The sequence below is a fragment of the Salmo salar genome, unplaced genomic scaffold, assembly GCF_965601325.2.
Source record: "Salmo salar unplaced genomic scaffold, fSalSal1 ptg000257l, whole genome shotgun sequence".
In the NCBI taxonomy this organism is placed as follows: Eukaryota; Metazoa; Chordata; class Actinopteri; order Salmoniformes; family Salmonidae; genus Salmo; species Salmo salar.
This window is the reverse complement of record NW_027675339.1, coordinates 2,487,527-2,559,615: the sequence shown is the minus strand read 5'-3', so window position 1 is coordinate 2,559,615 and position 72,089 is coordinate 2,487,527. Positions and strand designations below refer to the sequence as shown.

The 72,089-nt window shown below is 41.9% G+C and overlaps 1 protein-coding gene and 1 long non-coding RNA gene across 2 annotated transcripts; one reads left to right on the top strand and one right to left on the bottom strand.

The window, feature by feature from the left end:
* Positions 1 to 26,998: 26,998 nt before the first annotated feature.
* Positions 26,999 to 33,169, bottom strand: LOC145867294 (uncharacterized). Its single transcript, XR_014383292.1, has 3 exons — positions 33,097 to 33,169; positions 31,216 to 31,314; positions 26,999 to 30,384 (listed from the first exon to the last, which is right to left on the bottom strand). It is a non-coding gene; the product is annotated as an uncharacterized LOC145867294 (long non-coding RNA).
* A 17,586-nt stretch (positions 33,170 to 50,755) lies between these two features.
* LOC145867292 (tripartite motif-containing protein 16-like) lies at positions 50,756 to 60,586 on the top strand. The gene is made up of 6 exons (XM_082971364.1): positions 50,756 to 51,629; positions 52,062 to 52,157; positions 56,050 to 56,283; positions 58,257 to 58,416; positions 58,542 to 58,601; positions 58,833 to 60,586. Exons 1-6 carry the CDS (start codon positions 51,033 to 51,035, stop codon positions 59,348 to 59,350), a joined length of 1,665 nt encoding a protein of 554 aa, XP_082827490.1. The 5' UTR covers positions 50,756 to 51,032; the 3' UTR covers positions 59,351 to 60,586.
* Positions 60,587 to 72,089: the final 11,503 nt, after the last annotated feature.

Here is a 72,089-nt window from a genome sequence, read left to right as displayed (position 1 = left end):
AGTGGAAGCCATAGGAAGTGCTCAACGATTAATAAGCCCCTGTGTGTTTCAATGGCATAGGCTTAAAGGTAATTCAACACATCAGGTATCCACTTCCTGTCAGAATTTGTCTCAGGGTTTTGACTGCCATGTGAGTTCTGTTATACTTACAGACACCATTCAAACAGTTTTAGAAAATTCAGAGTGTTTTCTATCCAAACCTGAACAATAATATGCATATTCTAGCTTCTGAGTTGGTGTAGGAGGCAGTTAAAAATGGGCACATATTTTTTTTTCAAAATTCTCAATACTGCCCCCTATCCCCAAGAGGTTTTAACACAGCTGTGAGTAGTTATTTTTTTCATTTTTTCATTTTTGACAAAATGAGCAGTCCTGGAAGTAACAGATTTTGACTCATATTGAGTGATAAGACTGAGCTATTTAAAAATACTTTTTCAACATTTCAAGATAGCAGTTAGTTCAGTTTGATCTTATTAAAGACAGCTGAATATTATTTTTTTGGACCCAAAAATATTCTATGTTCACACCCACTTTTTTTGCACTATGTTTGAAGGCTGTCAACTTCTTGTCAGGAGGAGAATCACTTAGCCTTTCAACTAATTTTCAAATGATAGGATGCCTATTTAAAAACACTTTTTCAACATTTCAAGATAGCAGTTAGTTCAGTTTGATCTTATGAAAGACAGCTGTATCATTTTTTATAGCCGAAAGGAGCAAGTGCGACACTCACGTGTCCAAAAATCAGTACTCTAAGTACTCAAGTGGACTCTGCCATGCAGCAGAATACCACCCTTAGGTACCATCTGGAGGAAGTCCAGAATGGTCACGCTCTACAGCATGACTATCCATCCAAGCAACCGGAGTCCGGTACTCAAAAGAGTGAAGACGATAGGTTTCAGACATTGCCTCCATCATGTGTCCCTCAGTCTTCTCCTCTTGGCCATTTGGCACCGCATTGCCAGATTTAAAAATAACTTTACTGGGAAATCACACTTTGCAATAAACGACGTTATATGCTCAGAAAAATAGGCTAGGCGATACAGGTTAGCGCCATCTTGGAACCATCTAAAATCAAATATACTATTGTAAATATTCCCTTACCTTTTGATTATCTTCATCAGAAGGCACTTCCAGGAATCCCAGGTCCACAACAAATGTAGTTTTGTTCGAAAAAGTTAATAATTTATGTCCCAATAGTTCCTTCTTGTTAGCGCGTTCCGAAGGCTACTCAAAATGTACTGAAGCGCGCGGGACATGTCGTCACGAATGTGCAAAAAATATATATTTACGTTCGTTCAAACATGTCAAACGTTGTATAACATAAATCTTTAGGGCCTTTTTCAACCAGAGCTTCAATAATATTCAAGGCGGACGATTGCATTGTCTTACTAAACATTTCGGAACAAAAGGGTTCCCATGGGCGCCCGCGTCATAGTAGTAATGAACCTCCCCCTGTGACCAACTTCCCAAGCCTCTCTTTGGGTCAGTTTCTACCATAGAAGACTCAAACCACTTTGTAAAGACTGTTGACATCTAGTGGAAGCCTTAGGAAGTGCTAAATGATTAATAAGTCCCTGTGAGTTTCAATGGCAAAGGCTTGAAAGTGATTCCACACATCAGATTTCCACTTCCTGTTAGGATTTGTCTCAGGGTTTTGACTGCCATATGAGTTTTGTTATACTCACAGACACCATTAAAACAGTTTTAGAAACTTTAGAGTGTTTTCTATCCAAATCTAATTATATGCATATTCTAGTTACTGTGCAGGAGTAGTAACCAAATTAAATCGGGTATGTTTTTTATCCGGCCGTGCAAATACTGCCCCCTATCCCCATCAGGTTAAGAGTTTATTCGGAAGATAATGGCTCTATAAACACTCTTCCGTGGTGTCCCGACTTTCTAGTTAATTACATTTACATGATTAGCTAATCAGGTGATATTAATTACAGAGAAAGGATTTTATAGGATAGCATGTCATATCACTTAATCTGGCATAACCAAAGACACGAAAGCAGAGAGGGAGAGAGCAGAAAGAGAGAGAGCAGAGAACAGAGAGAGAGCAGAGAGAGCAGAGAGAGCAGAGAGAGAGAGCAGAGAGAGCAGAGAGAGCAGAGAAGAGAGAGAAGAGAGAGAGGGAGCAGGCTGAGAGAGCAGAGAACAGAGAGAGCAGAGAACAGAGAGCAGGCTGAGAGAGCAGAGAGAGCAGAGAACAGAGAGAAGAGAGAGAGGGAGCAGGCTGAGAGAGCAGAGAGAGCAGGGAAAGCAAAGAGCAGAGAGAGAGAGAGCAGGGAAAGCAGAGAGAGAGCAGAGGGAGAGAGCAGTGAGAGAGAGAGCAGAGAGAGCAGAGGGAGAGAGAGAGCAGAGAGAGCAGAGAACAGAGAGCAGAGGGAGAGAGAGCGCAGAGAGAGGGAGCAGGCTGAGAGAGCAGAGAGAGAGAGCAGAAAACAGAGAGAGAGAATAGAGAGAGAGAGCAGAGAGCAGTGAGTGAGAAGAGAGCAGAGAGAGAGCAGAGAGAGAGAGCAGAAAGAGCAGAGAGAGAGCAGCAGAGCAGAGAGAGAGAAGAGAGAGAGAGCAGAGAGCACGCTGAGAGAGCAGAGAGCAGGCTTAGAGAGCAGAGAGAGAGCAGAGAGCAGAGAGAGAGAGCAGAGAGAGAGAGCAGAGAGAGAGAGCAGAGAGAGCAGAGAAAAGAGAGAGAGCAGCAGAGCAGAGAGAGAGAGAGCAGAGAAAGAGCAGCAGAGCAGAGAGCAGAGAGAGAGCGCAGAAAGAGCAGAGAGAGAGCAGGGAGCAGGCTGAGAGAGAGCAGAGAGCAGAGAGAGAGAGAGAGCAGAGAGAGAGCAGAGAGAGAGAGCAGAAAGAGCAGAGAGAGAGCAGGGAGGGCAGAGAGAGAGCAGAGAGAGCAGAGAAAAGAGAGAGAGCAGCAGAGAAAAGAGAGAGAGAGAGAGCAGAGAGACGAGAGAGCAGAGAACAGAGAGCATAGAGAGCAGGAAAAGCAGAGAGCAGAGAGAGCAGAGAGAGCAGAGAGAGAGCAGGGAGCAGGCTGAGAGAGAGCAGAGAGAGAGCAGGGAGCAGAGAGAGAGCAGAGAGTAGAGAGAGAGCAGAGAGAGCAGAGATAGTAACCCTGCATCACAACACTCTGTTGCTATAGTAACCCTGCATCACAACACCCTGTTGCTATAGTAACCCCGCATCACAACACTGTTGCTATAGTAACCCTGCATCACAACACCCTGTTGCTATAGTAACCCCGCATCACAACACTGTTGCTATAGTAACCCTGCATCACAACACCCTGTTGCTATAGTAACCCTGCATCACAACACCCTGTTGCTATACTAACCCTGCATCACAACACCCTGTTGCTATAGTAACCCTGCATCACAACACCCTGTTGCTATAGTAACCCTGCATCACAACACTCTGTTGCTATAGTAACCCTGCATCACAACACTCTGTTGCTATAGTGACCCTGCATCACAACACTCTGTTGCTATAGTGACCCTGCATCACAACACTCTGTTGCTATAGTGACCCTGCATCACAACACTCTGTTGCTATAGTAACCCTGCATCACAACACTCTGTTGCTATAGTGACCCTGCATCACAACACTCTGTTGCTATAGTAACCCCGCATCACAACACTCTGTTGCTATAGTGACCCCGCATCACAACACTCTGTTGCTATAATAACCCTGCATCACAACACTCTGTTGCTATAGTGACCCTGCATCACAACACTCTGTTGCTATAGTAACCCTGCATCACAACACTCTGTTGCTATAGTAACCCTGCATCACAACACTCTGTTGCTATAGTGACCCTGCATCACAACACTCTGTTGCTATAGTAACCGTGCATCACAACACTCTGTTGCTATAGTAACCGTGCATCACAACACTCTGTTGCTATAGTGACCCTGCATCACAACACTCTGTTGCTATAGTAACCCTGCATCACAACACTCTGTTGCTATAGTAACCCTGCATCACAACACTCTGTTGCTATAGTGACCCTGCATCACAACACTCTGTTGCTATAGTGACCCTGCATCACAACACTCTGTTGCTATAGTAACCCTGCATCACAACACTCTGTTGCTATAGTAACCCTGCATCACAACACTCTGTTGCTATAGTAACCCTGCATCACAACACTCTGTTGCTATAGTAACCCTGCATCACAACACTCTGTTGCTATAGTGACCCTGCATCACAACACTCTGTTGCTATAGTGACCCTGCATTACAACACTCTGTTGCTATAGTAACCCTGCATCACAACACTCTGTTGCTATAGTGACCCTGCATCACAACACTCTGTTGCTATAGTAACCCTGCATCACAACACTCTGTTGCTATAGTAACCCTGCATCACAACACTCTGTTGCTATAGTGACCCTGCATCACAACACTCTGTTGTACATATTTAGTATTTGTTCATATTTGTTTCATGTAACCAGTCGCAGGTTAACGTCAACCTGACAGAGACGATGTAAAATCAATAACTAAACTGTTCTCACAATTAACATGCTGTTCCTTGTTTCAAGTATGTTTTATTATGAAAAGTACAATATATCCATGTATACTTGTACAACTATGGAGCGTATGTCCACATATAATTGTACAATTTGTTTTTCCAACATAAAAGACAAGAAATGATCACATTGGTATTTTAACAGTGTTATTGTAAGAGTTTAAATGTTTAAACAGAGGATACATCTAAAACAGGATAAAACATGTGCAGTATGTTGTGAGAATGTTACTTTAACGTCGACTCATAACGTCACACTATAACTTCATGGGAGTCTTGTGGAAAGACTGCATGTTGTTTTGGGTGGATTGAGTGACGTCTTCATCAACATTTTGCTGAATATTCCGGTAATATTTTCACCTCTTGTCGGCTGCAGACATTCATAAGGAGTTCCAGTAGTTTATTTGCCATTTGCAGGTATTAAAAGTAATACATACATTGTAATTCCTTGTTGGAGCTCTCTCACATACAGGACAGTACATACCAGAGGAGGCTGCTGAGGGGAGGACGGCTCATAATAATGTCTGGAACAGAGTGAATGAAATGGAACACATGGAAACCACGTGTTTGATACCATTCCACTTATTCCACTCCAGCCATTACAAGCCTGTCCTCCCTAAATAAGGTCCCACCAACCTCCTGTGGTACAAACACAAACAGTAAAATATATCATAAAAAATGCAAAGTGGTAAAAGATCAGAAAATATTACAAGCCTGTCATGTGTGAGTGTCCATTGTGTGTTTGTCCATTGTGTGTGTTCAGTGTGTGTGTGTGTCCAGTGAGTGTGTGTGTGTGTGTGTGTCCAGTGAGTGTGTGTGTGTGTGTGTCCAGTGAGTGTGTGTGTGTGTCAGTGTGTGTGTGTCAGTGTTTATGTGTGTCAGTGTGTGTGTGTTCAGAGTATGTGTGTGTGTGTCAGTGTTTATGTGTGTCCAGTGTGTGTGTGTGTCCAGTGTGTGTGTGTCCAGTGAGTGTGTGTCCAGTGTGTGTGTGTCCAGTGTGTGTGTGTCCAGTGTGTGTGTCCAGTGAGTGTGTGTGTCCAGTGAGTGTGTGTATCCAGTGTGTTTGTCAAGCATGTGTGTGTCAAGCGTGTGTGTGTGTGTGTGTGTGTGTGTGTCTGTGTGTGTGTTTCAGTGTGTGTGAGTGTGTGTGTTCAGTGTGTGTGTGTGTGTGTGTCCAGTGTGTGTCTGTGTTGAGTGTGTGTGTGTCCAGATTGTGTCCAGTGTGTGTGTGTGTGTGTGTTCAGTGTGTGTGTGTGTCCAGTGTGTGTGTGTGTGTGTGTGTGTGTGTCCAGTGTGTGTGTGTGTGTGTTCAGTGTGTGTGTGTGTCCAGTGTGTGTGTCCAGTTTGTGTGTGTGTCCAGTGTGTGTGTGTGTGTGTGTGTGTGTGTGTGTGTTCAGTGTGTGTGTGTGTCCAGTGTGTGTGTGTGTGTGTGTGTGAGTGTGTGTATGTGTGTGTGTGTGTGTGTGTATGTGTCCAGTGTGTGTGTTGAGTGTGTGTGTGTCCAGTGTGTGTGTGTGTGTGTGTTCAGTGTGTGTGTGTGTGTGTGTGTGAGTGTGTGTATGTGTGTGTGTGTGTGTGTATGTGACCAGTGTGTGTGTTGAGTGTGTGTGTGTCCAGTGTGTGTGTGTGTGTGTGTGTCCAGTGTGTGTGTGTGTGTCCAGAGTGTGTGTGTGTGTCCAGAGTGTGTGTGTGTGTGTTCAGTGTGTGTGTGTGTGTGTTCAGTTTGTGTCCAGTGTGTGTGTGTGTGTGTGTGTTCAGTGTGTGTGTCCAGTGTGTGTGTGTCCAGTGTGTCCAGTGTGTGTGTGTGTCCAGTGTGTGTGTGTGTCCAGTGTGTGTGTGTGTGTGTGTTCAGTTTGTGTCCAGTGTGTGTGTGTGTGTGTGTGTGTGTGTGTGTGTTCAGTGTGTGTGTGTTCAGTGTGTGTGTCCAGTGTGTGTGTGTGTGTGTCCAGTGTGTGTGTGTGTGTGTGTGTGTGTGTGTGTGTGTGTGTGTGTGTGTGTGTGTGTGTGTGTGTGTGTGTGTGTGTGTGTGTGTGTGTGTGTGTGTGTGTGTGTGTGTGTGTCCAGTTATTATTTCAGGGACACTGAGTCGCCAACATAATGAACCCTAAACCCTGGATAGAGGGGCTCAGTGAATGTGGAGGTGAATGTCATCAGGTGGGTCAGTGTGTCAGAGGAGGCTCTATAGAAGGACAGAGTGCCGGCTGACCAGTCCAGATACACTCCTACTCTGTGGGGGCTGGAGGAGGGGACGTCTATGGTAGTGGAGTTATTATTATACCAGCTGGAGGAGGGGACGTCTATGGTAGTGGAGTTATTATTATACCAGCTGGAGGAGGGGACGTCTATGGTAGTGGAGTTATTATTATACCAGCTGGAGGAGGGGACGTCTATGGTAGTGGAGTTATTATTGTGACAGGCAGAGTAACTGTTGTCAGAGGAGAACAGACACCAGGACTTGTCATTGAGTCCAAGCCAACAGTCATCACCCCTTCCTCTCCTGTTGATTCCTTTATATGTCACTCCTATACCAGCCCCCATTATCCCACTCCTCTCTACCTCCCAGTAACAGCGCCCAGTCAGACCCTCTCTACACAGCACCTGTCTACAGTCCTCAAATCTCTCTGGGTGATCAGGATACGGCTGCTCCTCTCTCCTCCTACATGTCACCTTTCTGTTCTCCTCAGACAGAGAGAGGAGTCTGTTTACTGTGTTTAGGTCCAATGTGAGATCACAGACATCTGATGGATGAAACCAGACACAATATTAGAAATCATCATCATTCACATTAGAATGTTAACTCACTTTTCACTAATTCATTTAATGTAGATGTTTCTAGGTATCAAAAGGAGAAGTTAACTTGGGGCTAGGTGGGACGCTAGCGTGCCACCCGTGGTGCACTCCATCAACAGCAGGTGCATTTCAAGAGCGGCAAATTTGAATCCAAATAAATTTCAAAATTCAAATTTTTCAAAAATACAACTATTTTACACCATTTGAAAGATAAACATCTCCTTAACCTCTATGGGACCGGCGGGACGAATTCGTCCCACCTACGTAACAGCCACTTTAAGCCTGTGGCGCGATTTTCAAAATCTTCAAAATCCTATTACTTCAATTTCTCAAACATATGACTATTTTACAGCCATTTAAAGATAAGACTCTCGTTAATCTAACCACACTGTCCGATTTCAAAAAGGCTTTACAACGAAAGCAAAACATTAGATTATGTCAGCAGAGTACCAAGCCAGAAATAATCAGACACCCATTTTTCAAGCCAGCATATAATGTCACCAAAACCCAGAAGACAGCTAAATGCAGCACTCACCTTTGATGATCTTCATCAGATGACAACCCTAGGACATTATGTTATACAATACATGCATGTTTTGTTCAATCAAGTTCATATTTATATCAAAAACCAGCTTTTTACATTAGCATGTGACGTTCAGAACTAGCATACCCCCCGCAAACTTACGGGGAATTCGCTAACATTTTACTAAATTACTCACGATAAACGTTCACAAAAAGCATAACAATTATTTTAAGAATTATAGATACAGACCTCCTCTATGCACTCGATATGTCCGATTTTAAAATAGCTTTTTGGTGAAAGCACATTTTGCAATATTCTAAGTACATAGCCCAGGCATCACGGGCTCGCTATTTAGACACCCGGCAAGTTTAGCACTCACCATAATCATATTTACTATTATAAAAATGTCATTACCTTTTGTTGTCTTCGTCAGAATGCACACCCAGGACGTCTACTTCAATAACAAATGTTGGTTTGGTCCAAAATAATCCATCGTTATATCCGAATAGCAGCGTTTTGTTCGTGCGTTCCAGACACTATCCGAAATAGTAAAGAAGTGTCGCGCGCTTGGCGCAATTCCTGACAATAAAATTCAAAGTATTCCATTGCCGTACGTCGAAGCATGTCAACCGCTGTTTAAAATCAATTTTTACGTCATTTTTCTCGTAGAAAAGCGATAAAATTCCGACAGGGAATCTCCTTTTCGGCAAACAGAGGAAAAAATCCCAAAGGCGGGGGCGGTCGGGGTCACGCGCATAAGCTAGTGTCTCTTGATGGGCCACTTGAGAAAGGCGATAATGTGTTTCAGCCTGGGGCTGGAATGACGACATTCTCTTTTTTCCCGGGCTATGAGAGCCTATGGACGACGTGGGAAGTGTCACGTTAGAGCAGAGATCCTTAGTAAATGATAGAGATGGCAAAGAAGTTCCAGAAATGGTCAGACAGGCCACTTCCTGTAAAGGAATCTCTCAGGTTTTGACCTGCCATTTGAGTTCTGTTATACTCACAGACACCATTCAAACAGTTTTAGAAAATGTAGGGTGTTTTCTATCCATATGTAATAAGTATATGCATATTCTAGTTACTGAGTAGGAGTGGTAACCAGATTAAATCGGGTATGTTTTTTATCCAGCCGTGTCAATGCTGCCCCCTAGCCCTAACAGGTTAATCTAACCACGTTTTACAATTTCAAAAAGGTTTTACGGCGAAAGCATAAATTTAGAGTATGTTAGGACAGTACATTTACAAGAGTTGTGTGTAATGTTTTGTCAAGTCAAAGACAGGGTCACCAAAACCATAAAACCAGCTAAAATGATGCACTAACCTTTTACAATCTCCATCAGATGACACTCCTAGGACATTATGTTAGACAATGCATGCATTTTTAGTTCTATCAAGTTCATATTTATATCCAAAAACAGCGTTTTACTATGGCATTGATGTTGAGGAAATCGTTTCCCTCCAATAACCGGCAGTCAAGTCAGCGTCACAAATTAAATAATTAAAATTAGAAAACATTGGTAAAATATTATATTGTCATTTAAAGAATTATAGATTTACATCTCTTGAACGCAATCAACTTGCCAGATTTAAAAATAACCTTACTGGGAAATCACACTTTGCAATAATCTGAGCACTGCGCCCAGAAAAATACGCGTTGCGATACAGACTAGACGTCATGTTGGGGAGATCTAAAATCGAAAATACTATGTAAATAATCCATTACCTTTGATTCTCTTCATCAGATGTCACTTCCAGGTATCACAGGTCCATAACGAATGTAGTTTTGTTCAAAAAAGCTCATCATTTATGTCCAAAAATCTCCGTCTCGTTAGCACATGATGTAAGCCAGCCGGACTTCTCGTCATGAACGAGGGGAAAAAATATATTTCCGTTCGTTCAAACATGTCAAACGTTGTATAGCATAAATCATTAGGGCCTTTTTTAACCAGAACATGAATAATATTCAAGGTGGACGAATGCATACTCTTTTATAACGTATTGGAACGAGGGTACCCAACATGAACTCGCGCGCCAGGTGTCTAATGGGACATCATCGTTCCATGGCTCTTGTTCGGTCAGATCTCCCTCCAGAAGACTCAAAACACTTTGTAAAGGCTGGTGACATCTAGTGGAAGCAATAGGAAGTGCCAAAATATTCCTAAACCCCTGTGTTTTTCAATGGGATAGGTTTAACCTCTTGGGGCTAGGTGGGACGCTAGCGTGCCACCTGTGGTGCACTCCATCAACAGCAGGTGCATTTCAAGAGCGGCAAATTTGAATCCAAATAAATGTCAAAATTCAAATTTTTCAAAAATACAACTATGTTACACCATTTGAAAGATAAACATCTCCTTAATCTAACCACGTTTTACGATTTCAAAAAGGTTTTACGGCGAAAGCATAAATTTAGAGTATGTTAGGACAGTACATTTACAAGAGTTGTGTGTAATGTTTTGTCAAGTCAAAGACAGGGTCACCAAAACCATAAAACCAGCTAAAATGATACACTAACCTTTTACAATCTCCATCAGATGACACTCCTAGGACATTATGTTAGACAATGCATACATTTTTAGTTCTATCAAGTTCATATTTATATACAAAAACAGCGTTTTACTATGGCATTGATGTTGAGGAAATCGTTTCCCTCCAATAACCGGCAGTCAAGTCAGCGTCAGAAATTAAATAATTAAAATTAGAAAACATTGTTAAAATATTATATTGTCATTTAAAGAATTATAGATTTACATCTTTTGAACGCAATCAACTTGCCAGATTTAAAAATAACCTTACTGGGAAATCACACTTTGCAATAATCTGAGCACTGTGCCCAGAAAAATACGCGTTGCGATACAGACTAGACGTCATGTTGGGGAGATCTAAAATCGAAAATACTATGTAAATAATCCATTACCTTTGATTCTCTTCATCAGATGTCACTTCCAGGTATCACAGGTCCATAACGAATGTAGTTTTGTTCAAAAAAGCTCATCATTTATGTCCAAAAATCTCCGTCTCGTTAGCACATGATGTAAGCCAGCCGGACTTCTCGTCATGAACGAGGGGAAAAAATATATTTCCGTTCGTTCAAACATGTCAAACGTTGTATAGCATAAATCATTAGGGCCTTTTTTAACCAGAACATGAATAATATTCAAGGTGGACGAATGCATAGCCTTTTATAACGTATTGGAACGAGGGTACCCAACATGAAGTAGCGCGCCAGGTGTCTAATGGGACATCACCGTTCCATGGCTCTTGTTCGGTCAGATCTCCCTCCAGAAGACTCAAAACACTTTGTAAAGGCTGGTGACATCTAGTGGAAGCAATAGGAAGTGCCAAAATATTCCTAAACCCCTGTGTCTTTCAATGGGATAGCTTTAAAGTCAATACAACACATCAGGTATCCACTTCCTGTCAGAAAATGTCTCAGGGTTTTGCCTGCCAAATGAGTTCTGTTATACTCACAGACACCATTCAAACAGTTTTGGAAACTTTAGAGTGTTTTCTATCCATATATAATAAGTATATGCATATTCTAGTTACTGGGTAGGATTAGTAACCAGATTAAATCGGGTACATTTTTTTTATCCAGACGTGCAAATGCTGCCCCCTAGACCCAACAGGTTAAGGTAACTTGAGACTTGTTGAATGATCATATGTTATACTGTATGGTAATATAAAACACACTTATTCACATTAATTACACACACACACACACACACACACACACTAACACACACACACACACACACACACACACACACACACACACACACACACACACACACACACACACACTTTGTAAACGTTGGTGTCCCTGATTTGTGCTTCTGTAGAACTACAGATGATATTTAATATGACCAAGTCAGTAATGATGGTGGTCTTTGACTTAACTTGAATTAAGACTTATTCTTAGTCATATTCTTCACAGCAGTCAACACTCACATTTTCTAAGTCCAGGTTTCATTCTGTTCTCTCCACCATGTTCCACACTGTAGCGGTAAGCAGAAGAACAGACAGTCATTGAGGGATACACCTGAACACACACACACACACACACACACACACACACACACACACACACACACACACACACACACACACACACACACACACACACACACACACACACACACACACACACACACACACACACACACACACACACACACATATATACACACTGGACACCTGGACACACACACACTGGACACACACACACACTCACACTGGACAAAAACACACACACACACAAACTGGACACAAACACACACACACTGGACACAAACACACACACACTGGACACACACACACACACACAAACTGGACAAAAAGACACACAGGACACACACACACACACACGGTCAAGCGTGGTAAGAACATTTTCAGTGTTTGTGTCCAGTGTGTGTGTCCAGTAAGTGTGTGTCCAGTGTGTGTGTCCAGTGTGTGTGTATGTGTCCAGTGTGTGTGTGTGTGTGTCCTGTGTGTGTGTGTGTCCTGTGTGTGTGTGTGTGTGTCCTGTGTGTGTGTGTGTGTGTGTGTGTCCTGTGTGTGTGTGTGTGTGTGTCCTGTGTGTGTGTGTGTCCTGTGTGTCCTGTGTGTCCTGTGTGTCCTGTGTGTGTGTGTGTGTCCTGTGTGTGTGTGTGTGTGTGTCCTGTGTGTGTGTGTGTGTCCGTCCTGTGTGTGTGTGTGTGTGTGTCCTGTGTGTGTGTGTCCGTCCTGTGTGTGTGTGTCCGTCCTGTGTGTGTCCGTCCTGTGTGTGTCCGTCCTGTGTGTGTCCGTCCTGTGTGTGTCCGTCCTGTGTGTGTCCGTCCTGTGTGTGTCCTGTGTGTGTCCGTCCTGTGTGTGTGTGTGTGTGTCCGTCCTGTGTGTGTCCTGTGTGTGTGTGTGTGTGTCCGTCCTGTGTGTGTCTCGTGTGTGTGTGTGTGTGTGTCCCGTGTGTGTGTGTGTCCCGTGTGTGTGTGTGCTGTGTGTGTGTGTGTCCTGTGTGTGTGTGTGTGTGTGTCCTGTGTGTGTGTGTGTGTGTGTCCTGTGTGTGTGTGTGTGTCCTGTGTGTGTCCTGTGTGTGTCCTGTGTATGTCATGTGAGTGTGTGTGTGTGTGTGTGTCCTGTGAGTGTGTGTGTGTGTGTCCTGTGAGTGTGTGTGTCCTGTGAGTGTGTGTGTGTCCTGTGAGTGTGTGTGTGTGTGTGTGTGTCCTGTGTGTGTGTCCTGTGTGTGTGTGTGTGTGTCCTGTGTGAGTGTCCTGTGTGAGTGTCCTGTGTGAGTGTGTGTGTGTGTGTGTGTGTGTGTGTGTGTGTGTGTGTGTGTGTGTGTGTGTGTGTGTGTGTGTGTGTGTGTGTGTGTGTGTGTGTCCTGTCCAGGACACACACACACACACACACACACACACACACAGGACACACACACACACAGGACACACACACACACAGGACACACACACACACACAGGACACACACACACACACACAGGACACACACACAGGACACAAACACACCCAGGACACAAACACACACAGGACACAAACACACACAGGACACACACAGGACACACACAGGACACACACATGGTAAGAATATTTGTCTGCGTTCAGTGTTTGTGTCCAGATTGTGTGTCCAGATTGTGTGTCCAGTTTGTGTGTGTGTGTGTGTTTGTGTCGTGTGTGTGTTTGTGTCCTGTGTGTGTTTGTGTCCTGTGTGTGTTTGTGTCCTGTGTGTGTGTCCTGTGTGTGTGTCCTGTGTGTGTGTCCTGTGTGTGTGTGTGTGTGTCCAGTGTGGTTGTCCAGTGTGTGTGTTTATGTGTCCTGTGTTTCACACAGACACACACAAGACAATCACACACACACACACACACTGGACACACACACACACACACACAACCTTGTCCAAGTGGTGGTAAGAATGTTGGTATTAACTAGCCTGATAAGTCCAACATGTCTGATATGAACATTGACATAAACCCTCTACATACTTGAGTTTCTCCAGTCTGCAGTGTGGATCCTCCAGTCCAGCAGAGAGCAGTCTGACTCCTGAGTCTCCTGGGTGATTGTAGCTCAGGTCCAGCTCTCTCAGGTGTGAGGGGTTTGACCTCAGAGCTGAGACCAGAGAAGCACAGCCTTCCTCTGTGACTAGACAGCCTGACAGCCTGCAAAGAGTCAAATCATATTAAAATCACACTGATATTCTTTGGTGGTGAAAATAGTGGCAGTATATTTTTTCAACATATTCAGATATATCAGTGTCCTGAAACCTTCCATATCTATTCATAAATTAATGTATCATATTATAAATTACAAATGATCAAAGTTTTGCATGCAGATAGAAACATGTATTTTTATTTGAGGATATTTTCATACATATCTGTTTCACCATTTAGAAAAATAAAAGCACTTTATCTATCTAGTCCCCCTATTTAACCTGTTAGGGCTCGGGGGCAGTATTGACACGGCCGGATAAAAAACATACCCGATTTAATCTGGTTACTACTCTTACCCAGTAACTAGAATATGCATATCATTATTGGCTTTGGATAGAAAACACCCTAAAGTTTCTAAAACTGTTTGAATGGTGTCTGTGAGTATAACAGAACTCCTATGGCAGGCAAAAACCTGAGAAGATTTCATGCAGGAAGTGGCCTGTCTGACCAGTTGTGTTTCATCTTGGCTCTTTTTATTGAAGACTGAGGATCTTTGCTCTAACGTGACACTTCCTACGGCTCCCATAGGCTCTCACAGCCTGGGAAAAAGTTGAACGATATCGAGGCAGGCTCTGGCTAAAACACTATCGCTTTTGGCAAGTGGCCACTCAGAGTACTATGGGCTTAGGCGCGTGCCCGCGTCGACCGAATGCTTTCTTTTCCTTTGTCTGTTTATCTAAACGCAGATTCCCGGTTGGAATATTATCGCTTTTTTATGAGAAAAATGGCATAAAAATTGATTTTAAACAGCGGTTGACATGCTTCGAAGTACGATAATGGAATATTTAGAATTCTTTTGTCACGAATTGCGCCATGCTCGTCACCCTTATTTAGCCTTTAGGATAGTGTCTAGAACGCACGAACAAAACGCCGCTGTTTGGATATAACGATGGATTATTTTGGACCAAACCAACATTTGTTATTGAAGTAGAAGTCCTGGGAGTGCATTCTGACGAAGACAACAAAGGTAATAACATTTTTCTTATAGTAAATCTGACTTTGATGAGTGCTAAACCTGCTGGGTGTCTAAATAGCTAGCCCTGTGATGCCGGGTTATCTACTGAGAATATTGCAAAATGTGCTTTCACCGAAAAGCTATTTTAAAATCGGACATATCGAGTGCATAGAGGAGTTCTTTATCTATAATTCTTAAAATAATTGTTATGCTTTTTGTGAACGTTTATCGTGAGTAATTTAGTAAATTCACCGGCAGTGTTCGGTGGGAATGCTAGTCACATGCTAGTCACATGCTAATGTAAAAAGCTGGTTTTTGATATAAATATGAACTTGATTGAACAAAACATGCATGTATTGTATAACATAATGTCCTAGGGTTGTCATCTGATGAAGATCATCAAAGGTTAGTGCTACATTTAGCTGTGGTTTGGGTTTATGTGACATTATATGCTAGCTTGAAAAATGGGTGTCTGATTATTTCTGGCTGGGTATTCTGCTGACATAATCTAATGTTTTGCTTTCGTTGTAAAGCCTTTTTGAAATCGGACAGTGTGGTTAGATTAACGAGAGTCTTGTCTTTAAAATGGTGTAAAATAGTCATATGTTTGAGAAATTTAAGTTTTTGCATTTTTGAGGTTTTTGAATAACGCGCCACAGGATTACACTGGCTGTTACGTAGGTGGGACGATTTGGTGCCACCTGCCCTAGAGAGGTTAAAGAAGTCATATGGTTCCTGACCAATTCACTCATAGTGTATTAAATTAGTCAAAAGTTTACTATTTGGTTCCATATTCTTTGACTGCAATGACTACATCAAGCTTGTGACTGCCATGATTGAGAAAGATCATGAACAATAATTAGTGAGAAAGTTACAGAGGCTTCAACAAAACCTGCTAACCTCTCACCATTACCAATAACAGAGGATACAACAAAACATGCTAACCTCTCACCATTACCAATAACAGAGGCTACAACAAAACATGCTAACCTCTCACCATTACCAATAACAGAGGATACAACAAAACATGCTAACCTCTCACCATTACCAATAACAGAGGATACAACAAAACATGCTAACCTCTCACCCTTACCAATAACAGAGGCTACAACAAAACATGCTAACCTCTCACCATTACCAATAACAGAGGCTACAACAAAACATGCTAACCTCTCACCATTACCAATAACAGAGGCTACAACAAAACATGCTAACCTCTCACCATTACCAATAACAGAGGATACAACAAAACATGCTAACCTCTCACCATTACCAATAACAGAGGCTACAACAAAACATGCTAACCTCTCACCATTACCAATAACAGAGGCTACAACAAAACATGCTAACCTCTCACCATTACCAATAACAGAGGCTACAACAAAACAAGCTAACCTCTCACCATTACCAATAACAGAGGATACAACAAAACATGCTAACCTCTCACCATTACCAATAACAGAGACGACAACGAAACACTTGTTGACCAACTACAGGAATACTAACCTCAGAGTCTCCAGTCTGCAGTGGGGATCCTCTAGTCCAGCAGAGAGCAGCTCCACTCCTGAATCCTTCAGGTCATTGTTACTCAGGTCCAGCTCTCTCAGGTGTGAGGGGTTTGAACTGAGAACTGAGGCCAACACTTTACAGGATGTGTCTGTGAGTTTACAGCCAGTGAGTCTGCCAACACAGAAGAAATACAATGACAGACACTTTGTATTAAAATGATACGCTTAGCTTCCTCTGTTTACGCTGTTACCCGTTTACAAATAATGTGTTGGGTTTGACCTCAGAGCTGAGACCAGAGAAGCACAGCCTTCCTCTGTGACTAGACAGCCTGACAGCCTGCAAAGAGTCAAATCATATTAAAACCACACTGCTATTCTTTGGTGGTGAAAATAGTGGCAGTATATTTCTTCAACATATTCAGATATATCAGTGTCCTGAAACCTGCCATATCTACTCATAAATTAAAGTATCATATTATAAATTACAAATTATCAAAGTTTTTCCTGCAGATAGAAACATGTATAGTACAAATATTTGAGTAGACTGACCAGACCAGTTTAAAAGCAGTATCAGTCAAAAGACAGACAGTGAGGTATCAGATTTAGATTGTATTGAGTATACAGTCCACACCATATCTATTTTGACAGTGAAGATAACATTTTAAATGTGGCTCTAAACTCCAACATTTTGGATTTCAGATCAAATGTTTCATATGAGGTGACAGTATATAATCCTCCTGTGAATGATAGTTTTTGCCTGCCTCACTAATGATGCCTTTTGCCGTTTCCCTGCCTGTACTGTTGCCTTTTTGGACCCCCTGTGTATGACCTTCTGCCTGCCCCTGGACCCAGCTACCTGCCTCCTCCTGTGGTCCTTTACAATAAACACCTGCTGAGCCCTGCGCTTGAAACCAGCTCTCTGTCTCCCATCGTGTTCATTACAGATGGTGACTGGAGTCATTTTATTTACAAGTGAGTAGATAACATGTTTCTAAACACTACTAAAAGCATCCTGATGATGCCATGATTAAGAAAAATCATGAATGAATCATGAATAATAGTGAGAAAGTTACAGAAGCTACAACAAAACATGCTAACCTCTCACCATTACCAATAACAGAGGCTACAACAAAACATGCTAACCTCTCACCATTACCAATAACAGAGGATACAACAAAACATGCTAACCTCTCACCATTACCAATAACAGAGGATACAACAAAACATGCTAACCTCTCACCATTACCAATAACAGAGGCTACAACAAAACATGCTAACCTCTCACCATTACCAATAACAGAGGATACAACAAAACATGCTAACCTCTCACCATTACCAATAACAGAGGCTACAACAAAACATGCTAACCTCTCACCATTACCAATAACAGAGGCTACAACAAAACATGCTAACTCCTCACCATTACCAATAACAGAGACTACAACAAAACATGCTAACCTCTCACCATTACCAATAACAGAGGCTACAACAAAACATGCTAACCTCTCACCATTACCAATAACAGAGGATACAACAAAACATGCTAACCTCTCACCATTACCAATAACAGAGGCTACAACAAAACATGCTAACCTCTCACCATTACCAATAACAGAGGCTACAACAAAACATGCTAACCTCTCACCATTACCAATAACAGAGACTACAACAAAACATGCTAACCTCTCACCATTACCAATAACAGAGGCTACAACAAAACATGCTAACCTCTCACCATTACCAATAACAGAGACTACAACAAAACATGCTAACCTCTCACCATTACCAATAACAGAGGCTACAACAAAACATGCTAACCTCTCACCATTACCAATAACAGAGACTACAACAAAACATGCTAACCTCTCACCATTACCAATAACAGAGGATACAACAAAACATGCTAACTCCTCACCATTACCAATAACAGAGGCTAAAACAAAACATGCTAACCTCTCACCATTACCAATAACAGAGGCTACAACAAAACATGCTAACCTCTCACCATTACCAATAACAGAGGCTAAAACAAAACATGCTAACCTCTCACCATTACCAATAACAGAGGCTACAACAAAACATGCTAACCTCTCACCATTACCAATAACAGAGGCTACAACAAAACATGCTAACCTCTCACCATTACCAATAACAGAGGCTGCAACAAAACATGCTAACCTCTCACCATTACCAATAACAGAGACTACAACAAAACATGCTAACCTCTCACCATTACCAATAACAGAGGCTACAACAAAACATGCTAACCTCTCACCATTACCAATAACAGAGGCTACAACAAAACATGCTAACCTCTCACCATTACCAATAACAGAGGCTACAACAAAACATGCTAACCTCTCACCATTACCAATAACAGAGGCTAAAACAAAACATGCTAACCTCTCACCATTACCAATAACAGAGGCTACAACAAAACATGCTAACCTCTCACCATTACCAATAACAGAGGCTAAAACAAAACATGCTAACCTCTCACCATTACCAATAACAGAGGCTACAACAAAACATGCTAACCTCTCACCATTACCAATAACAGAGGCTACAACAAAACATGCTAACCTCTCACCATTACCAATAACAGAGGCTGCAACAAAACATGCTAACCTCTCACCATTACCAATAACAGAGGCTACAACAAAACATGCTAACCTCTCACCATTACCAATAACAGAGGATACAACAAAACATGCTAACCTCTCACCATTACCAATAACAGAGACTACAATAAAACATGCTAACCTCTCACCATTACCAATGTATTTATTTATAAGCACCTCACATTGTGGTTACTCACTACATGGTAGATATTCCCTCAGCGAAGTATGGCAGTTCCATGCAGGTTTCCTCACCAAGTCCAAGGCAGCACAGCTACCCATGCAGACAGTACTCCTTAGTAACCGATATCCCCATGGCAACACGAACTCGTTAAGCTTCCCAAGCAATTATCTCCCGGTGTCACACGATGCTAGGCTAACCTCTAGCTGGCTAATACCTCCACAACGAGACGGTAGCTTCAGTCTTTACTAAGTTTTAGCTAAATTATAACAACTCTTTTATTAAATAAAACATGTATTTCCCTTCATGTCTTAGTAGCTATGGGTTTTGTTGTAGTTCTGTCGTCTTCTTTTATAATTTTTCTTCACCAACCGTCCTGAGGTAAAACGTCCATCCTTTCATCAACGTCTTTTTCCCTCCCGTTAACCAGGTCAACTCCCATTGGCCACAACTTAACAAGCGACCTTATTGGTCAAAACGTAAACTTCAAAGTAAAACAAACTATTCACTTATACATTAAATAAATATTTCTTCAAAAAGCATAATGCATTAACAACATTACAGTTTAGGAGAAATTCAATCATCTTTTAAATATAATACCAATTAATTATAACAAATAAACTCAATACTTGGTTCAAACAAGGGTATTACACAAACATACAGTCAATAATACAGTAGAAAATAAGTCTATATACAATGTGAGCAAATGAGGTGAGATAAGGGAGGTAAAGGCAAAAAAAGGCCATGGTGGCAAAGTAAATACAATATAGCAAGTAAAACACTGGAATGGTAGACATGCAGTGGAAGAAAGTGCAAAGTAGAAATAGAAATAATGGGGTGCAAAGGAGCTAAATAAATAAATACAGTAGGGGAAGAAGTAGTTGGGCTAAATTATAGATGGGATATGTACAGGTGCAGTAATCTGTGAGCTGCTCTGACAGCTGGTGCTTAAAGCTAGTGAGGGAGATAAGTGTTTCCAGTTTTAGAGATTTTTGTAGTTCGTTCCAGTCATTGGCAGCAGAGAACTGGAAGAAGAGGCGGCCAAAGGAGGAATTGGCTTTGGGGGTGACCAGTGAGATATACCTGCTGGAGCGCGTGCTACAGGTGGGTGCTGCTATGGTGACCAGTGAGCGGAGATAAGGGGGGACTTTACCTAGCAGGGTCTTGTAGATGACCTGGAGCTAGTGGGTTTGGCGACGAGTATGAAGCGAGGGCTAGACAACGAGAGGGTACAGGTCGCAGTGGTGGGTAGTACAGTGGGGGAAAAAAAGTATTTGATCCCCTGCTGATTTTGTACGTTTGCACCCTGACAAAGAAATGATCAGTCTCTAATTTTAATGGGAGGTTTATTTGAACAGTGAGAGACAGAATAACAACAAAAAATCAAGAAAAACGCATGTGAAAATATTATACAATTATTTGCATTTTAATGAGGGAAATAAGTATTTGACCCCTCTGCAAAACATGACTTAGTACTTGGTGGCAAAACCCTTGTTGGCAATCAGAGGTCAGACGTTTCTTGTAGTTGGCCACCAGGTTTGCACACATCTCAGGAGGGATTTTGTCCCACTCCTCTTTGCAGATCTTCTCCAAGTCATTAAGGTTTCAAGGCTGAAGTTTGGCAACTCAAACCTTCAGCTCCCTCCACAGATTTTCTATGGGATTAAGGTCTGGAGATTGGCTAGGCCACTCCAGGACCTTAATGTGCTTCTTCTTGAGCCACTCCTTTGTTGCCTTGGCCGTGTGTTTTGGGTCATTGTCATGCTGGAATACCCATCCACAACCCATTTTCAATGCCCTGGCTGAGGGAAGGAGGTTCTCACCCAAGATTTGACGATACATGGCCCCGTCTATCGTCCCTTTGATGCAGTGAAGTTGTCCTGTCCCTTAGCAGAAAAACACCCCCAAAGCATAATGTTTCCACCTCCATGTTTGACGGTGGAGATGGTGTTCTTGGGGTCATAGGCAGCAATCCTCCTCCTCCAAACACAGCGAGTTGAGTTGATGTCAAAGAGCTCCATTTTGGTCTCATCTGACCACAACATTTTCACCCAGTTGTCCTCTGAATCATTCAGATGTTCATTGGCAAACTTCAGACGGGCATGTATATGTATTCTTGAGCAGGGGGACCTTGCGGGCGCTGCAGGATTTCAGTCCTTCATGGCGTAGTGTGTTACCAATTGTTTTCTTGGTGACTATGGTCCCAGCTGCCTTGAGATTATTGACAAGATCCTCCCGTGGAGTTCTGGGCTGATTCCTCACCGTTTTCATGATCATTGCAACTCCACGAGGTGAGATCTTGCATGGAGCCCCAGGCCGAGGGATATTGACAGTTCTTTTGTGTTTCTTCCATTTGCGAATAATCACACCAAATGTTGTCACCTTCTCACCAAGCCGCTTGGCGATGGTCGTGTAGCCCATTCCAGCCTTGTGTAGGTCTACAATCTTGTCCCTGACATCCTTGGAGAGCTCTTTGGTCTTGGCCATGGTGGAGAGTTTGGAATCTGATTGATTGATTGCTTCTGTGGACAGGTATCTTTTTTACAGGTAACAAGTTGCGGTTAGGAGCACTCCCTTTAAGAGTGTGCTCCTAATCTCAGCTCGTTACCTGTATAAAAGACACCTGGGAGCCAGAAATCTTTCTGATTGAGACGGGGTCAAATACTTATTTCCCTCGTTAAAATGCAAATCAATTTATAACATTTCTGACATGAGTTTTTTTGGATGTTTTGGTTGTTATTCTGTCTCTCACTGTTCAAATAAACCATTAAAATTATAGACTGATCCTTTCTTTGTCAGTGGGCAAACGTACAAAATCAGCAGGGGATCAAATACTTTTTTCCCCCACTGTATATGGGGCTTTGGTGACAAAACGGATGGCACTGTGATAGACTGCATCCAATTTATTGAGTAGGGTATTTGGAGGCTATTTTGTAAATGACATCGCCGAAGTCGAGGATCGGTAGGATGGTCAGTTTTATAAGGGTATGTTTGGCCGCATGAGTGAAGGATGCTATGTTGCGAAATAGGAAGCCAATTCTAGATTTAATTTTGGATTGGAGATGCTTATAGTGAGTCTGGAAGGAGAGTTTACAGTCTAACCAGACACCTAGGTATTTGTAGTTGTCCACATATTCTAAGTCAGAACCGTCCAGAGTAGTGATGCTGGACAGGCGGGCAGGTGCAGGCAGCGATCGGTTGAAGAGCATGCATTTAGTTTTACTTGTATTTAAGAGCAGTTGGAGGCCACGGAAGGAGAGTTGTATGGCATTGAAGCTCGTCTGGAGGTTAGTTAACACAGTGTCCAAAGAAGGGCCAGAAGTATACAGAATAATACCAATAACAAAGGGGGTCTGATCTTTGTGCCTCAGTAAATTTTTCATTCATCATCATTAACGATTTATTCATGATTATTCATAATCATGGTAGCATCCACATGAATGTAGAAGTGTTCTGAAACATCTTCTATTCTTACTGACAATACAAGTGAAGTGACTCCAAAATGACAGGACATTATTTACCATTGAGTTTCTATTAGGAAAAAACACAATCCAAAACACAACCAAGACAATCTGCAAATGCATTCAACAAGTTAGTAGAATCACAAGCTTGATGTAATCACTGCAGGCATGGAATATGGGACTAAATACTGAACTTATGACTACTTTAATACAATATAAGTGAATTTGTCCGAATATGTACAACTTTTTCAAATGGGAGAACTAAATACATAAAGTGCTGTCCTTTCTTAACAGTAACACAGCTATGTATGAAAATACCCTCAAATAAAAGGTGACATTCTGTACTGTCACCTGATATGAAAAATTCTATCTCAAATCCAAAATGCTGGAGCATAGCACCACATTTAAAACTATAAGCTTCACTGTCCAAACACATATGGTGTGGACTATGTGTGTCTGGTAAACACATGTGGATCTGGTGAACAGTTATCACTTGTTGACCAACTACAGGAATACTGACCTCAGAGTCTCCAGTCTGCAGTGTGGATCCTCCAGTCCAGCAGAGAGCAGCTTCACTCCTGAATCCTTCAGGTCATTGTTACTCAGGTCCAGCTCTCTCAGGTGTGAGGGGTTTGACCTCAGAGCTGAGACCAGAGAAGCACAGCCTTCCTCTGTGACTCCACAGCCTGACAGCCTGCAAAGAGATCATCATGACTTCACAAACATTCTGTTAATTTAACACCAGCAGTGTAGAAGGACAACGGTAGATGCATTAGGTTTATTCTCTCAAACAACATATAGATTTGTATGGTCATAATGTTATACTAATGTGAAAATCAATGCATTTATTCAATATGTTATTCAATATAATATTATATACATATTACACTACATATTTTTCTCTAAACTGAATATTGCTTCCTGATGATTAGTTCTTGTATGTCATTTTATGTACTCACAGAGCAGCTCTGGAGGCTTTGAACACTGGCAGCAGCCTCAGAAGACCTTTCTCTGATCTGGAGTATTTCTTCAGGTCAAACACATCCAGCTCCTTTTCTGAAGTCAGCAACACAAAGACCAGAGCTGACCACTGTGCAGGTGACAGGTTGGGTTCTGAGAGACTTCCTGATCTCAGGTAGCTTTGGATCTCCTCCACTAGAGAATGGTCATTCAGTTCATTCAGACAGTGGAACAGATTGATGCTCCTCTCTGGAGAGGGATTCTCCCTGATCTTCTCCTTGATGTACTTGACTGTTTCTTCATGGGTCTGTGAGCTGATTCTTGTCTTTGTCAGTAGACCTCGTAAGTGCTTCTGATTGGACTCCAGTGAGAGGCCCAGAAGGAAGCGGAGGAAAAGGTCCAGGTTTCCCATCTCACTGTGTAAGGCTTTATCCACAGCACTCTTGTAGACAGTAACTTCAGACTTGTCTCTGAACAGCAGAGAAAATATACTGGACTTTGTTTGCTGTTCGTCCATGAGATTCTCATTGTTGTTGATGAATGAGAGGAACACATACACAGCAGCCAGAAACTCCTGAATGCTCAGATGCACGAAGCAGTACACCTTCATCTGGTGCAGAACACATTCCTCTTTAAAGAGCTGTGTGCACAATCCTGAGTACACTGAGGCTTCATTGACATCAATGCCAGCCTCTTTCAGGTCTTTTTCATAGAAAATCAGATTGCCCTTCACAAGCTGTTGAAAAGCCAGTTTTCCCAGTGACAGAATGCTCTCTTTATTCAAGTGTGGATCTGTCTCTTCTTTCCCAAGATACTTTTCATTCTTCTGTTTGGTATGAAACACCACAAGGTGTGTGTACATCTCAGTCAGAGTCTTGGGCATCTCTTCTGTCTTATGTTTCAGCATGTGTTCGAGGACTGTTGCAGAAATCCAACAGAAGACTGGAATGTGGCACATGATGTGGAGGCTCCTTGATGTCTTTATGTGTGAGATGATTCTGTTGGCCAGGTCCTCATCACTGAATCTCTTCCTGAAGTACTCCTCCTTCTGTGGGTCATTGAACCCTCGTACCTCTGTCACCTGGTCAACACACCCTGAAGGGATCTTATTGGCTGCTGCAGGTCGGGTAGTTATCCAGAGGAGAGCAGAGGGAAGCAGATTTCCCTTGATGAGATTTGTCAGCAGAACATCCACTGAGGTTGACTCTGTGACGTCACAACAGATCTTGTTCTTCTGGAAGTCTAGGGGCAGTCGGCACTCATCCAGACCATCAAAGATGAACAGAACTTTGTACTTGTTGTAGATGGAGATTCCTGATTGTTTGGTTTCCATTGAGAAGTGATAGAGAAGTTCAATGAAAGTGTGTTTGTCCTCTTTCATCAAATTCAGCTCTCGAAAAGGGAATGAAAACACAAATTGAACATCCTGATTGGCTTTTCCTTCAGCCCAGTCCAGAATGAACTTCTGCACAGAGACTGTTTTTCCAATGCCAGCGACTCCCTTTGTCAGCACAGTTCTGATACGTTTGTCTTGTCCAGTTAAGGGTTTGAAGATGTCGTTACATTTGATTGCAGTCTCTGGTCTTGCTTGTTTCCTGGTTGTTGTCTCAATCTGTCTCAGCTCATGTTCATTATTGACCTCTCCTGTTCCTCCCTCTGTGATGTAGAGCTCTGTGTAGATCTGATTGAGAAGTGTTGGGTTTCCTTGTTTAGCGATCCCCTCAAATACACATTGAAACTTCTTCTTTAGATTAGATTTGAGTTCACGTTGGCAAATCACAGCAGGATCATCTGAATCTAGAAATAACACAGAGGATATTAATATTACATCTGTTTTAATGCCTACAGTATTGTAGGACTGTTATAACATTTTAAATTATAATCATTTATTCTCTTAACTGTCTGTATAAATGTGTAAATGTTTTCATAATGCATTACAGACTGGTGTGACTGATTATATTATTATTGGTGTTATTGATGGTATTATTAATGTTGTCTCTCTGTCTCTGTCTCTCTCTCTAAATTAATCACCACATCCCTTCTGCTACTTGATGAGGTGTTGTGTTAAGGCTGCTACAATATCTTGAGTTACACACCTACTTTAGCTGTACTTTAGCCACAGCTTTTAAATGTTATAAAACAGCATTCAACATGAGGCAGACAGATCTTACATTTCTCCAGTGTGTCAGCAAGCTCCTTCTGGTTCATTTTCCTCAGGACGTGCAGTGTGATCTTCAGAGCCCCCTCTCTGGCACTGCTCTCCTGCTTCTCATCTTCAGCATCCACCACTTCCTTATCCTGCTTCTGACTCTCAAAGCCTTCTGGGAGTTCTGGACTAAGAATCCTCTTGAACATCTTCAGCTCGTTCTTCACAAATGTCATCATTTTCTCTTCAAGCAACTAAAATAAATCAAGTAAATAAGTTAAGCAAGAGAAGAAATGCTTTCTCATTAACACAATAATGATTAATTGACAGATCAACTTTACTTGAGGTAAACAAAATCAAATGTTCATAACAGGATCACATACTCTGAATATAGAGTCCAGGTCTGTTTGATGACTCTGGGAAGACTGACCACTGAGAATCTCTGACTCTGATCTCTCCTGTTGGTTTCTGTGGACAAAACATGAGATTACATCTCCTCATCCAGGGAGTACACACACACACACACACACACACACACACACACACACACACACACACACACACACACACACACACACACACACACACACACACACACACACACACACACACACACACACACACACACACACACAGGGAGGGAATGTTGTGTTTGTTTAATATTGTTTAAGGACTATGAAAATGGAAAAAATAAATGTGAAAATGTGAGAGGAGAAATGACTAGAGACAGTGGTGTTTAACTCACTGACCATGACCCATGAGTTCTTCTTACCTTTGTTCAGTAGAAAAGTCTCCCTCTCTAAAGAATATAGGTAGATACATAGACTGGTCACTCTTCATGGACACACAGCTGGGAACAGGGGAGGCTGGTCTCTCCTGCTTGATTGGACTTCAACACAACAGAGACAAACATTACATCTCTCATCTACTCTGATCTCAGATGGGAAACATAAGAAGAGTTTCATTACAAAACGCTATATATCACTTTCAGAAACGTTCATAAGTTAACTTTTATTGTTTAAAGAAATTATGAAAAGAGATTGGTGTGTTTTTTTCACTAATCATGACATGTGTCGGGTTGCGTCAATTCGAATCTGGTGTCAGATCAAAGAGAAACTCTGGTCTCTAGTACTGTTTCACAGCTGTTTATTAAGCTAAGTAAATAGTGATAAATGCAATGTTCGTATATATACGGGCTCACTGTAACACCAACAACGTTGGCAGACAGAGAACTGAGTGACACATCCTTTGCTTTTCATTAAATACTCTGACAGAGATAGTTCCCGCTCACTGCTGGCCTGTCGGAGGATGAGCGTGGTTTAAACTTACTCATCCTATCGTTGGCGTGCAGGCTGGTCCCAGCCTCTAGACGCATCTTTGTTGCCAAACGTAGTTGTCTTCCAGTTTATCTTCGTGTGTGTATCTGAGAGTCAGACACCCAAGGACAGTGTCTGTTTTTATGCTACAGTTAGGACAGTTTCTGCTTTTGTGCTACAGCTTTCTTCCATTCTACCAGTCACTCACATACACCTGTCCTTGTGTGTGTGTGTCACGAGTCCAACTCAGCCTACACCCCAGTAACCCTCCAGTTAGTCACACATTATTATATGTAGCTCAATCCATGTTAGGACAATACAAACATGTTATGTTTAACATTAGTTTACTCATAAGCTATGCATCACATTTAGTTTAGGAAAATATTATCCCAACACATGGGGTTGTTCAATAACATGCATGTATTTGTTTAAAAATCATTTCAGAGAGACAAAAAAAACATGTTTTTTTCAAAATGCTATATATCTGCCTCACTCTCAGAGAAATCAGTAGTACTGCTAGGTTTTACACAGTAATAATATATATCTGCCTCACTCTCAGAGAAATCAGTAGTACTGCTAGGTTTAATACAGTAATAATATATATCTGCCTCACTCTCAGAGAAATCAGTAGTACTGCTAGGTTTAATACAGTAATAATATATATCTGTCTCTCAGAGAAATCAGTAGTACTGCTAGGTTTAACACAGTAATAATATATATCTGGTTTAACACAGTCAAATGTGATCTACCGTCTCGATTCGGTCTTATGTAGCAAAAGATTCCAATAGGTGGCAGCATAAGACCACAAATGACATTTCAGAAGATTAGTTTAGTTTTCTCCCTGGATGCACCACCACTCCCCCTCACAGGAAAACTCCTGTGAGCTTCTTTCTGTCCCTTTCCACACTGCTAACACAAGAGGAAGGACTGAAAAAGCATTTAACAGATTACTGTGAAGTAATATAACGATGATTCATGTTTATAATTACCTGGTTTTATGCTCATGTTTTGAAATGATACTTCATTAATATAACGATTATCAATAAGCCTGAACATTAATTCAGTCACCTCTGGTCGAGAAAAACGTATTTTCCCAGTACATTCATCAACCAGCATCGACCTGCTCTGCCTTCTCCACTCAGCCCCGCTAAAAAGCTGGTGTCTTCACTTTACTCTCACTCGCCTTCTCAAGGGGCATGTTGAGGTAAATTTACTAACCGGGAGGGTTGAATGATGTAATTTATTGGCGGGCTGGAAGACTGTTCTATTCCGAGGTCGTTTACTCGCAATATCAAATATTAACAGGATTTTTTACAATGTATGTATACTGAGGTTGAGGTTCTGACTAGTGATTATCTACCCGGGGTTCAATACCTCACTATTTACACCTCACTATTCAATACCTCACTATTTACACCTCACTATTCAATACCTCACTATTTACACCTCACTATTCAATACCTCACTATTTACACCTCACTATTTACACCTCACTATTCAATACCTCACTATTCAATACCTCACTATTTACACCTCACTATTCAATACCTCACTATTTACACCTCACTATTTACACCTCACTATTTACACCTCACTATTCAATACCTCACTATTTACACCTCACTATTCAATACCTCACTATTTACACCTCACTATTCAATACCTCACTATTTACACCTCACTATTCAATACCTCACTATTTACACCTCACTATTTACACCTCACTATTCAATACCTCACTATTTACACCTCACTATTTACACCTCACTATTCAATACCTCACTATTTACACCTCACTATTCAATACCTCACTATTTTTGTTTCTCTCCCTAAAGCAACACAGCCCTAATAGGAGATATATAGTTAACTAAAGTAATGAGTGACCATTTCAGAAAATCATGGGACATATAGTCTTTGGTTGCATGTTATTTTATGTCAATCATACTGCTGCTTGTAGCCTATAACTGTTTCGTGGTCTTATGCTGCCATCTATTGGAAATATTTAGCAATTAAAAGTTATTAATTCACATAAAGACGTAGGTGAGGCAGCTGAGAATAAAAAAAACGGAATGTGTCCAGCCTACTGAGGAGCCCCGAAAATAATATTCAAAAGATTAGTCCTTGGACACAGAGGGGTTAAACACTAAAGTTACCGTCCATCTAGTGAAGAGAGGAGAACCGGACAGAGGTTGCCAGCATCCGTCAACGAGAGAGAAGGATAACTACGATGCTACTAAGTAGTAACTAGCTAGCTTACCGAGCTGTACCGACTAGCTTGGCTAGCTAACAGGTCGTTCGTCTGTCCCTCGTCTCGATGACGAATCCGGTGAACCACAAAATGAAACGAGGATATAGAGTGAAAAGGATCTGGCTACACTCATACTGTCCCTGACCGTAAAGCAAAAAGCAAATTGAACAATAAACTTCGGCGTTTCAACACTTTATTCCCCAAGATCACCTCAGCCCACTCTGCGCATAACCAGACAATATGCTTGGCGCCACAATGTACGTGGACGCGGACAGTTCTGTACGTGGACGCGGGAAGGTCCAGAACGCGGACATGAGCAGTGCAACACAATCAACTAAACCCAGTCTTTACAGTGGGTTACATTAGTAATATTCATTTTCTATTATTATGTAAAACAAACATCATAAGTTTTTTATAACATTATTTTGAGATCTGGGCCCATATCCACAAAGCGTCTCAGAGAAGAAAATTGGTCGAATAAGTGCTGAGAATAAAGACATTTTACACTTATGGGTATAAATTAAAGCTATGCATGAAGTCTCTAGTCCCACCTAGTCGGCAGATATTTAGAACACCTCGTGAGCTGTCCTAAGTAGTTAAGAGTTAACAGCAGGTGTCTTGATAATACTATAGAACAATGCAGTGAGTCAGTGGTTCCTGAGCCACATGTAAATGCTTTGTAGTAGTTAAAATAATGTTTTGATATTTGATATGATCAATCCATAAATAATATATGTCCTGTCCTTTTGGCAATGATTTATGTATAATACTTATGTATAACAAGTGATACCATGTATGTCTCCAAAGCATTTTGTCTTCATTTTGGCAGATTAATTTATGCTAATTTCCCAAGATTAACTCAGGTTTTCGCCCAGTGGCTAAGGAGTTGGAGCTGTGGCAGGAGTTGGACCTGTGGCTGAAAGGTGGCTGGTTTGAATCCCGGGCCGGGCGCTGGAAAAAACAGGAGGAATTGATCTGACCACTGGAGGGCTGCTGGGTTCACATCCTCAAAACATTCACCTTTCATTGATCAGAACTCTAGAGGTTCTTCTTCACTGAACCCCAAAATATATATCACTTTTAGTGGTTCCATATATTAAGGAAGTGATAGAAGCCTTTTTGGTTCTATAAGGAACCTTCTTTTCTGAGTGTAAAATTAACACGTTTTTCTTTTGATTATTTAATTATCCACATCATGTTATTTCAAGTTCTCCCTTGGGAGCACAACATCACATTGTTAAAAAAATTATCCTAAATTTGGCATGGCTATAAATTGGGCAATTGAAGACATCTAGGGCGTAATCTGTGTTCGATGAAAATGAACATTGTATGCAACGTTGCAGGCAACATTATTGGCAAGGGACTTGATGCCTACTATGCCAAAGCTATTTAGAGTTGTTAAACGGGTGTGAAGAGTGTGTTGATATAACGGGAATATTGTCAAAATTCTTCTTGTAACAACGATCAGAATTGGTAAAGAAAATATGCATTCCATTATATTAGGCAATAATTAAGAGTAGGCAAAGTGGTCGTGTCATGTGAAAATTCTATCAAATGTGTTACATTGCAACGAGTACAGTCAGGGTGCCGTGGAGCCCCTGCAGTACCTCCACAGACCCCGGATTGAGAACCCCTGCAGTACCTCCACAGACCCCGGATTGAGAACCCCTGATTTAGCAGATGCTCTTATCCAGAGAGATTTACAGTAACTGCATTCATCTTAAGATAGCTATTTATTTTGGAAATAAAGTTAATAAATTCTTCATAAAATTGTCATCTTACCTCTTAGCTTTGGTGTCATGTCCCCCAGAGAGATGCATTTTAGAGGCAGGGCCCCCCTCCTCTCTCTCCCCAGAGAGACTCATTTTAGAGCACTGACCCCTAAACAGAGATCCAACATGTTGGTTGTGGTCAACACAGTGACAACTAAACAGAGATCCAGCATGCTGGTTGTGGTCAACACAGTGACAACTAAACAGAGATCCAACATGTTGGTTGTGGTCAACACAGTGACAACTAAACAGAGATCCAGCATGTTGGTTGTGGTTAACACAGTAACAACTAAACAGAGATCCAACATGTTGGTTGTGGTTAACACAGTGACAACTAAACAGAGATCCAACATGTTGGTTGTGGTTAACACAGTGACTAATTCTTGAATGTCAATTGTTCTCATTCATTCATTATCTCTTTGAGAAATATATTTTTAACAACTTTCTCTTTTACTTCTCTACATTCATGAAGAAAATGATGTACTTTTTACTCCATACATTTTCCCTGACACCCAAAAGTACTCGTTACATGTTGAATGCTTAGCAGGACAGAAAACGGTCCAATTTGAACACTTATCAAGAGAACATCCCTACTGCCTCTGATCTGGAGGACTCACTAAACAGAGAACATCCCTGGTCATCCCTACTGCCTCTGATCTGGAGGACTCACTAAACAGAGAACATCCCTGGTCATTACTGCCTCTGACCTGGAGGACTCACTAAACACAAATGCTTCATTTTTAAATGATGTCTGAGTGTTGGAGTGTGACCCTGGCTATCCGTAAATTAAAATAACAAGAAAATTGTGCCGTCTGGTTTGCTTAATAAAATGAATTTTAAATGATCACTACTTTACTTTTACTTTTGATGCTTAAGTATATTTTAGCAATTACATTTACTTTTGATACTTAATTATATTTTAAACCAAATACTTTTAGACTTCTACTGAAGAAGTATTTTACTGGGTGACTTTCACTTTTAATTGAGTCATTTTCTATTAAGGTATCTTTACTTTTACTCAAGTATGAGAATTGAGTACTTTTTCCACCACTGTTCTAATATTCTAGAGACATATGAGCCACAGTGTCAACAGACATTTTGTAACTGCGCAGGCTACAAAGTTACTTTCAATTTCATATAAGGAAATAAAGCAACGGTCACTGGGTGAATTCGTTTTGCATTGCCCGGCTCCCCGGGTGCGCAGAGTTTACGCATTTTAGACCATTCCATTGTTCCTTAAAATAAAACTCCACTCACCTGTAGCACCGGGCCATGCAAAACGAACTTCCCACTGTCGCAGGGCACTGAGACACAGAGTTCTAAACCCAGATGCATTTACAACAGTAACCAGAGGTAACAGTCAGTTGCATGCGACAGCAGCAAATCATGACATTGTACCGAATCTTGCTTCAGTTTTTTTATTATAGTCCTTCTTATGTTATTTTTGCTAAACATATAATTTACTCGTAACCAAGTTTAGCTGTGTTTTTTTCCTCCAAAATATGAATTACTGTAGGACTATAATAATTGTTAACAGGCCTACAAACCCAAAAGGTTTTAATAATTTGAGAATGTTAATTTGTATGCCTCAAATATTAAACTGTCTTAAATATTTAATGATTAGTTGAATCAGGTGTGTACGTGCTGGTAAGAACAAAAGGATTGAGAAACCCTGAGATAAACATAAAACCATATAATGTAAAAGCTCCTCCACCATCTTTACCAGACGTTTTACTGATAACATGTAGAACTACTGATTAGTTTCCACTTTGAAAACTGCTGTCTGTCAGCAACTCAGCTCAAGTAGCAGTTCTAACTAGTAATATCTCATTCCTAGTATTCATTCTCTTACTCTGTCGATTAGAATAGATTATTGTTCAGAAATACTTACTTTATTTTTCAATAATCTCCATGTAGTGTTTTCTGCTCTGTCGTCTCAAAATGGATCCTGAACAAAAGAACAACTTTACTTTCGGTTTCAATCAGGCGTCTCCCCACCCTGAAAATAAAGTGTTTTATTGGTATCTTCCACTAGATGGCAGTAAACACCAGCTGTAACTACACTTTACAACTATGTGTTCGGTTTCATACAGGCAGTGTCCCAGAGTTAGATTGCTGATCTAGGATCAGGTCCCCCCCTCTCCATGCAATCTGATTCATTATGATTTAGCATCAGTTCCCTCCTCTCCATGTAATCTGATTCATTATGATCTAGGATCAGGTCCCCCCCTCTCCATGTAATCTGATTCATTATGATCTAGGATAAGGTCCCTCCTCTCCATGTAATCTGATTCATTATGATCTAGGATCAGGTTCCCCCTCTCCATGTAATCTAATACATTATGATCTAAAATACTTAACTGATCCTAGATCAGCTGTCCTACTCTTTATGAATACTGTCACAGAATCAATTAGTATCATTCATTGAACTGCTTTGCCATGAACAGATCTGTGAGGTCTTAACTTAAAGGTTCTATATTGACCTTATGGTCATTTTAATGGGGTTGAACATCCATCCCATCAGATTGTGTAAAGGATTTTATGAGTTCAGAAAAACAGTGACTTGGAAGCATCTCTCTGACCTCACCCTGCTGAAACACACTCAAGTAAAGACCACATAGCTACAGTTATATGCTTTTCTGTTTTTATACACTTTTACAGCCAATGTATGGACAGGTATCCATATGAATCAGTACAATATACAAACTAGTAAGCCACCTCCCAATAAGGGGTCAGCAATATCAAGCATGCAGCACTAAACAGACAGACATCTCAGGCAACAAAATCTCACACTCAATACCTGCAAATATTTACAAAAAGTATTGTAGCAGATTTTATTTTGACTTCATGAGAAAAGACCCACATTTTTGGGTGAAATTAACAGAAGCCTTTGCAACAACAATCTAAAATAAGTTTTGCTAGCGTTATGAATATACAGTGTCTTTATTAATATATATGTTTTAATTGTAGTTGTATGCCTATATGTACAGTTTTTTTTAACACTTGTTAACAACCACACACTTTTAATGGGGGTGGCAGGTAGCCTAGTTGTTAGAGTATTGGGCTAGTAACTGAAATGTTGCTGCATCGAATCTCCAAGCTGACAAGGTAAAATTCGGTTGTTCTGCCCCTGAACAAGGCAGGTTACCCACTGTTCCCCGGTAGGCCATCACAGGGGCGGAAATGCCGGGGGGGACGGGGGGGACACAACCCCCCCATCCTGGGAAAAATATGATTTGTCCCCCCCAATATATCACTGAAACATAACTATGTAATTTAAATAATATTAATAATATGCAATGAAAGCAATTGTGCTGATTATAGACACTTAATAGCTTGTTCTTAAGTTTCAAAAGATTGCGACCCCCCCCACCCTTTGCCTCACAATGGTTTGATCCACTGCCAGTTCCTTAGCTTGCGAGGTAACGTAGAGGTCGTATCTACTGTCTGAAAGGCACTCAATACACGTAACTGACGTGAGGTTAATCCAGTCAATCGCGCACACACACTAGCTGAATATGCAGAGCTAGCGCGCAAATATTAACTATTAAGCTAGCTAGTACCTATTCCATGTATGTGGCGTCGTCAAAGATGGAATCTTTGCTATCGTCAATTTATTCCAAGATCAGCATGCATGTAAGTTAGTGCTTCAAAGTCCCTGTGATAAGGTTAGCGATAAACTGAACAGAACTTCACTCTCTTCTACCATTGTTTTAAATATATTTAATGGTCTCGTTGCAAAAGCTAAATTGTCGCAAGGGAACTTTTATTAATATATTTTATTTCACCTTTATTTAACCTGGGTAGCAAAGATTATAGCAAACACCACTGAATTGGTGCTCGCTAGCTTTGCAAATTCAGCTATTGTTAGAAGCCAGCCAATATGAAACAAACGATTAAAATTACAAAAGGTTGCAGCATATGTTGTGTAAATGGTGAACTCATACAGCTGTCAACTCTTGTCACTGCAATCCGTTTCACATTTGCTAGCTACCTTTTAGATCGAAGCCCATATAGAATGATAGAAGATAAGATGATAGAAGCCCATCTCCTACTGTAAATAACCTACATACTGTGTGTGTGTAGCCAACCAGGTAGAAAAATGGCAGAAAAATGGCAGAAAAAAGACGGACATCAGAGTATTTTTCAGTACACCAAAACGCAAAGTAAGAACCCTCGTAGCCTAATATCTCAAAGACTAGTTGATAAAATGTTCATAAGAAAGAAATGAAATTCTAATGGAAATGTTTCACAATGATGTCATTAGGCAGAGCAGGCAACAGATGGCACACAGACAGCAGAGTTGGGGACAGATATGCAGGGACAGACTGGCAGAGACAGGGAGTCTCAGGTAAGTTTGTTGAGTCTTTGTTTGGCAACATTATGAAAGGTTCTCAATTTTTTTAACTTGTAAAATAGGAACATAATTGGAAAATGCCATGGATACCCCCACTCTCAACTTAAACTGGTGACTGAACTAAGATTTGTTAAAGGCAATGGTATTGCTGTTGTGATTAGTTGTGTAGTTTTGGGTACCGGTAGTTAGGAGTACGGCAAACACCTTATTTCTTTGGTTCCTCAATATACATTTACCATATTAAACGTAGGCTATGTGTTACAGCACTACTTTTGGTGTCCCCCTCAGGAATTGCTCTTGAGAAAATGTAATGTAATTGTCCCCTCCAAAGTTGATATCAGATTTTCGCCCCTGGGCCATCATTGTAAATAAGAATTTGTTCTTAACTGACTTGCCTAGTTAAATAAAGGTTAAATAAAATAAAATAAAAATGTATTCTCATATAGTTCTATGCTCACTCTACCTAGCTGTGTATAATGTTATAACTCTTCTGTCTGTATTCTGCCTCTAAATGTTGTCTATCAAATATATTCACATTTTATTTATTTACATTTTATTTGCCACATGCACCGAATACCACAGTTGTAGACCTTACAGTGAAATGCTTACTTACAAGCTCTTAACCAACAAGTTTTAAGAAAAATAGGTGTTAAATAAAAAACACATAAGAAAAAAATAGACATAAAAAGTAACAAAAATTAAACAGCAGCAGTAAAATAACAATAGTTGAGGCTATATACACATACATACAAATATACATAAACCGCCACCCCTTGTCTTACCAGAGATCGGTGTACTATCGAAAAAGCGTAAAACCTGCCAGCTGTATGTTATTCACCATGTAAAATTATGTGTACAGATGTAGGATCTTATTTTGATCACTCCCTACTGCAGAAGAACGTTCCTGCAATGCAGGAAATGTAAAACTTGTAGTGTATTTGAGGATTAAAAAGGCTTCTGAAGTTTGTAATTTCCACTTAGAGATATCAGACTTAAGTATCAACTCCTACAAAAATGTCCATTAATTATAATCCCCATGATAATTCACATTTCTTGTTGCTGCAGGAATATTTTCCTGCTGTAGTAAACTGGCTCAAATTAAGATCCTACATATGTACGTGCAAATGTACTTGGTGAATAAAGGTGATTGTGATTCTACAAAGGTTGAGTCTCTAGATTCCCTTGCTGCTCTGGAGAAATAATGAAATGGTTGTCATGGTGATTTAAACAAGGACTGGTTACCTCCCAACTCTGATGTCATTTGTTACATTTCACCCTGTTGATAAAGGCAGCTACAAGGATGAACCCAGAAGACACCTCTAAATCAACACTCACTGATATTATCCTGAAATCCTTTCACTCATATTGTGGTGTCTCTTCGTTTAACAGATAGTCTATGATATTAATATTGTAGCAAACAGTGGTGCAGGGCAGTGAACCCAGGTCGCTGGTGAACAAGGAAAACACCCTATGCATCGCACAAATAGGGTTAACCCAGTATTTATTTATTTATTTTACTAGGCAAGTCAGTTAAGAACAAATTCTTATTTTCAATGATGGCTTAGGAACAGTGGGTTAACTGCCTTGTTCAGGGGTAAACAACCGATTTTTACCTTGTCAGCTCAGGGATTTGATCTTGCAGCCTTTCGGTTACCAATCCAACGCTCTAACTAACCACTAGAGCGTTGGAGCGCAGCTACCTGCCGCCCCAAGTAGGGTTAACCCAGTATCAGTATCAATAGGGTTAACCCAGTATCAGTATCAATAGGGTTAACCCAGTATCAGTATCAATAGGGTTAACCCAGTATCAGTATCAATAGGGTTAACCCAGTATCAGTATAAATAGTGTTAACCCAGTATCAATATCAATAGGGTTAACCCAGTATCAGTATCAATAGGGTTAACCCAGTATCAGTATCAATAGGGTTAACCCAGTATCAGTATCAATAGTGTTAACCCAGTATCAGTATCAATAGGGTTAACCCAGTATCAGTATCAATATGGTTAACCCAGTATCAGTATCAATAGGGTTAACCCAGTATCAGTATCAATAGGGTTAACCCAGTATCAGTATGAATAGGGTTAACCCAGTATCAGTATCAATAGGGTTAACCCAGTATCAGTATCAATAGTGTTAACCCAGTATCAGTATAAATAGTGTTAACCCAGTATCAGTATCAATAGGGTTAACCCAGTATCAGTATAAATAGGGTTAACCCAGTATCAGTATCAATAGTGTTAACCCAGTATCAGTATAAATAGGGTTAACCCAGTATTAGTATAAATAGGGTTAACCCAGTATCAGTATCAATAGTGTAATCCCAGTATCAGTATAAATAGGGTTAACCCAGTATCAGTATAAATAGGGTTAACCCAGTATCAGTATCAATAGTGTTAACCCAGTATCAATAGTGTTAACCCAGTATCAGTATCAATAGTGTTAACCCAGTATCAGTATCAATAGTGTTAACCCAGTATCAGTATAAATAGTGTTAACCCAGTATCAGTATTAATAGTGTTAACCCAGTATCAGTATCAATAGGGTTAACCCAGTATCAGTATCAATAGGGTTAACCCAGTATCAGTATCAATAGTGTTAACCCAGTATCAGTATCAATAGTGTTAACCCAGTATCAATAGTGTTAACCCAGTATCAATAGTGTTAACCCAGTATCAGTATCAATAGTGTTAACCCAGTATCAGTATTAATAGGGTTAACCCAGTATCAGTATCAATAGTGTTAACCCGGTATCAGTATCAATAGTGTTAACCCGGTATCAGTATCAATAGTGTTAACCCAGTATCAGTATCAATAGTGTTAACCCAGTATCAGTATCAATAGTGTTAACCCAGTATCAGTATCAATAGTGTTAACCCAGTATCAGTATCAATAGTGTTAACCCAGTATCAGTATCAATAGGGTTAACCCAGTATCAGTATACATAGTGTTAACCCAGTATCAGTATCAATAGGGTTAACCCAGTATCAGTATCAATAGGGTTAACCCAGTATCAGTATTAATAGTGTTAACCCAGTATCAGTATTAATTAGTCCCGTGCTTCGACTACTCAGACCCCTCACACATCCGGTCCATTCTGATGACCTCACAGACACCATACCACTTCTGACACCAATGTAGCAAACAGCTGGGCAGGGAAGTGAACCCAGGTCGCACCTGTAAAAGGTCAACAACCGACGCATCGCGCCATTGGCACCAATTGGGTCACTTGGTTGGAATTGTGAAGTGGCTCAATTACATTATCATATGAAATGTAGAGAATCACTACACTATAGAGGAACTATTATACAATTACATTATCATATGAAATGTAGAGGATCACTACACTATAGAGGAACTATGATACAATTACATTATCATATGAAATGTAGAGGATCACTGCACTATAGTGGAACTATGATACAATTACATTATCACATGAAATGTAGAGGATCACTGCACTATAGTGGAACTATGATACAATTACATTATCACATGAAATGTAGAGGCTCACTACACTATAGAGGAACTATGATACAATTACATTATCATATGAAATGTTAAATGTAGAAGTATAATATCTGAATATTGATATATTGAATTTGACTTGACCACGTCCAGTCTGCTCCATTTATATGATTAAACTGACACCAACCTGTCTCTGTAGTAGTAGACTGTTAGGAATGTTTTACTGTCATTCACTATACTAACATTACACCAACCTGTCTCAGTAGTAGTAGACTGTTAGGAGTGTTTTACTGTCATTCACTATACTAACATTACACCAACCTGTCTCAGTAGTAGTAGACTGTTAGGAGTGTTTTACTGTCATTCACTATACTAACATTACACCAACCTGTCTCAGTAGTAGTAGACTGTTAAGAGTGTTTTACTGTCATTCACTATACTAACATTACACCAACCTGTCTCAGTAGTAGTAGACTGTTGGGAGTGTTTTACTGTCATTCACTATACTAACATTACATTTAATTTATCTACACACTTTACAATAATCCCTGGCAGGATTCTCACCTTGTAACCTGACTTCATTGCGATTATTTTCTGTTCTGTTGTGTATATTCTGATGGGTGAGGCCTGAGCTGGAATGTGAAGTTAACTGAAGCTGGCTAGCTTTAGAAAACCAGTATATCAAGCCTGTATCATAGTATACCCCTCAGGCTACGTTCAGGTTTCAGCAAGAGGCAGGTATCAACATGCCGAGTCGTAGGCAACAACCTGGGTTGTATTCATTAGTTTACTCCACAGCCAACAGTTTTAAGATGTTAAATAAAACATAAACCGTTTACTCTAAACGCTGTACAATGTGACCTAAACGGTTTCTGTTGCCAAACGTTTTGCTACGGTGGGCACTAATGAATACACACAAACTGTTTTGAGGAAGTGTAAGTTGTTGTTAGTCTCTCCACAATATTTATTTGTCTCTCTTTCACACAAAATACCTTTCTGAGTGAAAAGCATTAACAGTTGATTAGAAAGAGAACATGTTTGTTTGTTACTTGTTGTGTTTTAAGCCTGTTTTGAGAAGACAAGTCTATAGACCTATGATACAGTACACTCTTAGAATAAAGGGATCCAAACGGGTCCTCCGGCCGTCCCCATAGGAGAACGCTTTTGGGTTCCAGGTAGAACCCTTCTGGCTTCCATGTAGAACCCTCGGTGGAAAGGGTTCTTCACGGAACCCAAAAGTGTTCTACCTAGTACCAAAAAAAGGGTTCTACAAAGGGTTCTCCTATGGGGACAGCCAAAGAACCCTTTTAGATTGTAGATAGTGTAGGAGCGATCACCCTGGGGCACACAGATGGGCACAGAACGAATTCACCCCACACATCTAATTTATATCCAAAACATTTTAAGGAGAGTAGGACTATTATAACACTGTCCACCAAAAATATAATTAACTATATGAATACACATAACAATACCATCAACTATATGAATACACATAACAATATCATCAACTATATTAATACACACAACAATATCACCAACTATATTAATACACACAACAATACCATCAACTATATGAATACACACAACAATATCATTAACTATATTAATACACATAACAATATCATCAACTATATGAATACACATAACAATATCATCAACTATATGAATACACACAACAATATCATTAACTATATTAATACACATAACAATATCATCAACTATATTAATACACATAACAATATCATCAACTATATTAATACACATAACAATATCATCAACTATATTAATACACACAACAATACCATCAACTATATTAATACACATGACAATCGTCGTCTTACCTTTTATCTCTCAATAGAAACAGAGTCTGAATGATCATTCGGTCGTCGAAAGTTACTTTCGTTTGCTCTGCTCATTTACATATCAGGTTCTGCCTGTTCTCTCTCCGAGTCCCTCTCTCTTTACAGCTCTTACAATGTGCCTTGGCAAACATTCTACAACTGTCTGGAAAGGTGTATGAAAGTGTGACCCAGACACAGACCTAGAGCTGTGGAGTCATGATGTAGGAGACCCAGACACAGACCTAGAGCTGTGGAGTCATGATGTAGGAGACCCAGACACAGACCTAGAGCTGTGGAGTCATGATGTAGGAGACCCAGACACAGACCTAGAGCTGTGGAGTCATGATGTAGGAGACCCAGACACAGACCTAGAGCTGTGGAGTCATGATGTAGGAGACCCAGACACAGACCTAGAGCTGTGGAGTCATGATGTAGGAGACCCAGACACAGACCTAGAGCTGTGGAGTCATGATGTAGGAGACCCAGACACAGACCTAGAGCTGTGGAGTCATGATGTAGGAGACCCAGACACAGACCTAGAGCTGTGGAGTCATGATGTAGGAGACCCAGACACAGGCCTAGAGCTGTGGAGTCATGATGTAGGAGACCCAGACACAGACCTAGAGCTGTCATGATGTAGGACAACCAGATTCAGACCTAGAGCTGTGGAGTCATGATGTAGGAGACCCAGACACAGACCTAGAGCTGTGGAGTCATGATTTAGGAAACCCAGACACAGACCTAGAGCTGTGGAGTCATGATGTAGGAGACCTGGACACAGTCCTAGAGCTGTGGAGTCATGATGTAGGAGACCCAGACACAGACCTAGAGCTGTGGAGTCATGATGTAGGAGACCCAGACACAGACCTAGAGCTGTGGAGTCATGATGTAGGAGACCCAGACACAGGCCTAGAGCTGTGGAGTCATGATGTAGGAGACCCAGACACAGACCTAGAGCTGTGGAGTCATGATGTAGGAGACCCAGACACAGACCTAGAGCTGTGGAGTCATGATGTAGGAGACCCAGACACAGACCTAGAGCTGTGGAGTCATGATGTAGGAGACCCAGACACAGACCTAGAGCTGTGGAGTCATGATGTAGGAGACCCAGACACAGACCTAGAGCTGTGGAGTCATGATGTAGGAGACCCAGACACAGACCTAGAGCTGTGGAGTCATGATGTAGGAGACCCAGACACAGACCTAGAGCTGTGGAGTCATGATGTAGGAGACCCAGACACAGGCCTAGAGCTGTGGAGTCATGATGTAGGAGACCCAGACACAGACCTAGAGCTGTCATGATGTAGGACAACCAGATTCAGACCTAGAGCTGTGGAGTCATGATGTAGGAGACCCAGACACAGACCTAGAGCTGTGGAGTCATGATTTAGGAAACCCAGACACAGACCTAGAGCTGTGGAGTCATGATGTAGGAGACCTGGACACAGTCCTAGAGCTGTGGAGTCATGATGTAGGAGACCCAGACACAGACCTAGAGCTGTGGAGTCATGATGTAGGAGACCCAGACACAGACCTAGAGCTGTGGAGTCATGATGTAGGAGACCCAGACACAGGCCTAGAGCTGTGGAGTCATGATGTAGGAGACCCAGATACAGTCCTAGAGCTGTGGAGTCATGATGTAGGAGACCCAGACACAGACCTAGAGCTGTGGAGTCATGATGTAGGAGACCCAGACACAGACCTAGAGCTGTGGAGTCATGATGTAGGAGACCCGGACACAGACCTAGAGCTGTGGAGTCATGATGTAGGAGACCCAGACACAGACCTAGAGCTGTGGAGTCATGATGTAGGAGACCCAGACACAGGCCTAGAGCTGTGGAGTCATGATGTAGGAGACCCAGACACAGACCTAGAGCTGTGGAGTCATGATGTAGGAGACCTGGACACAGACCTAGAGCTGTGGAGTCATGATGTAGGAGACCCAGATACAGACCTAGAGCTGTGGAGTGATGATGTAGGAGACCCAGACACAGACCTAGAGCTGTCATGATGTAGGAGACCCAGACACAGGCCTGGAGCTGTGGAGTTATGATGTAGGAGACCCAGACACAGACCTAGAGCTGTGGAGTCATGATGTAGGAGACCCAGACACAGACCTAGAGCTGTGGAGTCATGATGTAGGAGACCTGGACACAGACCTAGAGCTGTGGAGTCATGGTGTAGGAGACCCAGACACAGACCTAGAGCTGTCATGATGTAGGAGACCTGGACACAGACCTAGAGCTGTGGAGTCATGATGTAGGAGACCTGGACACAGACCTAGAGCTGTGGAGTCATGATGTAGGAGACCCAGACACAGACCTAGAGCTGTGGAGTCATGATGTAGGAGACCCAGACACAGACCTAGAGCTGTGGAGTCATGATGTAGGAGACCCAGACACAGACCTAGAGCTGTGGAGTCATGATGTAGGAGACCCGGATACAGACCTAGAGCTGTGGAGTCATGATGTAGGAGACCAAGACACAGACCTAGAGCTGTGGAGTCATGATGTAGGAGACCCAGACACAGACCTAGAGCTGTGGAGTCATGATGTAGGACAACCAGATTCAGACCTAGAGCTGTGGAGTCATGATGTAGGAGACCTGGACACAGACCTAGAGCTGTGGAGTCATGATGTAGGAGACCCAGACACAGACCTAGAGCTGTGGAGTCATGATGTAGGAGACCCAGACACAGACCTAGAGCTGTGGAGTCATGATGTAGGAGACCTGGACACAGACCTAGAGCTGTCATGATGTAGGAGACCCAGACACACACCTAGAGCTTGATTTTTTTTGTCTGACGGTTATTGTCATGCAAAAGACTGCTGACCTGAAGGTAAATTACTGTTAATTAACATTGACACGTATAGCAACTACAGGCCTCCACTGTCTACAAGCCTCATACAAACCACTGTCTACCAGCCTCATACAAACCATTGTCTACAAGCCTCATACAAACCACTGTCTACCAGCCTCATACAAACCACTGTCTACAAGCCTCATATAAACCACTGTCTACAAGCCTCATACAAACCACTGTCTACAAGCCTCATACAAACCCCTGTCTACAAGCCTCATACAAACCACTGTCTACAAGCCTCATACAAACCACTGTCTACAAGCCTCATACAAACCACTGTCTACAAGCCTCATACAAACCACTGTCTACCAGCCTCATACAAACCACTGTCTACAAGCCTCATATAAACCACTGTCTACAAGCCTCATACAAACCACTGTCTACAAGCCTCATACAAACCCCTGTCTACAAGCCTCATACAAACCACTGTCTACAAGCCTCATACAAACCCCTGTCTACAAGCCTCATACAAACCACTGTCTACAAGCCTCATACAAACCACTGTCTACAAGCCTCATACAAACCACTGTCTACAAGCCTCATACAAACCACTGTCTACCAGCCTCATACAAACCACTGTCTACAAGCCTCATACAAACCCCTGTCTACAAGCCTCATACAAACCCCTGTCTACAAGCCTCATACAAACCACTGTCTACAAGCCTCATACAAACCACTGTCTACAAGCCTCATACAAACCACTGTCTACAAGCCTCATACAAACCACTGTCTACAAGCCTCATACAAACCCCTGTCTACCAGCCTCATAAAAACCACTGTCTACAAGCCTCATACAAACCACTGTCTACAAGCCTCATACAAACCACTGTCTACAAGCCTCATACAAACCACTGTCTACAAGCCTCATACAAACCCCTGTCTACAAGCCTCATACAAACCACTGTCTACAAGCCTCATACAAACCACTGTCTACAAGCCTCATACAATCCCCTGTCTACAAGCCTCATACAAAACACTGTCTACCAGCCTCATACAAACCCCTGTCTACAAGCCTCATACAAACCACTGTCTACAAGCCTCATACAAACCACTGTCTACCAGCCTCATACAAACCACTGTCTACCAGCCTCATACAAACTACTGTCTACAAGCCTCATACAAACCACTGTCTACAAGCCTCATACAAACCACTGTCTACCAGCCTCATACAAACCACTGTCTACAAGCCTCATACAAACCACTGTCTACAAGCCTCATACAAACCACTGTTTACAACCCTCATACAAACCACTGTCTACAAGCCTCATACAAACCACTGTCTACAAGCCTCATACAAACCACTGTCTACAACCCTCATACAAACCACTGTCTACCAGCCTCATACAAACCACTGTCTACAAGCCTCATACAAACCAGTGTCTACCAGCCTCATACAAACCACTGTCTACCAGCCTCATACAAACCACTGATGAGCACCTTTGGAACATCTACATAAAAAAATGATGAATCAATTTAATACACACCATCACAATGAATCCATTATTTATTTTAGGCAGATCTAAATAAACATGTATTATAGAAGAACGGAATATGAGTTGGCCTACTGAATGTTATCTGGCTATGCTCCATGCCATAGGATGTAGGCTTGTTCATTTAGTAGACTAGATACTGTATGTTATCTGGCTATGATATAGGCTGTAGACTTGTTCATTTAGTAGACTAGATACTGTATGTTATCTGGCTATGATATAGACTGTAGGCTTGTTCATTTAGTAGACTAGATACTGTATGTTATCTGGCTATGATATAGACTGTAGGCTTGTTCATTTAGTAGACTAGATACTGTATGTTATCTGGCTATGATATAGACTGTAGGCTTGTTCATTTAGTAGACTAGATACTGTATGTTATCTGGCTATGATATAGACTGTAGACGTGTTAATTTAGTAGACTAGATACTGTATGTTATCTGGCTATGATATAGGATGTAAACTTGTTCATTTAGTAGACTAGATACTGTATGTTATCTGGCTATGATATAGACTGTAGGCTTGTTCATTTAGTAGACTAGATACTGTATGTTATCTGGCTATGCTCCTTGTTATAGGATGTAGGCTTGTTCATTTAGTAGACTAGATGGGTCTATACATATAAGTCATGTGCCATTATTTTATATTATATGATTTTATAGTAATAATAATATAACTGTATTTTGCTTGAATGAAATAAAAAGGATATTTGTATCATTCCAGAGTGAGTGTTCATATGAAGTGTCTATGTTGAGTATAAAAGTGATAATTTTAAACTGTTATTTGGCAACTTTAGTTGTGAATGATACAAACTTTAGTAAATCCAATTCTAAAGGGTAGTTTCACCAGGACATCTAACTGAGGCATTTCAACAGTGGTACAGCAACAGGTAGTCAGGAAGACATGCACTTATTAAACACATCCCCTACATTCATCTAGAAATAAAACAGACTTTATTATAGTGTCACCAGGACATCTAACTGAGGCATTTCAACAGTGGTACAGCAACAGGTAGTCAGGGAGACATGCACTTATTAAACACATCCCCTACATTCATCTAGAAATATAACAGACTTTATTATAGTTTCACCAGGACATCTAACTGAGGCATTTCAACAGTGGTACAGCAACAGGTAGTCAGGGAGACATGCACTTATTAAACACATCCCCTACATTCATCTAGAAATATAACAGACTTTATTATAGTCTCACCAGGACATCTAACTGAGGCATTTCAACAGTGGTACAGCAACAGGTAGTCAGGAAGACATGCACTTATTAAACACATCCCCTACATTCATCTAGAAATATAACAGACTTTATTATAGTCTCACCAGGACATCTAACTGAGGCATTTCAACAGTGGTACAGCAACAGGTAGTCAGGGAGACATGCACTTATTAAACACATCCCCTACATTCATCTAGAAATATAACAGACTTTATTATAGTTTCACCAGGACATCTAACTGAGGCATTTCAACAGTGGTACAGCAACAGGTAGTCAGGGAGACATGCACTTATTAAACACATCCCCTACATTCATAACAGACTTCATTCTAAAAATATAATGTTGAGTATATTATCAAAATATTGCCACTTTATTCTCGAAATATTGCCACTTTTAAAAGTACTATCAAAAAAGTGTGACTTTAGAGAGAGAGAAAAAAGAAAGAAGGGATTGAGGGGTAATTTAATCAGATTGGCTTTTTGGACAGGTCAGAGTCAATGTTTGAAGCTGTTGGCAATACACTGTAGATGTATGTGTTCAAAAGTAGCTCCTAATGTCTTCAAATCCCTGGGGAGAGAGGAGCTGCTACCCCTGGGGAGAGAGGAGCTGCTACCCCTGGAGAGAGAGGAGCTGCTACCCCTGGGGAGAGAGGAGCTGCTACCCCTGGGGAGAGAGGAGCTGCTACCCCTGGAGAGAGAGGAGCTGCTACCCCTGGGGAGAGAGGAGCTGCTACCCCTGGGGAGAGAGGAGCTGCTACCCCTGGAGAGAGAGGAGCTGCTACCCCTGGGGAGAGAGGAGCTGCTACCCCTGGGGAGAGAGAGGAGCTGCACATTGTAAGAGCTGTAAAGAGAGAGGGAGTGGAGAGAGAACAGGCAGAACCTGATATGTAAATGAGCAGAGCAAACGAAAGTAACTTTCAACGACCGAATGATCATTACAGACTCTGTTTCTATTGAGAGATAAAAGGTAAGACGACGATTGTCATGTGTATTAATATAGTTGATGGTATTGTTGTGTGTATTCATATAGTTGATGATATTGTTATGTGTATTAATATAGTTGATGATATTGTTATGTGTATTAATATAGTTGATGATATTGTTGTGTGTATTCATATAGTTGATGGTATTGTTATGTGTATTCATATAGTTGGTGATATTGTTATGTGTATTAATATAGTTGATGATATTGTTATGTGTATTAATATAGTTGATGATATTGTTATGTGTATTCATATAGTTGATGGTATTGTTATGTGTATTAATATAGTTAATGATATTGTTGTGTGTATTCATATAGTTGATGGTATTGTTGTGTGTATTCATATAGTTGGTGATATTGTTATGTGTATTCATATAGTTGATGGTATTGTTATGTGTATTCATATAGTTAATTATATTTTTGGTGGACAGTGTTATAATAGTCCTACTCTCCTTAAAATGTTTTGGATATAAATTAGATGTGTGGGGTGAATTCGTTCTGTGCCCATCTGTGTGCCCCAGGGTGATCGCTCCTACACTATCTACAATCTAAAAGGGTTCTTTGGCTGTCCCCATAGGAGAACCCTTTGTAGAACCCTTTTTTTGGTACTAGGTAGAACACTTTTGGGTTCCGTGAAGAACCCTTTCCACCGAGGGTTCTACATGGAAGCCAGAAGGGTTCTACCTGGAACCCAAAAGCGTTCTCCTATGGGGACGGCCGGAGGACCCGTTTGGAACCCTTTATTCTAAGAGTGTACTGTATCATAGGTCTATAGACTTGTCTTCTCAAAACAGGCTTAAAACACAACAAGCAACAAACAAACATGTTCTCTTTATAATCTACAGTTAACTCTTTTCACTCAGGAAGGTATGTTGTGTGAAAGAGAGACAAAAATATTGTGGAGAGACTAACAACAACTTACACTTCCTCAAAACAGTTTGTGCGTATTCATTAGTGCCCAGCGTAGCAAAACGTTTGGCAACAGAAACCGTTTAGGTCACGTTGTACAGCGTTTAGAGTAAACGGTTTATGTTTTATTTAACATCTTAAAACTGTTGGCTGTGGAGTAAACTAATGAATACAACCCAGGTTGTCGCCTACGACTCGGCATGTTGATACCTGCCTCTTGCTGAAACCTGAACGTAGCCTGAGGGGTATACTATGATACAGGCTTGATATACTGGTTTTCTAAAGCTAGCCAGCTTCAGTTAGCTTCACATTCCAGCTCAGGCCTCACCCATCAGAATATACACAACAGAACAGAAAATAATCGCAATGAAGTCAGGTTACAAGGTGAGAATCCTGCCAGGGATTATTGTAAAGTGTGTAGATAAATTAAATGTAATGTTAGTATAGTGAATGACAGTAAAACACTCCCAACAGTCTACTACTACTGAGACAGGTTGGTGTAATGTTAGTATAGTGAATGACAGTAAAACACTCCTAACAGTCTACTACTACTGAGACAGGTTGGTGTAATGTTAGTATAGTGAATGACAGTAAAACACTCCTAACAGTCTACTACTACTGAGACAGGTTGGTGTAATGTTAGTATAGTGAATGACAGTAAAACACTCCTAACAGTCTACTACTACTGAGACAGGTTGGTGTAATGTTAGTATAGTGAATGACAGTAAAACACTCCTAACAGTCTACTACTACTGAGACAGGTTGGTGTAATGTTAGTATAGTGAATGACAGTAAAACACTCCTAACAGTCTACTACTACTGAGACAGGTTAGTGTAATGTTAGTATAGTGAATGACAGTAAAACACTCCTAACAGTCTACTACTACTGAGACAGGTTGGTGTAATGTTAGTATAGTGAATGACAGTAAAACACTCCTAACAGTCTACTACTACTGAGACAGGTTGGTGTAATGTTAGTATAGTGAATGACAGTAAAACACTCCTAACAGTCTACTACTACTGAGACAGGTTGGTGTAATGTTAGTATAGTGAATGACAGTAAAACACTCCTAACAGTCTACTACTACTGAGACAGGTTGGTGTAATGTTAGTATAGTGAATGACAGTAAAACACTCCTAACAATCTACTACTACTGAGACAGGTTGGTGTAATGTTAGTATAGTGAATGACAGTAAAACACTCCTAACAGTCTACTACTACTGAGACAGGTTGGTGTAATGTTAGTATAGTGAATGACAGTAAAACACTCCTAACAGTCTACTACTACTGAGACAGGTTGGTGTCAGTTTAATCATATAAATGGAGCTGACTGGACGTGGTCAAGTCAAATTCAATATATCAATATTCATATATTATACTTCTACATTTAACATTTCATATGATAATGTAATGGTATCATAGTTCCACTATAGTGTAGTGATCCTCTACATTTCATGTGATAATGTAATTGTATCATAGTTCCACTATAGTGCAGTGATCCTCTACATTTCATATGATAATGTAATTGTATCATAGTTCCTCTATAGTGCAGTGATCCTCGCTATATGAGCCACTTCACAATTCTAACCAAGTGACCCAATTGGTGCCAATGGTGCGATGCGTAGGTTGTTGGCCTTTTACATGTGAGACCTGGGTTCACTTCCCTGCCCAGCTGTTTGCTACATTGGTGTCAGAAGTGGTATGGTGTCTGTGAGAACATCAGAATGGACCGGATGTGTGAGGGGTCTGAGTAGTCGAAGCACGGGACTAATTAACATATTGATACTGGGTTAACCCTATTAATACTGACACTGGGTTAACACTATTTATACTGATACTGGGTTAACCCTATTAATACTGATACACTATTGATATTGATACTGGGTTAACACTATTGATACTGATACTGGGTTAAACCTATTTATACTGATACTGGGTTAACACTATTGATACTGATACACTATTGATATTGATACTGGGTTAACACTATTGATACTGATACTGGGTTAAACCTATTGATACTGATACTGGGTTAACACTATTAATACTGATACTGGGTTAACCCTATTGATATTGATACTGGGTTAACACTATTGATACTGATACTGGGTTAACCCTATTGATATTGATACTGGGTTAACCCTATTAATACTGATACTGGGTTAACCCTATTGATACTGATACTGGGTTAACACTATTCATACTGATACTGGGTTAACACTATTAATACTGATACTGGGTTAACCCTATTGATACTGATACTGGGTTAACACTATTGATACTGATTCTGGGTTAACCCTATTGATACTGATACTGGGTTAACACTATTGATACTGATACTGGGTTAACCCTATTGATACTGATACTGGGTTAACACTATTGATACTGATACTGGGTTAACACTATTTATACTGATACTGGGTTAACACTATTGATACTGATACTGGGTTAACACTATTTATATGTTAAGGGCTCTAACATTGGAACAAAACTATTTGTCTCCCTCTTGATGTTGCTTGCAGTTCCTCTCTCTCTTCCTGCATTCCTCTAACCCCTCCCTCCCTCTAACCCCACCCCTCTGGCAGAACCAGGAAGTCCATCCCCCTTCACAAACTCTCTTCTGAGGAAACGAAACTGATCTGAGTCTCTGTGTCGTCTGTCTGTGTGAGAGTGAACAACCGTCCAAATGGCTCAACAGGGAGTTCTGCTGGACCAGGACCAGTTCTGTTGTTCTGTCTGTCTGGATCTACTGAAGGAACCAGTCACCATCCCCTGTGGACACAGTTACTGTAGGAGCTGTATTGAGGGCTGCTGGGATCAGGATGTTCTGAAAGGGGTCTATAGCTGTCCTCAGTGCAGACAGACCTTCAGTCCGAGGCCTACGCTGAGTAAAAATAACATGTTGGCTGAGCTGGTGGAGAAACTGAAGAAGACAGGACTCCAGGCTGCTCCCCCTCCTGCTCTGTGCTATGCTGGACCTAGAGATGTGGCGTGTGATGTCTGTACTGGGACCAGAAAGCAGAAAGCCCTCATGTCCTGTCTGGCGTGTCTGGCCTCTTACTGTGAGACTCACCTCCAATCTCACTACGAATCTCCAGCTTTCAAGAAGCACAAGCTGGTCAAAGCCACCGCACAACTACAGGAGAAGATCTGCTCTCATCATGACAAACTGCTGGAGGTTTACTGTCGTACCGATCAGCAGTGTATCTGTCTGATGTGTACAGTGGATGAACATAAAGGCCATGATACAGTGTCAGCTGCAGCAGAGAGGACTGAGAAACAGGTAAGACCAGAACAACTTGTTGGTGACTGTCTGATAAACAAAGAATTAAAGATACAGTAGGAACTAAGGCTGTTTGAATATGAGATCATTGAAATGAAATAGATCCTCAGCAGAACAAATATGAACACAAACCTTGAGTATATTGATATGTTAACCCAGATTCTCCAGATGTATCACCATTTTATAATGTCAAACACTATTATCATTCTGAATGGCCTTTTATGAGTCCAAAGTTCAGTCTCAACCTGTTGATACATGTAGTCCTACCATAAAAACTATAATCATTCACATAGCAACAAATAAATATCATTTAGTAAATGGACCATCCATTTTTTAGACCTTCCTCTCTATGGGCCCTATGTCACATTACTATACTATTGATCTACTGGACTAATAAAGCTTGATAGCTCATTGAAGAGTGATTCTCCACAGAGGCAGCTGGGGATGAGTCAGCAGAAGGTCCAGCAGAGATTCCAGGAGAGAGAGAAGGAGCTGAAGGAGCTCCAACAGGCTGTGGAGTCTTTCAAGGTGAGTATTGTTGACCAGAGGAGACACACCATTTCACCTGTCTCCTCCAGTCAGAGAGAGAGAGAGAGAGAGAAGTAGAGGGGCCCCTATCCAATCCCACTGACCCCACTGTTGGGAACAGGTTGTCACTGCTGAGGCAGTGAAGAAAGTAGAGGAGGATGGGTCAAGGCTGAGGGATCCTGAGAGGATCCCTGTGAGTAGTAGATCTGTGACAGCACAGAGGGATGGGCCAACCAGTGATATATGCTTCAGTAAGGTTGGCTTCTTAGTGTTCATAGCAAATGGTTATCAACTGTACCGCAGAAATGGAATGTAAAATCACAGAAAAAAAATATGTTTTGGTGGCAGCTGCAGAGAAGTATTTGGTCATACTAGATTTGACTTCAGAAGAGTTCCAGGGTGTGTTGGGTGGTGGTGTCCCGTCCTCCCAGGCCGTTGGCCTGGTTACAGGAGCAGATAGGGTCAAAGTAGTGGAATGGGGTAGTGGGTTTTAATGAGTGTAGGGTTAGTTGGCCTGGTGCAGGAGCAGATAGGGTCAAAGTAGTGGAATGGGGTAGTGGGTTTTAATGAGTGTAGGGTTAGTTGGCCTGGTGCAGGAGCAGATAGGGTCAAAGTAGTGGAATGGGGTAGTGGGTTTTAATGAGTGTAGGGTTAGTTGGTCTGGTGCAGGAGCAGATAGGGTCAAAGTAGTGGAATGGGGTAGTGGGTTTTAATGAGTGTAGGGTTAGTTGGCCTGGTGTTGTCATTAGCTTATTGGGTTGAAAGGCTGTGAGGTTGAGCATCCCACTGCTACTGTTCTAGATGACTGTTGGGAATATACTAGTAGACAAGGCAGTGGTTTTGGTTGGACAGTTGGAAAGCTTGCTGATGAGAGTAGTTTCAGGGAGTTGGAGGTTGGCCCTTTCTGTGGTGATAGGGGATGTTCCTCCATGGTTACTCCCAGATCCTGTTGTTGATCTAACCTTGGTAGACAAAAGGAAAAGATTGGGTCAGAAGTCAGTGATAAAGGGAAACTGGTTGACAATTACATTGGTAGAAGTTGTTATGCTTTTTTTACCTCTTTTCACAGATGGATCCAAGGGCCCAGATAGTGGGCCCACAGGAGCAGGTGTTTACCTTCCTGAATGTGATGTGCAGATATGTAGAAGACTAACAGATGAACTGTCAGTGTACTCAGTTGAACTGTTGGTGATAATAGTTGTCCTCCAGTGGGTGGAGGACGTACAACCTGTTAGAATTATAGTATCCTCAGATTCTCTGTCTGTATTGAATAGTTTATCATCTGGTAAATCTATTAGGAGTGACCTACTATTGGAGATATTAATGTTATTATGGAGAATTGAGAGAATGGGTCTAGTAGTGAGATTCTGCCGGGTCCCAGCACATTCAGGTGTGGAATGGAATGAAATTGTAGACTAGTTAGCTAAAATAACTTTAAAACAAGATATAATATATATTAATGTTCCACTGGGTAGAGGTGAGGACAAATGTGAGATCAGGGCCATTTTGATAGATGTGTGGCAGAAGAGATGGGACTCTGAGCACAAGGGACGGCATTTATATGCCCTCCAAAGAAAGGTCGGTGGACCAAGGTTCAAAGGTCAGATTAGGAAGGAAGAGGTGGTGTTTACTCGATTGTGTTTAGGACATTGTACATTGAACTGGTCCTTCCATCTGGTTGGCAGCATGTGAATGGTTTGTGTCTGGAGGGTATTGTCAATGAAACGGTGGAGCATGTGTTGTTATATTGTTGTAAGGATGTTGAAGAGAGGGAAAGATTGAAGTGTAGGGTCATTGAGGTTGGACTGGGTATGATGGGGGTTTGGAAGGGATTTGGGGGATGGGGGAGGGTCTATTAGACGTTAGTAGGGATCTTTTTTATTTTTATTTTTTTATTTTCTCAGAAGTACCGAGTTAGGTAGGAGGATTTAGAAATGGCGTAAACCGTGATTGAACACACTCCAGCACAGTAGGAGGCGCCACGCTCCTTTAACGTTGGTTTGAGGACCGCCATTATACCATAGAAGAAGAAGAAGTTGGTAACGTGAGGTTTTGTCGTTCGTGAAGAGTGCAGCTATTCTTTTGCCTATTTTCCAAATGTATTTTGTCATGGTGGGAGGGTTTGTTTATTGGTTTCCGCTGTTTATCGGTTAGAGTTGAGGAGGGAGTAGGGTAGTTTGATGTCCTCAACCGAGTGGAGAAGAAACGCTGTCTCTTCAGGTGCGTTGTGGAGAATGGTGTGGAGGAATTATTGATCCTGGTCGGTGAACAGGTGGGAGAGGAACATATACACTCTGTATCCAGAATGAACAAGGCGGTGGTTGTGGTAATGTAAAAGGTGAGTCTTGTTACCCGGCTAGTTACCAGTATGATTTATGTGAGGGGTTGTGTTGCTGCTGATTTCGACAAGAGTAGTGGTGTCTAATCTGCCTCCGTTTATTACCACCGAACAGATCCGTAAAGAGTTGGTTCGTTTTGCTAAATGTGGAAGTGTTTTTCTGAACGAAATTCAAGGTTAAACAGGGGAGGGGTGGTACACAGGGTTTGTTAGCACACAGGAGCCCAGTGATATAATATTATATATATATATATAATATTACTATATGTCCCAGCTGTTTGCTGTGGTTTTGAAGTAATTCTCTTCCAGCCCGCGTTAACCTTGTAGGTTTACCTCAGGTAACTGATTATTAACTAACCTTGTAGGTTTACCTCAGGTAACTGATTATTAACTAACCTTTTTTTATATGTTTCTAAATGGCTGCTGGGTAATATGATAATCGTTGAAATCTGTTGGTTCGTAGACATCAAATAGAGAGAATGCTGCGCAGGTTCACTGAGTTGTAAACCTAATGGATAGGTGGAGATCATTGATTTGTAGCTCTGACTCAGTTGCTACCTCAGATTATGAGCCTATCAAGTGTGGTGAATGAGGTATGTAGTTCCCACAGAAGACCACAGGGAGGAGCAAGAGAGATATAAACCCATACAGTTTATCTCTTTAAATACCCTGAACCTAACAATCAATCTCATGTATTTATGAAGTCCTTTTTACATCAGCAGATGTCACAAAGTGCTGTACAGAAACTCTAACTCTAACCCTACGTATAACCTGTTTTATCCTGAACCCTAATTCTAGGGTAGGGTAGCCTAGAACCCCTTTAGAAACTATTATAGTAATAATATTATGTTAGTAAATACCATTATAGTACTAAATAGGTTCTATTGTTATTTTTTAAATAAAACCTATGTATAGTACTTAGCATTTAACTGTTTTTTTGTTATTTTATTATATTTATTATTTAGAGGAGTCTGTCTAATTAATGAAAAGTTAAGTTATTGCCAGACTTTTTAATGAAACCTTTATTTAACCAGGTAGGCTAGTTGAGAACAAGTTCTCATTTACAACTGCGACCTGGCCAAGATAAAGCAAAGCAGTGTGACACAAACAACAACACAGAGTTACACATAAACAAACGTACAGTCAATAACACAATAGAAAAGTCTATATACAGATGTGCAAATGAGGTAAGATAAAGGAGGTAAGTTAATAAATAGGCCGTGGTGGAGAAATAATTACAATTTAGCAATTAAACACTGGAGTGATAGATGTGCAGAAGATGAATTTGCAAGTAGAGATACTGTGTATTAACTAGACTGCTATCTCTCTCTCTCTCTCTCTGTCCCTCTCCTCTCTTTCTCTCTCTCTCTTTCTTTCTCACTCTCTCTTTCTCTCTCTCTTTCTCTTTCTCTCTCTCTCTTTCTCTCTCTCTTTCTCTCTCTCTCTTTCTCTCTCTCTTTCTCTTTCTCTCTCTCTCTTCTCTCTCTCCTCTTTCTCTCCTCTCTCTTTCTCTCTCTCTTTCTCTCTTTCTCTTCTCTCTCTCTCTCTTAACAGCGCTCTGCACAGGCAGCAGTGGAGGACAGTGATCAGATCTTTACTGAGCTGATCCGCTCCATTGAGAGAAGGAGCTCTGAGGTGAAGGAGCTGATCAGAGCCCAAGAGAAGGATCAAGTGAGTGAAGCTGAAGGAGTCCTGGAGCAACTGAAGCAGGAGATAGCTGAGCTGAGGAAGAGAAGCACTGAGCTGGAGCAGCTCTCACACACACAGGATCACATCCATTTCCTCCAGGTAACTAAACTGTCTTGTTACATGTGATATGAAATGAACTTCATGTGAAACTATTCATCTCAATCATTATGTTGTCCTCTCTGTCCCTCTCTCCCTCCTCTCTCTCTCCTCTCTGTCCCTCTCTCTCGTCCCTCTCTCTCTCTGTCCCTCTCTCTCTCTGTCCCTCTCTCTCTCTGTCCCTCTCTCTCTCTGTCCCTCTCTCTCTCTGTCCCTCTCTCTCTCCTGTCCCTCTCTCTCTCTCTCTCTCTCTCTCTCTGTCCCTCTCTCTCTCTGTCCCCTCTCTCTCTCTCTCTCTCTCTCTCTCTCTGTCCCTCTCTCTCTCTGTCCCTCTCTCTCTCTGTCCCTCTCTCTGTCCCTCTCTCTCTCTGTCCCTCTCTCTCTCTCTCTCTGTCCCTCTCTCTCTCTCTGTCCCTCTCTCTCTCTCTCTCTCTCTCTGTCCCTCTCTCTCTCTCTCTCTCTCTCTGTCCCTCTCTCTCTCTCTCTGTCCTTCTCTCTCTCTCTGTCCTTCTATCTCTCTGTCCCTCTCTCTCTCTCTCTCTCTCTCTGTCCTCTCTCTCTCTCTCTCTGTCCTCCCTCTCTCTCTGTCCCCCTGTCCCTCTGTCTGTCAGTCCCCACATCTCTCTCTCTCTCTCTGTGTCTCTCTGTCCCTCTGTGTCCCTCTCTCTGTGTCCCTCTGTCCCTCTCTCTGTCTCTCTCGGTGTCTCTCTCTCTGTGTCTCTCTGTCCGTGTCCCCCTCTCTCTGGGTCTCGGTGTCCCTCTCTCTGTGTCCCTCTGTCCCTCTCTCTCTCTCTCTCTCTCTCTCTGTCTCTCTCTCTCTCTCTGTCTCTCTCTCTCTGTCTCTCTCTCTCTGTCCCTCTCTCTCTCTCTCTGTCCCTCTCTCTCTCTCTGTCCCTCTCTCTCTCTCTGTCTCTCTCTCTCTCTGTCTCTCTCTCTCTCTGTCTCTGTCTCTCTCTGTCTCTCTCTCTCTGTCTCTCTCTCTCTGTCTCTCTCTCTCTGTCTCTCTCTCTCTGTCTCTCTCTCTCTGTCTCTCTCTCTCTCTGTCTCTCTCTCTCTCTGTCTCTCTCTCTGTCTCTCTCTCTCTGTCTCTCTCTGTCTCTCTCTCTGTCTCTCTCTCTCTCTGTCTCTCTCTGTCTCTCTCTCTCTGTCTCTCTCTGTCTCTCTCTGTCTCTCTCTGTCTCTCTCTCTCTGTCTCTCTCTGTCTCTCTCTGTCTGTCTCTCTCTCTCTGTCTCTCTCTCTCTGTCTCTCTCTCTCTGTCTCTCTCTCTCTCTGTCTCTCTCTCTCTGTCTCTCTCTCTCTGTCTCTCTCTCTCTGTCTCTCTCTCTCTGTCTCTGTCTCTCTGTCTCTCTCTCTGTCTCTCTCTCTGTCTCTCTCTGTCTCTCTCTCTCTCTGTCTCTCTCTCTCTGTCTCTCTCTCTCTGTCTCTCTCTCTCTGTCTCTCTCTCTCTGTCTCTCTCTCTCTCTGTCTCTCTCTCTCTCTGTCTGTCTCTCTCTCTCTGTCTCTCTCTCTCTCTGTCTCTCTCTGTCTCTCTCTCTGTCTCTCTCTGTCTCTCTCTCTCTGTCTCTCTCTCTCTCTGTCTCTCTCTCTCTGTCCCTCTCTCTCTTTCTGTCTCTCTCTCTTTCTCTGTTCCTCTCTCTCTGTCCCTCTCTCTCTCTCTCTGTCCCTCTCTCTCTCTCTCTGTCCCTCCGCTCTCTCTCTCTGTCCCTCCTCTCTCTCTCTCTGTCCCTCCTCTCTCTCTCTGTCCCTCTGTCTCTCTGTCCCTCTCTCTCTCTGTGTCCCTATGTGTCACCCTGTCCCCCTGTCCCTCTCTCTGTGTCCCTCTGTCCCTCTCTCTGTCTCTCTCTGTCTCTCTCTCTGTCCCTCTCTCTCTCTCTCTCTGTCCCTCCTCTCTCTCTCTGTCCCTCTGTTCCTCTGTCTCTCTCTCTGTCTCTCTCTCTCTCTCTCTCTCTCTGTCTCTCTGTCTCTCTCTCTCCAGAGTTATCAGTCTCTCTCCAGTATCAGTGTATCTTCAGACTTACCCAGCATCGTTGTCCGTCCTCTTCAGTACTTTGGAGATGTGAGTAAGACTGTGTCTGAACTGAGAGAGAAACTAGAAGACTTCCTTAAAGGAGAATGGACCAAGATCTCCACTACAGGTGTGTTGAAAACAATCAGAACATCAACTTTAGACCATTGAAAGTTCCCTACTAGTCATATACATGTGGAATATGGTATGATGATAACATTCCCTCTCTCTGTCAATGTGTTTGTGTGTCTGTAGTGAATATAGTGGAGGTTGTTCTGCCTCCAGAGCCCAAGACCAGAGAACAGTTGTTACAATGTGAGTCTCTTTATTGTGAAGTAACTAACAGTCTCTTTTTACTGCCACTCCTAACAATCCCTCTAGAAATATATAGCAATAGTAGATCTAATCAAAGACTGGGTATCTATCTGACTCCTCATATTTCTCTGATTTGATCTCTGCTGTGCTCTAATCAAAGACAGGGTAGATACAGTATCTGACTTAACTTATTGTTCTGACTCCCCTCATTGGTCTCTGCTCTTCTCCCAGATTCCTGTCAGCTCACACTGGACCCAAACACAGCAGGCACACACCTCTCGCTGTCTGAAGGGAACAGAAAGGTGACCTATACAGGCCAAGTCCAACCATATCCTGACCATCCAGACAGATTCACCAACCAGTACCAGGTTCTGTGTAGAGAGGGTCTGTCTGGACGCTGTTACTGGGAGGTGGAGTGGAGTGGTAATGTTGATACAGCAGTCTCATATAAAGACATCAGCAGAACAGAGACAGGCTGGGATGGTGTATTTGGATACAATAACAAGTCCTGGAGTTTACAGAGCTGTAGAGGTGGTTATTATTTCATACACAATAATGTTGAGACTAAAGTATCAGGCCCTCAGTCCTCCAGAGTAGGAGTGTACCTGGATCACAAGGCAGGTACTCTGTCCTTCTACAGTGTCTCTGACACAATGACCCACCTCCACAGAGTCCAGACCACATTCACTCAGCCCCTCTATCCTGGGTTTAGTATCTATAATAGTACTGCTGAGCTGGTTAAACTGTAGTAGGGTCCACATAGATACTAGTCATGCTGGTGTAGTCTATATCTGAGCTGGTTAAACTGTAGTAGGGTCCACATAGATACTAGTCATGCTGGTGTAGTCTATAGCTGAGCTGGTTAAACTGTAGTAGGGTCCACATAGATACTAGTCATGCTGGTGTAGTCTATAGCTGAGCTGGTTAAACTGTAGTAGGGTCCACATAGATACTAGTCATGCTGGTGTAGTCTATAGCTGAGCTGGTTAAACTGTAGTAGGGTCCACATAGATATTAGTCATGCTGGTGTAGTCTATAGCTGAGCTGGTTAAACTGTAGTAGGGTCCACATAGATACTAGTCATGCTGGTGTAGTCTATAGCTGAGCTGGTTAAACTGTAGTAGGGTCCACATAGATACTAGTCATGCTGGTGTAGTCTATAGCTGAGCTGGTTAAACTGTAGTAGGGTCCACATAGATACTAGTCACGCTGGTGTAGTCTATAGCTGAGCTGGTTAAACTGTAGTAGGGTCCACATAGATACTAGTCATGCTGGTGTAGTCTATAGCTGAGCTGGTTAAACTGTAGTAGGGTCCACATAGATACTAGTCACGCTGGTGTAGTCTATAGCTGAGCTGGTTAAACTGTAGTAGGGTCCACATAGATACTAGTCATGCTGGTGTAGTCTATAGCTGAGCTGGTTAAACTGTAGTAGGGTCCACATAGATACTAGTCACGCTGGTGTAGTCTATAGCTGAGCTGGTTAAACTGTAGTAGGGTCCACATAGATACTAGTCACGCTGGTGTAGTCTATAGCTGAGCTGGTTAAACTGTAGTAGGGTCCACATAGATACTAGTCACGCTGGTGTAGTCTATAGCTGAGCTGGTTAAACTGTAGTAGGGTCCACATAGATACTAGTCATGCTGGTGTAGTCTATAGCTGAGCTGGTTAAACTGTACTAGTAGGGTCCACATAGATACTAGTCATGCTGGTGTAGTCTATAGCTGAGCTGGTTAAACTGTAGTAGGGTCCACATAGATACTAGTCATGCTGGTGTAGTCTATAGCTGAGCTGGTTAAACTGTAGTAGGGTCCACATAGATACTAGTCATGCCGGTGTAGTCTATAGCTGAGCTGGTTAAACTGTAGTAGGGTCCACATAGATACTAGTCATGCTGGTGTAGTCTATAGCTGAGCTGGTTAAACTGTAGTAGGGTCCACATAGATACTAGTCATGCTGGTGTAGTCTATAGCTGAGCTGGTTAAACTGTAGTAGGGTCCACATAGATACTAGTCATGCTGGTGTAGTCTATAGCTGAGCTGGTTAAACTGTAGTAGGGTCCACATAGATACTAGTCATGCTGGTGTAGTCTATAGCTGAGCTGGTTAAACTGTAGTAGGGTCCACATAGATACTAGTCATGCTGGTGTAGTCTATAGCTGAGCTGGTTAAACTGTAGTAGGGTCCACATAGATACTAGTCATGCTGGTGTAGTCTATAGCTGAGCTGGTTAAACTGTAGTAGGGTCCACATAGATACTAGTCATGCTGGTGTAGTCTATAGCTGAGCTGGTTAAACTGTAGTAGGGTCCACATAGATACTAGTCATGCTGGTGTAGTCTATAGCTGAGCTGGTTAAACTGTAGTAGGGTCCACATAGATACTAGTCATGCTGGTGTAGTCTATAGCTGAGCTGGTTAAACTGTAGTAGGGTCCACATAGATACTAGTCATGCTGGTGTAGTCTATAGCTGAGCTGGTTAAACTGTAGTAGGGTCCACATAGATACTAGTCATGCTGGTGTAGTCTATAGCTGAGCTGGTTAAACTGTAGTAGGGTCCACATAGATACTAGTCATGCTGGTGTAGTCTATAGCTGAGCTGGTTAAACTGTAGTAGGGTCCACATAGATACTAGTCATGCTGGTGTAGTCTATAGCTGAGCTGGTTAAACTGTAGTAGGGTCCACATAGATACTAGTCATGCTGGTGTAGTCTATAGCTGAGCTGGTTAAACTGTAGTAGGGTCCACATAGATACTAGTCATGCTGGTGTAGTCTATAGCTGAGCTGGTTAAACTGTAGTAGGGTCCACATAGATACTAGTCATGCTGGTGTAGTCTATAGCTGAGCTGGTTAAACTGTAGTAGGGTCCACATAGATACTAGTCATGCTGGTGTAGTCTATAGCTGAGCTGGTTAAACTGTAGTAGGGTCCACATAGATACTAGTCATGCTGGTGTAGTCTATAGCTGAGCTGGTTAAACTGTAGTAGGGTCCACATAGATACTAGTCATGCTGGTGTAGTCTATAGCTGAGCTGGTTAAACTGTAGTAGGGTCCACATAGATACTAGTCATGCTGGTGTAGTCTATAGCTGAGCTGGTTAAACTGTAGTAGGGTCCACATAGATACTAGTCATGCTGGTGTAGTCTATAGCTGAGCTGGTTAAACTGTAGTAGGGTCCACATAGATACTAGTCATGCTGGTGTAGTCTATAGCTGAGCTGGTTAAACTGTAGTAGGGTCCACATAGATACTAGTCATGCTGGTGTAGTCTATAGCTGAGCTGGTTAAACTGTAGTAGGGTCCACATAGATACTAGTCATGCTGGTGTAGTCTATAGCTGAGCTGGTTAAACTGTAGTAGGGTCCACATAGATACTAGTCATGCTGGTGTAGTCTATAGCTGAGCTGGTTAAACTGTAGTAGGGTCCACATAGATACTAGTCATGCTGGTGTAGTCTATAGCTGAGCTGGTTAAACTGTAGTAGGGTCCACATAGATACTAGTCATGCTGGTGTAGTCTATAGCTGAGCTGGTTAAACTGTAGTAGGGTCCACATAGATACTAGTCATGCTGGTGTAGTCTATAGCTGAGCTGGTTAAACTGTAGTAGGGTCCACATAGATACTAGTCATGCTGGTGTAGTCTATAGCTGAGCTGGTTAAACTGTAGTAGGGTCCACATAGATACTAGTCATGCTGGTGTAGTCTATAGCTGAGCTGGTTAAACTGTAGTAGGGTCCACATAGATACTAGTCATGCTGGTGTAGTCTATATCTGAGCTGGTTAAACTGTAGTAGGGTCCACATAGATACTAGTCACGCTGGTGTAGTCTATAGCTGAGCTGGTTAAACTGTAGTAGGGTCCACATAGATACTAGTCATGCTGGTGTAGTCTATAGCTGAGCTGGTTAAACTGTACTAGGGTCCACATAGATACTAGTCATGCTGGTGTAGTCTATAGCTGAGCTGGTGAAACTGTAGTAGGGTCCACATAGATACTAGTCACGCTGGTGTAGTCTATAGCTGAGCTGGTTAAACTGTAGTAGGGTCCACATAGATACTAGTCACGCTGGTGTAGTCTATAGCTGAGCTGGTTAAACTGTAGTAGGGTCCACATAGATACTAGTCACGCTGGTGTAGTCTATAGCTGAGCTGGTTAAACTGTAGTAGGGTCCACATAGATACTAGTCATGCTGGTGTAGTCTATAGCTGAGTTGGTTAAACTGTAGTAGGGTCCACATAGATACTAGTCATGCTGGTGTAGTCTATAGCTGAGCTGGTTAAACTGTAGTAGGGTCCACATAGATACTAGTCACGCTGGTGTAGTCTATAGCTGAGCTGGTTAAACTGTAGTAGGGTCCACATAGATACTAGTCATGCTGGTGTAGTCTATAGCTGAGCTGGTTAAACTGTAGTAGGGTCCACATAGATACTAGTCATGCTGGTGTAGTCTATAGCTGAGCTGGTTAAACTGTAGTAGGGTCCACATAGATACTAGTCATGCTGGTGTAGTCTATAGCTGAGCTGGTTAAACTGTAGTAGGGTCCACATAGATACTAGTCATGCTGGTGTAGTCTATAGCTGAGCTGGTTAAACTGTAGTAGGGTCCACATAGATACTAGTCATGCTGGTGTAGTCTATAGCTGAGCTGGTTAAACTGTAGTAGGGTCCACATAGATACTAGTCATGCTGGTGTAGTCTATAGCTGAGCTGGGTAAACTGTAGTAGGGTCCACATAGATACTAGTCATGCTGGTGTAGTCTATAGCTGAGCTGGTTAAACTGTAGTAGGGTCCACATAGATACTAGTCATGCTGGTGTAGTCTATAGCTGAGCTGGTTAAACTGTAGTAGGGTCCACATAGATACTAGTCATGCTGGTGTAGTCTATAGCTGAGCTGGTTAAACTGTAGTAGGGTCCACATAGATACTAGTCATGCTGGTGTAGTCTATAGCTGAGCTGGTTAAACTGTAGTAGGGTCCACATAGATACTAGTCATGCTGGTGTAGTCTATAGCTGAGCTGGGTAAACTGTAGTAGGGTCCACATAGATACTAGTCATGCTGGTGTAGTCTATAGCTGAGCTGGTTAAACTGTAGTAGGGTCCACATAGATACTAGTCATGCTGGTGTAGTCTATAGCTGAGCTGGTTAAACTGTAGTAGGGTCCACATAGATACTAGTCATGCTGGTGTAGTCTATAGCTGAGCTGGTTAAACTGTAGTAGCGTCCACATAGATACTTCAATAAAAGCCCCACCTCCTCTCGCTCAGCCATTCTAACAGTGGAAGCCAGGATCTGTGAGAAACTATGATAATAAACTGTGAACAATAATGAAGCCATGTTTGTCTGTGTGAGTGAGGATTTATTATTTAATTGTGTGATAACTTTAATTCTGTGATAACTTTATGTAATACATCCTCTGTTTTCTAACTGAATAAACATTTTAAGATAGCAGTTGGTTCAGTCTGATCATCTCATGTACTGTTGGAACTTTATTTTAATCCTTTTTCACTATTTTAATTTTTTTAATGACAAATTCCAGAGCCTCTGTATACATTTTTACACATTTTTTTCCCCACTCTCTACTTTGTACAATGACAGAGAAAGTGGGACTGTCGTTTTTCTGACAGGTTCTCTCATTGATCTCAGGTTCAGCCACCAGGGGGCACCCACCCTCCATGAAAACTTTCATAGGCTCTCTTTCACTCAGTAATCATGTAACAAGTCGACAGGCTCCCAGAGGCAGGGCAATCAAAGGCTCCAAGTCACTGAAGTGCCCATCAGCCCAGCCATTGTTATTATTGGAACCCCGTTACAACGGACACTTTACAATGACGCAACAATCAGCGTTTGAGCTGGACACACTTTTTTTTTCAGAAACTATTTACACAAAAACACACACAGTCCTTACAAAGTTTATCTCCTGAATGTGAGCAGTTTATTTTTGGATGCAAATGGTTCAGATATTCACAGAAGTGTGTATATATATATATATACACTGCTCAAAAAAATAAAGGGAACACTTAAACAACACAATGTAACTCCAAGTTAATCACACTTCTGTGAAATCAAACTGTCCACTTAGGAAGCAACACTGATTGACAATAAATGTCACATGCTGTTGTGCAAATGGAATAGACAACAGGTGGAAATTATAGGCAATTAGCAAGACACCCCCAATAAAGGACTGGTTCTGCAGTGGTGACCACAGACCACTTCTCAGTTCCTATGCTTCCTGGCTGATGTTTTGGTCACTTTTGAATGCTGGCGGTACTTTCACTCTAGTGGTAGCATGAGACGGAGTCTACAACCCACACAAGTGGCTGAGGTAGTGCAGCTCATCCAGGATGGCACATCAATGCGAGCTGTGGCAAGAAGGTTTGCTGTGTCTGTCAGCGTAGTGTCCAGAGCATGGAGGCACTACCAGGAGACAGGCCAGTACATCAGGAGACGTGGAGGAGGCCGTAGGAGGGCAACAACCCAGCAGCAGGACCGCTACCTCCGCCTTTGTGCAAGGAGGAGCAGGAGGAGCACTGCCAGAGCCCTGCAAAATGACCTCCAGCAGGCCACAAATGTGCATGTGTCTGCTCAAACGGTCAGAAACAGACTCCATGAGGGTGGTATGAGGGCCCGACGTCCACAGGTGGGGGTTGTGCTTACAGCCCAACACCGTGCAGGACGTTTGGCATTTGCCAGAGAACAGCAAGATTGTCAAATTCGCCACTGGCACACTGTGCTCTTCACAGATGAAGCAGGTTCACACTGAGCACGTGACAGAGTCTGGAGACGCCGTGGAGAACGTTCTGCTGCCTGCAACATCCTCCACCATGACCGGTTTGGCGGTGGGTCAGTCATGGTGTGGGGTGGCATTTCTTTGGGGGGCCGCACAGCCCTCCATGTGCTCGCCAGAGGTAGCCTGACTGCCATTAGGTTCCGAGATGAGATCCTCAGACCTCTTGTGAGACTATATGCTAGTGCGGTTGGCCCTGGGTTCCTCCTAATGCAAGACAATGCTAGACCTCATGTGGCTGGAGTGTGTCAGCAGTTCCTGCAAGAGGAAGGCATTGATGCTATGGACTGGCCCGCCCGTTCCCCAGACCTGAATCCAATTGAGCACCTCTGGGACATCATGTCTCGCTCCATCCACCAACGCCACGTTGCACCACAGACTGTCCAGGAGTTGGCGGATGCTTTAGTCCAGGTCTGGGAGGAGATCCCTCAGGAGACCATCCGCCACCTCATCAGGAGCATGTCCAGGCGTTGTAGGGAGGTCATACAGGCACGTGGAGGCCACACACACTACTGAGCCTCATTTTGACTTGTTTTAAGGACATTACATGAAAGTTGGATCAGCCTGTAGTGTGGTTTTCCACTTTAATTTTGAGTGTGACTCCAAATCCAGACCTCCATGGGTTGATAAATTGGATTTCCATTGATTCTTTTTGTGTGATTTTGTTGTCAGCACATTCAACTATGTAAAGAAAAAAGTATTTAATAAGATTATTTCTTTCATTCAGATCTAGGATGTGTTGTTTAAGTGTTCCCTTTATTTTTTTGAGCAGTGTGTGTGTGTGTACATATATATATATATATATATATATATATATAGCACAACACAATCATCCTAACCGGAAAAATGTAGGCTACATTTGTCGTAGCGCTAACTGAGGAAAGATTGACCCAACACAAGCAGTCATATTTTCTAACTCTCGGCTGACGTAAACTACAATATGAATTAGCTAATTGCAATTACTATGTATAATTAATCACATCACGGGGTGAGCTCACCATTGATCGAAATAATTAGGTAAAACATTTTCTAGAAATCGACAGTAATCCGACGATTAGTTTCAGCGAGCAGCCATGCATTTTTTCCCTCACAGAAACCGAAGATAATAAAAGACAAGATGAGTTCGGTCTGTTTATAGTGTTGAAGGGGTGTGTCATCTACCGTCGTTCGTATCCCACCATTCATTTCCGGAAGTCCTCAAAAAATGAGTGAACTCTTACTCACCTCATTTTGTTATAACATCTTTGGTCAAACGGATGATTACGTGAAACCCAGAATGCATTGTATGTCAACAAACATGGCTCCATACACATAGCTGGAATTAGCTTAGCTCATCATAATCAGTATAACCTTCAAATAAGTATTTTACACACATAATATGTGCCCATTACAATCTATGCAAGAATCGGAATGCATGATTTGTCACCCAGAATTGAAAACATGTGAATAAAACAGTAAATACACAAATAATTACCTCACAAAACATTTTCTGATGGTGATTTATTGATACAAGTGACGGATGCCGGCAGTCAATCACGTCCCCTCTCACTCTGAGCCATTCAGTGTTGTTGTTTATGTATGTAGCTAGTGAGCTAAGCTGTAGCATTAGCAATGTCTTTCAAAAGGAGACAACTCACAAATGTGGAAATTCTGGAGATTTTTTTTAAATTCTGACAATGAGTCTGAGTCTGAAAGTCAGGAATCAGATTCTGACAGTGAGGAGCTGCCCCCCCCCCCCAAACCTTGTAGCCATTGAGAACCCTGAATCTGAGGTTCCCTTGTCCACTGACCAAGTACCAGGTCCCTTTGAAGATGCTGGTGGTGATGGAGGCAGACCGACAGTGGATGAAGTACAGGAGTTCTGTGGTAGCTGGAAGGCCACCAGTCATTTCACCCCTCCTGGCCCTGCTGTTTGTTTTGATGAGTCCCAGTCTGGAGTGCAACTCAGTCTTATCACTCAATAAAATGCCTGCATTTCGTCAACAATGCTACTGCCATCCTAAGTGACCCGTTATACAAACTAAGAATTGTTCTTATCAGCCTGACATCAGCATTTGGTCGGGTCTTTGTGCCATACAAGGACCTATGCATTGATGAGTCCCTGATGTTATGGTAGGCTGGCGTTCCGTCAATATATTCCCTCCAAAAAGGCACAGGTTTGGGGTCAAGTTCTTTGTCATGTGCGACGTGAAGACAGGATTTGTCCAGGATATTATAGTTTACACAGGGTCCACCACTGACATCCAACATTATGAGGGGCTTGGGGTGTCCGGGTCCGTGGTGATGACCATGCTGGCTCCTCATCTCGGCAACGGACACTTTGTACGTGGACAATTGGTACAGCAGTCCCACACTCTTCCAGCATCTGCTCTCCAACAGCACAGGGGCCTGTGGCACAGTCAGGTCGAACAGGAAGGGGATGCCGGCATTCGGATGCAGGAAGATGCAGAGAGGGGAGGTGGAGTTCCAGGAGAACGGTCAACAGCTGGCAGTAAAGTGGCATGACAAACGAGGCGTCCATGTCCTCTCCACTGTCCATACAGCAACCATGTCGGCCACAGGGAAGGTGGACCACCTGACGGGAGAGAGAAAGATCAAACCAGATTGTGTGCTTGACTATAACCTCAAAATGGGGGCCGTGGATAAGGCGGACATGATAAACAGCTTTGTGGAATGCACTCGGAAAACGACCAAGTGGTATAAGAAGATATTTTTCCAGCTGATCGACACTGCTGTCCTCAACGGCAGCATAGTTCACCGCCAACTAACAGGTGAGATGATTACTGAACAAGGTATTTTTGTAATTGGATGTACAGTTCACATACAAATCCATTATGCAATTACAGTGACAATATCTCACCAACCTACCCACTGCCTCATCATCCTCTAACTTTCCTCATCCTCCCCACTCCCTCATAGGTAAAGTAATTACTGTCGTGGAAAATTGTCTTAAGAATATAACACTCTTACAAGAACTTGTGAATTCAATATAGGCTTTAATACAAAGTAGCAAAGCCCAGCTGGTGCATGGAACAACTGCTCTTCTCAACACTGGCTTTGCTTTTATACACATACAGCATATGGGTATATCCCATATGTAAATACAATTACTGCCCTTCGTCCTTCTGCCACCATTATCTTTAAGTTCCAGTTCTTTACTTGTTTACGCCCAATAATGCCCATCTCTGCTTCTGATTAGATTATAATGGTGGCAGGACCCCTTATGTTATACAAAAAATAATACATTTATTGTATACTTATATTTCACCTGTTGGTCATTATACCACCATCCTTCTTCCTGTGTCCTTCTGTCATTAGTATGTCTGACTGTCATAAATGTACTTATGGTCTTGACTTAATGTATTCATTAGTTGTGTCCAGCTGCTATAAATGTGCTTATAGCCTCAGCTAATGTATGTCCAGCTGCAGCCAATGTAGACCTTGTTCCTGTTTCCTTATCATAGCAGTTATACCTAGCCATACTATATTATCTCCCACATAAATCCCTCCTCTGGGACTAATTAGTCCCACAAACCACCTTCTAAGTGACATCAAGGGGATGGAGGCAAAATGACAGCAACTTCATACATACAATGAGTTTGTATAAGGCACACAAACTGACTAGACCAAACATCTCCAATCCATAATATGGATAGGAGTAAAAGATCTAGTCAAAAACATCAATTAAATACTATTAATCAACCAATACACTATGAAGAAGCAATGAGCATGTAGTACATAGCCTTGCCTGAGGTTATCTCAGTTATGTAGAATATAGAGAGAATAAAACAATGAATATCATACTGGTAAAAGTAAATTATTAAATTACCTTCTGTTGCAAAAATAAAAGTAATAAGACATCATTCCAAAATAAAGCACTTGAACATGATCCTCCCTCGCAGACACCTCTCTAACAAAAGATCTATCATTGACAATAAAACCTGTTAGAAGATTAAGGACATGGTCCGTAGACACTTGTAACCGGAATACCCTCTGTTACCTAGCATATTAAAAGTGATTCTTATTCTAGAAGGTAAAACTAGCTTGAATTGAAATTAAATATATATATATATATTCATTGATATATATAAAAACCCAAACAAACACAAAACAACACAAAACATTAGGCCCAACATGATATATTAGAATTCATACTATTGGAGCACATTCCTCATCCTAACAGTTAAGACAGTCCCACATACAAGTCAAAATGGATCAATATTCTGGGTAGTTCCCCCTTCACCGTCATTTTTGGAGCACCACTTGCCACAACCACGCAAATTACAGGTGGTGCGGACATACACAAGTGCTTAATCATCCGAATTTGGTACTTCAGCATAAACAGGAAGATCCTTTTTACGAAAGTCATGGCAAGCATAACCACTTCCCGGAGTCACCCCATAGAGACAATTAGGATTACCAAAAGGACAATCGAGGGGTCCTCCAACAACATTGCAAGGCTTTCCATACCCATTAGTATAATGACCAGGGTTTCCAGGCACAGGGTTAATTACCACCGGTTGGTGCATCAAACCACTCCCATTCCTTGGATTAGCCCTACTCATTGTCATCTGCTTAACTGTTGTTTGAACCACAAGAGATTTAACCAAGGGCAAAACACAACAAAATATAACACCTAGTGCCACTAAGCCTCCGCCCACCATGATAGCCATTCTAGTAAACATAGCACCCCACTTTCCCATGGCCAGGTCCAACCAATCCCAAACATGAGTATCAAACCCAGCATTAGCCTTTACTTCTGCTCTTAATCCTTTAAGTTTGGCCAATAGCAATAGAGAAAGATCCATTAGGTGCAGTATTATTGGGAATGAAAGTGCAACATTCATCTCCAAACATTACACAAACATTACACAAACACCCCCCTTTTCTGCTAAGAGCCAGTTGAGAGCTTGTCTATTCTGCCATGTCATCTTACTGGTAGCCTTAACCTGTTCCCCTAGTGCAGTCAAAGCGGAGTCAGTATAGTTAATGAATCTCTGTTGATTATAATAGATATAATTAATCCACTCTAAGTTTTTGTTCGGTGTTATCCACAAAAATATAGATTCAAATCCTGATTTAATCTCATCCCTTGCCTTAAATTCGTTAGGGATCCCTCTAGGTTGTCCTATCGCATCCAAAAAGACCTTGGGGTCAGACTTATAGTCTCTCCTTACTCTATTGTGTGTAGTTTGTTGCTTAGCTTCACTAGGATCCCATTCAGTGGCAGTTATCTGTTGAATCAACCTAACTCTTGCGCAAAGGCCTGTCCACCCTTTTGGCAGTGTTGCCCTTAGTCTTTGCCCTCCACACATCCAGAAGAAATCTGCTACTACCACAGTCTGTTCTTCATATGGTGCAATTAATGGCAGTGCTAAAGTTTGATTTTGACAATTATCATGAATGACTCGTTTTCCCATCCAACTGCCGGCTGCTTGATAAGTAGCCCTTCCCGGAGTGTCTGCATTCCACACGGTTTCCTTATTTAGGTGCCATGTGATGTCACATTTGCCTTTGAACTTCCCCATCTCATTCTGTCCTTCTGTGCTGTTAAAACATTCATATGGTTGCTGATAATCTATTCGATATCTATATGGGGCCTCTAGTTTTTGTGCTTCCACCCGTATATCCAATTCTTGACACCATTTTCCCCAGCCAGTTTGCTTGTAATGTCTTTGATAATATGAATTACCCAAATATGACAAACATTCCGCTGGACAATAGGGCCTTTCTGATCTATTCAAATGACAAAAATTCGTATTAAAATCAGCACAGTCCCTATAATCATAAGGATTAGGTACCACCACTAATTCTGTCAGCGGAGAGGGTGAGCATAATAAGCAATTTGTCAGTTTTAATTTTGATGCTGTATATTGAGCCCATTCATACCATTCATTTCTCACTAATTTCTCCACTGATTTACCCTCGTGCAGTTCTTGTGTTGGAGTCACAATGTCCTTTCTTCGAGATGGATTGTTAGAGTTTGTCAGAAAGTTCCAAATGTCAGTAAAGAACCCCCTTGACTCTGATACTTCAGATCTCTTTGTACTTGTAGTGGACTGCTTGGTAAGGGCAGTAGGTGGCAATCTAGTGGTAACAGCTGTGGTGTTCAAAGCATCTGTTACTGTTACTGTTTGTTCTGTTGTCACAGTTTGGTCCTGGTCTGGTACCTGCGTGGAACCAAATCGGATGATGGATACACTATTCCCTTCAGTCAATTTAGTACTCACTATTTCTACTATATATTCTCCACCTTCCTCTTGATCACGCTTGTTCATGGTGATCAGCCAAGTGTCCTCTCCTCTAGTTATCGTCAAGTTGCATTCTTTCGAGTCCCAGATGGCTTCTCCTAATGTCAGATGAGAGGTCCATCCACAGAGTGCTATTTCTGGTGGAGGTCTGATCCTCCGGATTGAGAGGGATCTCTGAACTTCTTCTTGAGTCATTATCTGGGGTGGAATGGGGATGCTAATCCTATTGTCCGTTTTTTCCGATTGTTCAGCGGGTTCCCCTCGTTTCTTCCTGCTTCCACCATACTGATTGATTGTGCTTGAGTCTGTTGTTTCTTCACCAACGTCTACTGATGTGGTTGTCATGCCATTGTCACTGTTCTCTTGTCTTTCTAACTTCAATTGTCTGTTAAGGGGACCATTCAAGAGCTGAAAAATCAATTGTGGGGAAATCCCCTTCTTCTTCAGTCTGT

Bases quoted from the DNA above. Each gene is read 5' to 3' on its own strand.
- LOC145867292 (XM_082971364.1), top strand. From the start codon at position 51,033: ATGGCTCAACAGGGAGTTCTGCTGGACCAGGACCAGTTCTGTTGTTCT. The intron at 51,630-52,061 runs GTAAGACCAGAA...GATTCTCCACAG, and splicing joins CAGAGAGGACTGAGAAACAG to AGGCAGCTGGGGATGAGTCA. The intron at 56,284-58,256 runs GTAACTAAACTG...CTCTCTCTCCAG, and splicing joins ATCACATCCATTTCCTCCAG to AGTTATCAGTCTCTCTCCAG.